Source organism: Prosopis cineraria, unplaced genomic scaffold (genome assembly GCF_029017545.1).
Source record: "Prosopis cineraria cultivar Desert tree isolate PC_DT_omini unplaced genomic scaffold, ASM2901754v1 PC9, whole genome shotgun sequence".
Classification (NCBI taxonomy): domain Eukaryota; kingdom Viridiplantae; phylum Streptophyta; class Magnoliopsida; order Fabales; family Fabaceae; genus Prosopis; species Prosopis cineraria.
This window is the reverse complement of record NW_026555340.1, coordinates 20,321,587-20,393,675: the sequence shown is the minus strand read 5'-3', so window position 1 is coordinate 20,393,675 and position 72,089 is coordinate 20,321,587. Positions and strand designations below refer to the sequence as shown.

At 29.4% G+C, this 72,089-nt stretch overlaps 1 protein-coding gene, 1 long non-coding RNA gene and 1 pseudogene across 2 annotated transcripts; all 3 read right to left on the bottom strand.

Annotated features, from left to right (window-relative positions):
• Window positions 1–27,146: 27,146 nt before the first annotated feature.
• Window positions 27,147–30,002, bottom strand: LOC129319644 (putative calcium-transporting ATPase 13, plasma membrane-type). The gene has a single exon (XM_054964737.1). It carries the CDS (start codon window positions 30,000–30,002, stop codon window positions 27,147–27,149), a length of 2,856 nt encoding a protein of 951 aa, XP_054820712.1.
• A 25,556-nt stretch (window positions 30,003–55,558) lies between these two features.
• Window positions 55,559–57,893, bottom strand: LOC129319352 (uncharacterized). The gene is made up of 3 exons (XR_008595483.1): window positions 57,723–57,893; window positions 57,448–57,571; window positions 55,559–55,883 (listed from the first exon to the last, which is right to left on the bottom strand). It is a non-coding gene; the product is annotated as an uncharacterized LOC129319352 (long non-coding RNA).
• A 6,743-nt stretch (window positions 57,894–64,636) lies between these two features.
• LOC129319902 (putative calcium-transporting ATPase 13, plasma membrane-type) lies at window positions 64,637–68,392 on the bottom strand (annotated as a pseudogene).
• Window positions 68,393–72,089: the final 3,697 nt, after the last annotated feature.

Genomic DNA, 72,089 nt, shown 5'->3' with positions numbered 1-72,089 from the left:
CATGAAAAATTGAATGCCCTTGGATGATGAGCTGGCAGTCCAAAAGGAAAACAAAAGTCAAAATCTAAAAGATAATGTCAAACCAACCAAAACTTAACAGGAAGCTACATGGTGCCTAAAAAGAGATATATTAAGATAAAATTGTGTCAAAAATAATTTAAAATATGAGATGTATTTGAAAGAAAACATCGATGATACTTTTGTGCACGTATTCAAGAAGGTGGTGTTGGAAGGGAAGAGAATGTACTAAACAGTTTTTGAAACATAGGAAAATGGCATCTTTCCTTTCCCTTGCACGTCCCCGTCAGTGATGTCACCCTAACGAGATTTGGTCATCCCACTTAAATTTGAGTGCCCTGCATTTTATATTTAGGTAAAATGACAATTAAGAAACCTAAGATTATTAATTACAATTGAAGATTCTAAATTATTAAAATCTTATTAATATATCATAATTTTTATTTAAAATTAAAAAAAATATGAATTTATAAAATTTCCTGTCACTTAAAAAATAAAAAAAATGAAACTACTGAAATTACTACCATATGATGAGAATATTATTAATTTTAATTAAAAAATAAGAAATAATAATTAAAAATGAATTCTTCTTTAATATGAAATTAAAATTTATTTTTAAAATATTTTAAGAGTACTTATGAATATATAATAATTATTTATAAATTTATTAAAATTACTTGTGAGGGACATTTTAGACTAGTCTTAATTTTTAATCACAAGTAAAGATTATTTTTAATTATTAAAATTTTAATAATTTAAAATCTTTAATTATAATTAATGATATAAGGGAGTTTTTAATTGTCATTTTTTTTTATATCTATTCAAATAAAATCTTTTAATAGATCATGTCAGGCGTAGTGCTCATGCGATCTACTGATGAGCACCCGCTAAATTCATGCCTAGCTTTTGAGGGAGATAGAGGAAAAGGGAAGGGAAACAACGTTTTAATAAATTTGATGTAATTTAAAAAATTGGAAAAGTAGAGTTAACATATTTTAATGAATTTCATAACATTACGTGTCCATTTATTTCATGGTGTGTTTGATTTAGCGAAGATTTAGATTCAAATTCAAATTCATATTTTTTCTACAATTTATTTGTAATTCAAAATTTTCTTTACAACCAAGCTATTTAAAATTTTAATTATTTCAAACATATCATTTTCTTTATATTTTTTATTATTAATATTTTTCCCTCATTTGTTTTCTCATATCTAATTATCATCTCTTACTAATTAAAAAATATAAATAAATTTTTCATTTGTCATTTTTTATTTTCATTTTGAATATCAATTCATTTATCTTTTCTATTTGAAATTTTTTACACTAAACAAGATATTAGACTTCATATCAAGCATAATCAACCACCTCCTATATTGTCTTATTTTTCCAAATTTGAAATACGAAAAACAACAACAATGTTCTTTGGAGCCAAATCAATATGTTATTGGGCCGCTTGACTTTGAATCTTAATAAAACATTGTGTTCATTAATCCATTTGATAAAATTGTTGTGAGGGCCATAATTTTAAATTAAAAGACGACTAGTTGATGGAATAAAATTTGTTTTCATCTTATTTTAATATATAACAAAATCATTTAAATATAGTGATGTTAAGTATATATATATTGGGTACTCACTAGTGACTAGAGTATAGACAAGGTTTTAAGGCTCATAATATTTATAAAAGGTATTCCTTCTGTCTTAAATTATAAAATATTTTTAAATAAAATTTTACATATCAATAAAGTTTATTAAATACACTTTATTACCTTACTTTTTTAAGTAAAAAATATAAAATTTTAAAAATATTCTTTATTTAATACATTATTGATGAAAGAATATTGAAAAGAGAGAATATATGAGAAAAGTAATATTAAAAATATATTATTAATTAAACCTTATTTTTATTCTTATATTTTGAGTCGTTGATTTTTTTTAAAAAATATTTTATAATTTAAGATGGATGAAGTATTTACAAACTTTTCAGTAAAAAAAAAAACTTATTTACAAATTACTGACTTGTTAAGTACTCAAAATTGACGGTAATTTTCCAGCAAACAGGATGCGTGTTGCATGAAAAGCACAAAATTAATGTTATGGTGGGGACAATTTTGCTTTGAATCCAAGGAAATGAATTTGGCCCAGAAAGTTATTAGTTCAAATGTAACTAGTTTAAAATATTCTAAAGATAAATAAATAAATTATCTTTAAATTTAAAACCCCAAAGCATTATAGATCCTAAATTTATTTATTTATTAAATTATTTTCTTAACTTTTAAAAATGGTATAATCTAGCTCTTATCATTAATAAAAATTAATTTTGATTGTTAGTTGACCATAAAATGATAAAAAAGACTTTAAAAATTATAAAAAATAATAATAAAAGACCAAAAAATTACGGACAAAGACCCAATATATTACAAAAAAGGAGAACATTTTTTTGTTATTTTATATAATTTTTGTATTCATTTTCTGGTCAACAAACGATAAATTTAACTTTTATTAACTGAAAGAGCCAAATTACATCATTTTTAAAAGTTAAGAGAATAATTTGAATAATACATGAGTTCAGGGTCTATGATATTTTTGGGCTTAAAGTTCAAGGGATAATTTGCTCATTATTTATCCTATTCTAAATCCATCTATTTAATATGTTTAATTAATAGATATAATTTGTGTGATTCATAGCTACAGGTATGAGCTGAAATGAAAAGAAATTACTTCTACTTAATGTCCTTAATATTAACAGGATAGGTTGACTTGGAAAGGATATGCCTCCAGATCTTACAATATTAAGGATGGATAGAAATTGAGAACTTCCATCATGATAGTTTCCTATGGCCAAATATTAAACTTCCTTTAAAAATGCTGGTCTTCCTTTGGAAGCTTCTTCATGAAGCATTACCTAACAAATTCAATTAAAAGAGAACTTATTTAATTTAAAATTTAGGATCATATATTCTTCTCCTCTTAAGAAATTTGGTCTTCTGAATATGATAGAATACTTACCTCAATTTTCAAATAAATATGGATATTTCTCTCGCATTTCACTCTCTATTTTCTAAGTAGCTTCTTTGACAGAATGACTACGTCACAAAACTTTTGCAGACAATCTCCTTCGATCTTAATTTCTTTATCTGCCTATTAAGAATGGCTACCGGAACTTCTTTATAGGATAAGTCTTTATTTACTTAGATTTCTTGAGTTTCAAAAATATGAAAAGGATCATGCAAATACTTTCACAATATTGACAAATGAAACACGAGATGAATGCTATCTAGCTCTAGAGGTAAAGCAAGATGGTAAGTAACAGCACCTACTTTGCCTAGAATCTCAAATGGACTGATGTACCTCAAACTAAGCTTGACTTTCTTCCCAAACCTCAAAATATCTTTCAAATATATATGAATAAAATTTAATGAATGAAAAAATCTATTGGCAAAAAAATAATTAGGAATTTCATATAATGAGAGATAAATTAATTAACATAATTTTTATTATTTTTTAAATTTTAATATTTTGTAAAATGTGTATCTAAAAATATAACCATAATATTCTTTAAAATAGGTGAAGAGAGAGATGTTAGATTATAAGGACAAATTAATAATTTTAAATCTTTTCATAAATTTTAATTAATACTTTTTTCATCCTAAATTATAAAATACTTTTGAGAAGGATTTGATATTCTAAAATACAAGAAACTTTAATTTATCCGTTAGTAGTATGTTTTTTTTTCAATATTACCCTTTCTATTATATTTTTTTTATTTTAACATTCTTTAATAAATAAAGTATTAAATGAAGAATATTTTTAAAATTTTATATTTTTATTTAAAAAAATTTTAAAGTATTTTTAATGAATTTTATTGATATATATGATTCTGTTTAAATATGTCTTATAAATTGAGATAGAAAAGTATAATAAAGAATTTTAGAATTTCAAACAAAATATTCTTAACAGTGTTAAAAAAGAAAAAGACAAAAGCGTAGTTTTAGAAATAGATAAGAGCTCTATGTAATTATAACAAACATAAAGGAAGGTAATTATATTCCACTTTGTGTGTGATTCATAGCTAGTGGCATGAGCTATTAGGGAAAAAGCGGGAGGTAAATGAAAAGAAATTACTTCTACTTAATGTCCTTAACATTAACATCTACTTAATTTGCTCTCAATTGTAGGTAAGAATTTTGGAGAGAAAATAACTATGATAACACTTGAATTATATTTTTTTTTTAAAAAGTAAAAGATGTTTATATATAATAAAGTGTTCAAGTTTTGCACGTCCAAGTTTTATTTGTGTGTTATAATTTTTATCCGTAGATATACGTACCTTCCATTTGAATGGAAAGAAAAGTTGAAAGAAAAAAAAAGAAGAGAAGTGAAAATTAAAAATAAAAAATTATTATTCCTCCTATTTGGATGGACAGAAGAAAATAGGGAGAGAAAAAAATAAATAAATATCATAATAACTATAGTATCCTTATATCAAAATATATCATATTTTATATGATTATATTTTTAAAAATAAATTGAAAGCAGGAATTATATTAAAATTAACATAATTAAATTAATGTAAAATAAATTTAGTTGTTAAAAATGTATTTTATATTATATTTTAAAACTAAATAATTTAGTAAAATATGTTATTTTTACTTTTTTAAAATTAAAAGTGGGTACTAATAAAATTAAAGCTGCGCCCTAATATGTTATTTTCACATTTTAAGATCAAAAGTGGGGGCAAACCCCAAACCAGACTAATCTTTCATGGGAGCAACAACAGCCCAATAATATTAGAATGCTTCGATTTCATCTGGCCACAATCAGACCTTTGGCTTTACTCAAAGTATGCTCCCTCCTATCGTCATTTGCACGGTGCTTGAGTTTAACCAAGTGCTTGTATAGATCAATTAACAATTGTATATGATTTTCTAAAGTAAACTAATTTCTAAATTAAACTAGCTAGTAAAACTATAAACACTAATTCTAATTATTTCCTCTAACTCTATTGACTTTTCTCTTTGTGTGAGGTCCTTACTTGAAATATGTATTGACATCACTCGTCAATTCCTTCATTTATTTTTATATTCTTAAATTTTTCAATGTAAGAATTATCATAGTATTGCTATATATAAATGATCTATTATAAATTAATTTTAATCCATTAAATTTATTAGCAATTAAAAAGTGAATATTTTTGCAATACCGTCGAAGGAATTATGCTCATTATGGATAATAATGTTCTTCATAAATCTTATCACGCAGAAGCAGTGAGGGTGGTTATATCATGTTAAATCACTTCATCAATAATATTAAGCAAAAGCATATCATATTGTGATTTGCCATATATTCTAGCCTCAAATGGGATTTGTAGGATCAGAGGATTAAATCTATAAATCGCAACATACGCTTGAAGTAAATTTCGGTGTTGGCTTGACAATTACAGCTCTTGTTTAGGCATAGTTGCATAGGGGATTAGCTTTTTTGAGGAGAGCCTAAGTATGTGTTTAGATTAAAAAATTTGCAACTAAAGTTAGAAATTAACTGATGTTAGCAAACTTAAGTTAGAAAAAAAATTTATAACTACGAATTGATTTATGTTTGGATACTTTTTTTAAAAAAGTTAGTTGGACAAATTAAAATTTATTTAGATAATTAAATTTAAAAGCTAGTTGAGATGTACAGTGACAAAAATAGATATAAGTTTTGTTATATATATTTTTGTGGCTGATTTGATATTTTTAGGAAAAAATATTAAGCTTAAAATTAAAATTTTAAAAAAAGTAGATTACAAATATAAAATACATTAATGAGTCAAAAATCTTAATTTTTAAAAAGGTAGAATTAAATAATAAAATTCAAAATATTAAAAAAATAAAATAAAATTATAAATTACAAAATATTCAATTCATATTATCAGTAGTTTGGTCTCAATTTGCAACCCTACAATCTAATCTTGTTATATTTTGTTCCTCTATTTAATTTTCACAGATAAAGTTATATTAAATGGAGTGTATTTTACTTAAATAATGAAACAAAATTTCAATTTTTTTCCTTTACTTTATCTTAATTCATAAATAATAATTAAATATAAAATAATAAAACACATACGATCATCTTGTTCTTCCTCAAATTAGAGCGCCACACATACATGCTCAAAAACATGCACAGTGATCACTGTCTTCCTTCTCCAGTTCTCCTCCTCCTGCTCTTCTCCACAAACCAGCGTCATCTCACTTCTACACTCTTTCCCTCCATGTTCTGCTCCCTCTCTACCTCAACAAATAAAGGAAAGCAACAAAGACAGAGCACACATGATGACTGACAGCAAGCAACACAGTCGAAGAACATAAGGGACGAAGCAATCTTGACAGAACCTACACAAGTAGTCACGACACCCTCGACTTCCTTGGATGACAGCGACAACGGTGAGCACAATGGGCAATTAATGATGACGGCAAGAACGAGGAGGTGAAACAGAGCCTGTGAAGATGGAAGGCTGAGCAAAGAGAGGAGTAGCGATCTAGGAGTGAAGATACGATGAGAGAGAAAAGAATCTGCAATATCTCAACGCTCCACCCAATGTTGCATTAAAAAGTTGCTCCTTCCAGCTCCCATGAAAATGCTCATTCAGCCATTAATGCCTGTTTATTTTTTTTACTCCAAACAAGATTTTAATCCATGTAAAGAGCTTTTAATCTTCTAACTAAGGTTTGGACCACCCTAACTTTAGTTGGAGAGTTAATCCAAACACATACTGAATCATTTTTCATATAAAAGTTTTCATCTTCAATGTCTTTTTGGAAAGAGCCTAATTCATTCATCTATAAAAGTATCATAATCAATACTCAATCTATCTCATTTTATAATATATCTTTTAAAGTGATTTGATGTCTTATAATATAAGATATTTTAAAAAAAATCGTAAGTTTATTTAAAAATTGCCCCTCATTATTATACTCATTACATACATATATATATGTATATATATTTCAAATTGTATTTAATAAATTTCATGGGTTAAGGGTTTATTTTACTCCTGAACTGGTCATGAAAGACTATAAATATTCATAAACTCAACTATAAATTATTTATATCCCTTAATCGTTAAGATTTTTAAATTTATCGTTTCTATCTTTTAAATTTTTTAATATTTTTATTATAAAATATTATGTTATGGATCCACCAACATTTTTTTAATATTTTTTAATAATTCAAAAAATTTCTCTCTCTTTCCACCTTCTCACTCCCCCCCCCCCGGTCCAACGAGGATCTCACACAGCCACTGCATGTAGAGCATTCTCAGCCTCACCGATGCCTCCCTTCCCCTTCCGCACACTCGTTCAACCCCACTGCCACTACCTCCTCCTTCACCACCGCACCTTCACCGCACCTTCATTAAAAACCAGAATGTGAGTCCTCCTCCACCACCTCCTTCTCCTCTTCTTCCACCTCTCCGACTCAAACTCAACTTCGATTTTGACTTTGATCGCCTCTCCACCCTCCACCTAGGACGTGCCACCTTAAGATCACCCTAACCCATCTTCATGCAGGCATGCATCACCTATGGATGAGCCATCCTAAGATTAGCCAAATCGAGCTGCTGTGTGAAGTTGATGGTGCCGAAGAGCTGAGTCAGCCTAAGTTTGGCCTTCTCTAGCAAGGCAAAGGTGGCTGATGGTGCATGCATTGAAGATGGGAGTTGTTGTCCAAGATCAACTTAACCCTTTCTCTGATGGCGTCGAAGGCGGCTCGATCTCAGACCAGAGAAGAAGTTGTTGAAGAGATTGAGGACACGAAGGTCGAAGTTCTGGAGGATGAAGCGAATGACTCTACTTGGATTTGTTCAATATGTTTCATCATAATTTCTCAACATCGCCGAACCTGAATTTGCTCCTCCCTCCTCATGAGCCTCCATCCTCAACCTCATGGTAACAACTTCTGCTTCTCATCGTTGGCACCCACCATCAAGAGAGAGATGAAATGAAGGAGAGAGGGAGAGTAGAGAGAGAGGAAGTCACGACGAAGGTGAATTTGGTGGTGAAGTTTGCAATATTTCCAGAGACACTATCCTAAAGGTGGATCGGTGAGAAGTACGCAGCTCGTCTAACAGTGTGTGTGATCATCGTGAGCTTCCCTGGTTTGATATCTCTCTCTCTCTCTCTCTCTCTCTTCTATAAACGCAAGCTTGCTCTGTTTTGCGATCCTGAAACAGAGCATGGTCCATTGTTTTGTGATTGTGAGGATCCGTGGATTGTAGTCTTGGGAGTGTTCTTTGGTACAAATAAATATCATGTACTTCGAGAGCTTTCGGCGCTGATGACTACGGACATGGGTGAGAGGATCAACTGTGACTTGGCCTTCTGTGTCAATGGTGAGAGGATCCGAAGAGGACGAGGGGGAGAGAGCGGTGAGGGAGAGAGAGAGAGTGTTTTTTATTATAAAAAATGTGAAACAATTGTGGGCCCCATGATTGATAATCGATCGTTTGGTAAAGAAACAATAAATTTGATACGCTGAGGATATAAATGATTTATAATTAATTTTATAATTATTTATGATAGTTTATATATATTTTAAAAATATTTTTGACTTTTAATCCAAATTTCATTGGATTCACAATTTCATCAAAATAAGTTTCATAAAATAGGAAGGATGAAGTGTCTTTTATGTGCTGATAAACAAATCTAACGTCATTGTAAAATTACGATGGATGATTCTTCACCCCCTCCCCCCAACCCCCACACACATATTTTGGCCAACATATATAACAACAGAATCCTCTACTATGTGAGAGTGTTATATATAAACATTTGTGTGACTATGTATAATTGATTTGAATTTTAATTTTTACCTATCTTGTTCATCTACACAAGTTAATTTCTTCTGGTTTATCTTCTACGATTTACTAAAGATTTTTTTTTTTGCACAACTTGATATTTTTAAGTTTTAATATTTCAGGAATCTGCAATTGGAATCTCACGAATTTTATAATTCAAATGTTTGTTATATTAATTTTTTATAAGGTCTTTAATTTTCTCATCATTTTCCCTTAAACCTGGAATTCATTGCGTATTTAACACGGGTGATAGTTGAGAGATTTTTGGCATACATATTACCATGTTTGTAAACTGTCTAATAAGTAAAATTATATCATTTTAATTAAATAAAATTTTATGTGCGATTATTTCTAATGATTTTATTTTTAGCATAAGGTGTCTCTTTATGGTCACATTTAGTTATTAAAAACGATTGGAATATAATGGATTGAATAAATCAATACACAAATAAGCTAAATCACTCTTTCCCCTTATGATAAATTAAATTACCAATCATGATAAATATGATAAAACTTATTAATATATATTATAAATGTGAGAATTATTATATCTTTTTAAAAATCTCATGAATTATGATTTCTAATCTCATAAATTAAATTACCAATCTCCTTTATGATTGTGGTTCACCATATCTTTTGATTATCTCATTTTTGTTTTTATTTTTTCAATTCATTTTATTCTATTTTACTCTAATAACCAAATGGAATCTAAATTTTTGTTTTTCTCTTTCTATCATTATCAATAACAAAATTAATTTATATTTATAATAAGAAATTTTTAGATGGATTCAATATATCACGTCATCCATAGTCTATCCTATAAAATTATATTGATTCAATCAAATAAAATCTTGTATGTCATTATTTTTAATAAATTTATTTCAAAATTATTTTTATAATAAAATGTCTATTTAATTTTTTATATTTTTTTTATTATCAGTACTATTATAATTAATTTATATTTATTGTCACTTAAATGTTATATTTTTATTTAATAGATAATAGATGATGTGGCATATGACATGATATAATTTTATTAAATTAAATAATCTATAAATAATGTGGTACCTATCCAAAAATTTATTGTGATAGTTGGCCGAGACGAAAAAGATAGAAACTTAATGCAACTCATTCGTCCTTCCTAATGTAAACAATTTCCGCCACGTACGATACAATGTTTCTCTTGAAGATACGGTCAAACAGTCAACTCGAAGATATTATTTTGTTTCAATTAGTGATTGTCTGCCTGTGATGAAAAGATAAGAGAAAATAATAATAAAATTTTTTAAAATATATAAAAAATAAGTTAGTTTTTTAAAATGTTATGATTTTTTTGAAATTTTTAAAATTTTTTTTATCATTAATGAATTTATATAAATTATTAAATTATCTTTGTTAAAAATAAATAATTCACAATTTTTCTTTTTATATTTATAACAATGTGATAGTAAATAATAAATTTAATATGTAAAGTTTTGATTTTTTATTGCATTATTGTGAGTTTAAGGAAAAAAGTTGCGAATATAATAAGTAAAGTTGTGAATTATTTATTTTCAACAAGGATAATTTAATAATTTATATAAATTCATTAATGATAAAAAAAATTTTAAAAATTTCAAAAAAATCATAACATTTTAAAAAACTAATTTTTTATATATTTTAGAGGAATTTTACTGTCATTTTTTCAAAAGATAATTCCAATATCCTAATTAATAAATATTGCGTTTTTTTTTTTTGAAAAACACAAGGCAAGTTATTTCTTATTTATATAGAAACTTGATGAGTTATTAATTAATTTTTTTAATATTAACTATATTTAAAGTCATTAACTATGAAAAATATTTCATATAAAATTTAATTTTTTATTTAAATATAAGTAAAATAAAAAATTTTATTTTATTTTTAAAGAAATTAATCACTTAATCACTTCCTTTTAATTCCAATCACATAAACATAGATACTTTATAGAAATCAAAGGTAGCATATTGATAGAACATGGAATTACTATCAAAACATTTGTACGTAGTAAGCATTATACTCTTTCTCTTTTTCTCATTATAATGACGCATTAACAACTTTAGATATATCAAGATTAAAAAAATTTTAGTTAGAATATTAGTTGATACTTTTAAATTTTGCAAAATTACCTTCAACAAAATTTTTTTACTAAAATTTTATTCAAACAAGACTATCATGATTCGAATATAATTTCTTTTAAGTTTTAACAAGAGGATTTTTGCGCACAATGTTTTTGGTACAAAATATTTGTGCACAATTTAATATAATGTATACACAGTGCTTACTTAATTGTATTTATAGTCACCATCAGCAATTTTATATATATTTTGGTACAAAATATTTGCACACTATAATTTCAAATATATATATATATATATATATATATATATTTGTATCAATTATGGTTAATTAACATTCTTTTTGGTAGGGCATTGAACACTTTTTGGCATCATAAAGAGCTCCCCTTTTTCATAAATAAATATTCCTCTGAGTGTTATTAATAGACAAAGATCAAAGTATATCTATACTTAAAAGAATTATTGAAAATAATTTTATGTGATTCATAAATTTACATGACCTTTTGATAATTTTTTAGTGCCCCTTCAAACCAAATAACAATAATTTTTGGTACTACATAATAAAATTTATGAAGGACATGATCACTTATTATAGTCAAATTTTTGTCCCATTTGATGTATGAAAATTTAATTTTATTCAGGCTTGATAATTTTTTGGTAAGACATCCTGTTTTAATTTATTTTGTAGCATTATGAGGATATAAAGTGCTTGAAATATAATGATAGCTAAATTTATGATCTAAGTGAAGATTAATTATCCTCTGTTTTGGATTTAGGGCACCAAAATATTAGTAACTGGTGAATTGTTTTGTAACATTAGAAACTGCTAAATTGTTTTATATACAGGATGTGTTGTGCAAGTTAACAATTTAGGCATACAAAATTTTATGAAAATTATTTTTTTAAAAATAACAATAGATAGCATTTTAGTATGTATTTTAAATTAAAAAATAATTTAAATAGATGGCATTTCATACTTGAAGAAACGCCATCTCCTAAAGAAATGCCACATTTGTAATATAAATTAAATAAAAAAACTAAATAAAAAATGTGGCATTTCTTGAATTAAATAAAAAATTTGGCATTTCTTGCATGAAGAAATTCCACCTCTATAATCTAAATTAAATAAAAAATTGAAAAAAATGTGGGTTTTCTTGGTTGAAGAAATGTCATCTTTGTAATTTTTTTATTTAACAAAAAGTTAAATAAAATATGTGGCATTTCTTATTTAAAAAAGGCTACTTGTGTATTTTTTAATTTAATAAAAAAATAAATCAAATAAATGGCATTTCCTAACTGAAGAAACATCATCTATTTTGACATTAGTATTTTTTTAAAAAAATAAATCACATAGGTGATGTTTATTCCATATGAAAATGCCACCTTTGTTAACTAGGGGAAGGTAGAGAGGTGGCATATAGGATAGGAGTAAACGCCATCTTTCTAATTTTTTTTTTTTTCAAAAGCTCAAATAGGCAGTGTTTGCAAAATTACACGTCCTCACTCTTATATCAGTTTAGCAGAGTTTTATTAATTAATGGAACATCACCTGAAATATATTATAGCATTGAATCTTATAATATTTTATAAAAACTATAAAATTAAAATTTTAAAGGCTACCAAAGTCCATTTCAGTAGTAGTGTTAATACTTTATTAAGTATCTTATATTAAGGAATATCCATTTTAAAAAAAATACATAAAAACCAAGGAGTATGTTTATAAAAAGAACTAGATCAGCCAACATATTGTATTGGAAAAATAATTTCTTACAAGAGAGAATTAAAAAGAAAAATAATGATATCTCATGTAGAGCCAATAATTTGAGCGAGGCGAGTTTATTCGGGTCAGGCTCAATTTAGGCCAATCTTATTCGGATTGGACTTGAAGTATCCTATCATCTTGAAAAAGTTTATATAGTCAAATCCAGTCTTAACTTTTTTCAATTGGGTTTGGGATAGCTCGTCGGGCTTGGCCAAAATTACCGACTTTACATATATATGAAGTCAAAAATTCCACCAGTCGAGTTTATTCGTGTCGAAATTAATTCAGGCAAGGCTTATTTAAATCAGACTTAAAGAATCATACTCTCTTACAAATTTATATAGCCAAATTCAACTCTAATATTTTTTGAGCAAGTTTAAGCTGACCTATCAAGCTTGACTTGAATTATCGACTCTAGTCTCACGTAAATGAAGTGCCATCACTCGAATGAGGGTAGGTGGGCCACACTTTGACTAACCATGCTAAATGTAACATCATCACTTTTAACACTTTCCCTATGCAATTAAGCCATGGTTTAGATGAAATAAAAATTGAAACTCATAAATTAATATTTGCATATTAATTATCGGATTATTACTCATTGATAAGTTTAAAATTTTTGTTAAATTTTAAAAAAATATAACCAAATCTAGAAAAATTATATGAAGATGCTATAAAATTCTCTTGAAAGCTCTTCCAATTTTTTAAATGATAAAAATACATTTTAAGCCCTTTTTCATTCAAAATAGCACAGTTGATTCGTTTTCATAATTTGCATGATGATACCCATATGTCATTTCCCCCTTTTTGTTTCTTAGAAAATGTTTGTTACTTTAAAACTTGGTTTGGATGGAGGGAAGAATGGAAAGAAAATAAGAATGAGAGAAAATTCTAAGGAAAATTTTTCAAAAATGATATATTTTTTTAAAAAAAAACTTTTTTAGGAGTCCCCCCTCCCCATTTTTCTCCTCATCCAAACCAGGGTAAGAGTTAAGACTAACACTAGTTTCGGAATAATATTGCTTATTTTATTAAACATTTTTTTTAAAATTCTGAAACTGTTTGGTCAAGACATAATGCTTCATTTAAATGCTTCTCTTTTGAACTAGTACTAGAATCATTATTTATTATTATTTTTTAAACAACACCCACATTCTAAGTAAAATATTACAAATAATTTGCAATCCGGCTTTATCATTCTTGTAAACTTGTGCTTTTCAGTAACTTGATGTCTGCTTTTTCTTTCCTGTTTGTTTCCTTGCATAACTCTGGTATGTCAAGATTATATTGAAACCACCTCGTTTTACAGATGCGAACACTTGCAAGGAACAAAGAAAGTCCTCTTGATGGATTCATGTGTCCTGGTGGGTGGAAGGTGCTGGTTGAGTACTATGATTATTTTGCTCCCTTAAGCGGTGGCAGTGTCCATGAAACTACTACTGCTTAGTTTAGTTGGAACTGATGTACAATATCTGCAACTTTGATTGGGAGAAACCTTGAAGACATCTTTGATTTATCCTATGTTAGTGTCCAAGTTTCTCAACACACCCTCTGGTCCTACTTCTTAATAAAGTTGAAAAGTACAGGGAGGCATTGGCCGGGAGAGACTCAGTCTCATACTATGCCTCCATCTGTAAGTGGGGTACTTCCATGCATGTAAAATAAGTAATGATGATCTTGTTTAACTGTTAGATCTCTCTCTTTGTATCATGATGTGGCTTTTTAAAAGTTAGTCTGGATTGTGGAGTTATTGTTGTGACTTTTGATAGATCTTTTGTGTATTGACCTTTGCATTTTTGTACAAAGTGCCCTAAGTGTCAATCACAAGTTCAATTCAACATTTTATACAACAATAACAACAACAAACCTTATTAGATGGAGTCTGCTACATGAGTTATATAATGCTATTGTACTCTATCATTTATCAATCTTTTATAAATGTTGTTAACTAAGAGGTCTTAGTGTTCTCTTTAGTCTTCTTTATCTTCTAACATGGCTCAAAATTATCCGTTCCATTCTTCTCACTATCACTAGTGCCTCTCGTGGCCTTCTTTGTATACATCTAAACTATCTCAAATAATTTTTTTACCAATTTCTTTTTAATATGTGCTACACTTACTTTTTCTCATATGTGTTTATTCCAGATTTTATCTTTACAGGTATGCCTGAACATTCATCTCAGCATTCTCCTCTTTGCTATTCTAATTTTATGCTTTTGTTGTCTCGTAAAGCCTAACATTTATTCCTATATAATATAATTGGTTTTATAGTAGTTCGATAAAACTTCCCTTTAAGTTTATTAAGTATCCGCAAATAACTCTTTCAGCCTCTCTCCAATTAAACTATCCAGCTTGGATCCTAGGTGTAATATCCTCATCAATTTTGCCTTCATGTTAAATAACAGCTTCAAAATACCTAAACTTTTTCACTTGATGTAGAATCTATCTCCCAATTTTACTTCTAACTTCTTATAAAAAATTATAATGCAAATATTTCATCTTACTTCTACTTAGGCAGCAACCTTTTGAATCCAATGTCCTTTTCCATAATTCAAGTTTACAATTAATTTCTTGTCTCTGCAATAAAAATTTTATCATCCATGAAAAGCATGTATTTTGAGATTTCCTCTTGAATGTGATTAGTCAACATATTTAGGATCAAGCAAATATACAAGGACTCAAGGATGATCCTTGATATAGTCCAATTCTTATAGGAAGTCCTTTGTTTTATCACTAAATGTTCTTATACTAGTTGTTGCCATCTCATACATATCTCAAATAGTTCTAGTATGGGCAACTCGAACTCCCTTATTTTTCAAGGCTTTTCAAAGTACTTCTCTTAGTATATGGTCATAAGCTTTTTTCAAATCAATGAAAATTATGTATAAATTTTTACCTTTGCATTGATACTTCTCTATTAATTTCCTAAGTGAATAAATCACTTCTATAGTCGCCATATCTGGCATGAAGCCAAATTAATTCTCAGAAACACTTATCTCCAATTAATCTCAACCTATGCTCAGTCACTTTTTTTTCCATAATTTCATTATATGACTCATAAGTTAAATCCCTTTGTAGCTAGCATAATTTTGAATATCCCTTTTATTTTTGCAACTAGGAATTAAGATGCTTCTCCTCCTCCATTTTCTTGGATAGTAAAATCTCATTAAATAACTTAATTAGTTATTACACTCCTTCTTCACTTAAACATTTTCACACTTTAATAGGGATACAATCAGGTCAATTGGCTATATTATTTGCCATTTTCTTAAGAGTTTTCTTTATCTCACTATTGCGTATCTTTCAATAAAATGACAAATTTTGTTTTTCTTCATGAATTACCAAATCCTCCAAGTTACAATATGAACTCCCTTCATCATTAAAAAGTTTGGAAAAGTAAGTCTTCCATCCATCGTTAATATCACCATTTGTGACTAAAACTCTTTCCTTTTCATCCTTTATGCATCTAACCTATTTTAGGTCACCTAATTTTCTTTCCTTATTTTTAGCAATTTTATAAATTTTTCATTTTCCATCCTTTGTCCCAAAACTATTGTAAAACTCTTCAAATCCTTTAAAATAAGTTTTACTCATAGCTTTCTTAGTTTTCTTCTTAGCCATACAATACTTTTCCTAATTTTTATCATTATTACACAAATAGATGGCTTTAAAACACTTTTTCTTTTATTTGACTTTTTCTTGCACACTATCATTCCATCACCATGATTTCTTATATTTCAGACTAAAACCTTTTAATTCTTCAAAAACTTATTTAACAACTTTCTTTACCTTTTTGACTATATACTTCCACAGGATTCTACAATTTTTGAATTATTTAAGTCCAAAGACTAGCAAATAAAAATTAATTATTCTATGTTAAATTTTCTAAATTCACATCAACTTCTCATTTGGTGCTAAAATAATTATTATTTATTGCATAGTTTGAAATTCTTGAATTTTGAAGTTATTATAGAGTTTTTGTGATTGAAGAATACAGACAGTGAGAGAAGTAGAAGAGCTAAGTAATATGAATGAAAACCGATGCATGTAAAAATCAATAGACATCGCAAGTGTACAGGTTGTTATGTAATAAATTGGTGTGTCAAGATTAATTCCATGAAGAATCAAGTGAAATAACAATTGGGCAATAAATTTTTTATTTTTGTTTAAGTTGAGCAAAACAAATTTGGGTTTGATTTTTTTATAAAATAAAAATTGGAACTATATAAATGTAGTAAAATAAAAGTTCCAACAACCACAAATAACTAAGGCAACCTAAGGTGGCTAATCCCTTCTTCAATTCATAGAGCATGTAATTACCTAAATAAATTCACTTAATATTAATTTGTTAATTTAAAGTATTAATAGGAATAATTTTTTTCAATTAATTAGACCCCTCGCTTGAATTAATATGCTATTTCTAATACAATACCCAAGAGGCAAAAAGAACAAATCCACTCTAATACGATTATATGGGTCTAATAGGTATATTCCTATCCTGTTAGCAAGTTAGAAGAAATTCTAATATCACATTATTTAATCTAATAGTTTACTTTAAATTTTTCTTTTCCAAGACAGAGTCCAAACCCCCAAAATTCACACTTAATAATGGCTAAGCATTAAATAGACAAATAAGTACAAGATTAAATAAATAAAACTAACATTAATCTCAACTAAACGGTTCAAACATGCTTTAATTTAAGAATTAGTTCATAGTCAATGGCAGTGCCAAGACCCTGGGCTAGGAGGTGCAACATTTTTAAAATTAATAATTTAAAAATAATTTACTAATTTTAAAAAAAGCATATAATACTTTATAATTGTACCCAGCGTGACTTCATGTTATGAAATTATTAAACAATCATCTCATTGTCAATGCTGAGAAAAATATCTTTTTCAATATAAGTTGTTAGACAATTATTTATTAAAGAATCTCCGATACGATTCTGCAATCGATGGTAATTTCCTTTTAAAAAATCTATCCATTTTTTATTTAGCACCTAGAAAATTTTAAATTACTAAATAAAAAATATCTAAAAATATTAAAGCATTAAAAAAAGATAGCACAAGTAGCATGTGGCATATTGATTTTACTAAATAATTTACCAACAAGGGATTGCAAGTAAAGCACAAGAGTGAAGGAACCACGTATTCATATAGTCAGATTCAAATTTGAAGATTCCAAACCTTACACTAAAAGATAAAACACAACATTATAAATAATTTTTTATCCTACAATGAGAGAATGATCTCCTCCTCTTTCTAATTCCCTATCTCCCTCTCTATCTCTTGACTCTTTGTCCAGCTTTAGCAGAACGAGCAACACGTTTTCAGCATTTCGCTCTTTTTCTTCACTTTCCGCGGCGAGATGCAGATGTAGACCGACGGAGACTTCAAGCTCTCGCTGTCTCACCCTTCTATAAGCTATTATTAGGTTAGTTTTTATCTTAATCCTAAAAAAATATCATTTTATATTATAATAAATTTATTTTCTAACAAAAATAAAATTAATGTTTAGGTTTAATGATTTTAAAATTTTGGGTTAAATTTTTTTAAGCTTCAACTGAATATATTTAAATTTTTTTTTACCCAATCATTTTGAAGTTGGGCTAGAGATGCAAAATATTTAGGTAAAAGGGTGCAAAATAATAAAATATATCACCTCCTCCTTATAATTCTCTCCAAAGTCAGGTATGTATTTGCCCCCGAGTACACAGCGCTGCCCTTGTTCATAGCTATCCTGGATTAAGAGAAAATCAACCATGTATAAATCTAATAACAACAAATATCAACAATATATATATATATATATATATATATATTAAAATAAAAAGAAGAAGGAGAAGAAATGCTTAATCAAAGCAATTTTGAGCCAAACCCTTGATTCTCTACTAAACTCAAACTTCTCTAACCCTCATTTGGCTTTTTTCCCTCTCTCAGGATGTTCTGTAGTTGTAGGAAATAAAGACTGGTTGAAAATAAGGTCCTTAAACCTTTAAAATTCGCTAAAGACCAAAGTTGTATGTTTTACTCGAATTCGCATTTTGCTGCAGTGAATCGCATTTTCACTACAGCAAACATAACCTGTACATAATTTCTTTTCAGATTTATCTTCTTATACTTGAACTTTGAAATTTTTACCTTTAGGCCTATAAATTAGGCCTCCTACATGTATAAAACTCAGAATTAATGTTAGAATTAGTCTACCAACTTTTAATCATATTTACATATCCATTTTTGCATGTAATCATTTATTTAATAATATTTTTGCTAACAAATTCAAATAAATGACTTTCAATTGTATAAAAAATACTAATAAATTTAGTAAAATATTAGAAGTCATTACAAACAAAGTGTGGGAATATATAGTTCTTGGAATCTATCTTGTGATGAGCACCGTGGTGCTCATCAAGGTGATGCAATCTAGATCATCCATATTTTTAATCTAGATGGTCTAAATTTAAAGAATTAATTTAATATTTTATTTTATATTTTTAAAATTAAAACGTATAAAAGTTATAAAAGGTTTAATAAATCTTTTAATGACTAATTTGGTCTATACGGTTCTCATCAAGGTGATGCAATCTAGAACATCCATATTTTTAACTTGGATGGTCTGAATCTTAAAAATTAATTTAATATTTTATTTTATATTTTTAAAATTAAAATTTATAAAAATTATAAAAAAATTTAATAAATCTTTTAATGACTAATTTGGTTTATATTTAATCTGGAGGCTCCAATTTATTTTTACAATTTTTATATTTTTTTATATTGATTATCCAAATGTATTTTGTACAATTCATATTTAACATTTTTAACTAATAATTTTTTTAAAAAATATTTTTTTAAAATTTCTAGTGAAAAAATTATAATTTTATTTTTTAATATTGTATTTATCAAAATAAAAAATAAAAAATTTAAATTTAGACCTTATAGATAAAAAATTAATATTATTGAATCTAGGCTGTCCAAAATACATGTAGATAGTTGATTTATAAAAATTATAACATTAAATTAGATTATTCAAATTAGATAAGTACTATCCAAATTTATGATGAACATATTATTAAAAAATTTATAAATTTTTACTTTGATAAATAAAAAATTAAAATTAAAAAAAATTACACCATCCAGATTGATTTTCTGTTCCTGATGTTGAGCACCAAAGACGGACCCATGTTTCTGTAGCGAAGAAGATACTGAATGTATATATAATTATATTAATAGATATATAATCTGACGGGGAAGCCGCGTGGAAAGGAAGAAATGGATGTAAGAAACTCGTTACATTACATTTTGCCCCAGCAAGGGCGTCGATTGAAGCATGAAAGATCTGACGTTTTCCGGAAACTCACATAAAGCATTCTATAAATCCACGTCGAATAAAAATTGGATTCAGCTTGGGTGTGATGGAGATTAAATCTGAACCATCCATATTAAAATTGAATTGTCCAAAATTAATATAATTTTATTTTCATATTTTTAATAGTTTAACATTCTGGTAGATGCATAAAAATTAATTTTTTAAAACTGCCGTTCAATCAAAAAGTAATTTTTCATTTAAAAATAATAAACAATAGATTTTAATTAAAACATGAATGATCAATTTCTACCAAAGATTTTATAATATTTGGTGCTCAACAAATTGATTGTATAATTATTGACTTTTTTATTTTAAAATTTTGCTTCAAATATTTAAAATATAAGTGAATAGGACTTTCAAATAATTTGTTTTTTTTTTTCTTTTCTTTTTTTTTTAATCTAAAACCTATGCGTAATTGGGGGGGGGGGGTTTTGGGGGGGGGTGCGGAGAGGTTTCGCCGAAATCGCATGTTACGAGTTTCAGCTTTGAAATCATGCAAACGCGTTTTAATTTAATTCCTTCGCTTACTTTTATTCCCTCAGATTTTTTTAGCCCAGTTCGGGCCTTCTTTTTTTTTTTTTTAATCAGGGAAATACAGTGCAGAAGATATTCAATTGTGTTCGAATGTGAACAATAAATTACTAAGCATATCAAAATATTGAGTCTTAAGTGATAATAAAAGATTCCTAGACTCCCTCACCACTATTCACCCGAATGTAAAATATATGCAAGATTTGATAGAACAAGTGTTTTTAATTATTATTAAAATGTAAAAAGATTACAAATTTAAATTGAAGCACTACTGCAAAAAAAGGCATATATGATGGTTATATTTGTTCATATATGACGGTTAAGAACTGTCATTTATTCATCTGTCATTTAAAGTCATCCTTTTAAATAATGGTTATTTCCCCATCATTTATTCCTTCTTATAAATAAAGGTTGTTTTAAATACCCGTCATTTATTCTAAGCACAAATGATGTGTATTTCAAATACCCGTCATTTATTTTTTGGTATGTAAATGAAATACCCGTCATTTATAGTCACAATAAATAACGGCTATTTTAAATACTTGTCATTTATTCCTTAAAAAATGAAGATTAAGTAAATAACTGTCATTTATTTTTTTTTTTTTTTAAAAAGAAGGCTATTGTTTATAGCAGCACTTGTAAAAGCTACACAAAATAATGACCAAATAGCAATTCCAACATTTTTCATTTATGAATATCAATTGAATTTGATTGTAATTAATGCAAAATGAAATAAAAATAAATCTCTTATTCTAATATATCAAGTAATCAATGATTAGAGTTTTCTAAAGTAAACTAATGTATCAACTAATATCAAGTATTGAAAACTAGTAAAACTATAAACACTGATGATACTGCTTCTACTAACTCTATTTTTAGCCTACCTAGACAACAATGCAATTGAACTAGGATATAAATAATAGCAACTTAGTTTCACAAATATAATGCATTCCAAATCATTTCATTCAAATTAAAAAACAATTATTGTCCATTAATCCATATCAAAATCAATGTAACGAATTTAAAAGTACTTGGTTCTAATATAATAATAAGTAAGACTGTCTCCCAAGTGTATCCAAAGAAATTTGTAAACCTTAGCAATAGATCCTCACCTATCCATTCCATATCACAAACCTACATTATCTTCATGCTGTAGATTAGGGACTTTGATATCAACGGGTTTCAAAAATCTGCAAATAATAGATACTAAAGTAAATGTGATACACATTAGTGAACCAAAAGTAAGACAAAGATCAATATGTAATTTTCATCTTTGTTTTAAAAACTTTAAAAAAATAGAAAGCAAAATCCAATGACAAGTCAAAGTGTATGAATCCATGCATGCATATCAAGTCTAAACTAGAGACCCAGTGAATCAACATAGTTGCCGATGTTAAAGTAGCAACCATATGCACACCTTTTTGGGTATGACTAAGAATGTGTCTATGACTACAAGGAGGATTAAGATAAGTAATGTTGTTGAAATTCACTAAAAAAGAAAATCATAAATTGTATTAAAGAACTTTGCACATACAAAGGGTACTTAATAGGCATTAGGCATGAATATCAAAAAGTAATGAGCATTTTGGAATAAGAAAATGATAAGCACATATATTAGAATAGGAAGCGCAGTAGAAAAGACATAAGAATAGGAAAGGAGAGGAAACCTTGAAGCAAGTAAGGTCCCCATGAGCCAATCAAATGGCTTAAATATTGCTAAAAAAAAGTTATTTCCATACCAGCTAATCTTTAGGATTAGAAGCAAAAGGAGCATAGTAGTACCTGTAACAACAATCAGAGAGAGATTTATAGTAGTCATAGGTGATATTTCATTAAAAAAAAGGAAAATCTTCTTGCAGTTGCTGTCATTTGTCTTAAAGTTAACACACAGATAGCCTTGATCTTATAAGCCCTTAAGAGTTTGTTTCTGCCTTATAAAAAAAAAAAAAGGAAAGGAAGTCCTCAGGAGTCTAGTACAGTGGAAACATTCATCAAGGCACTCACAATTAGCATTAAGTTTCAACAGGCATAGAAATGTCAAAAATTATCATTTATAGTATAAGGAAAATAAACTCAATAAATCAAGTAGAAGAAACTCTCCATATGGAATCATGTAATATACCCAATAAAATTATTTGTGCAATTATAAAAAACAACCAGAAAGTTGTTTTAAAAAAAAAAATTCAAGCTCTCGAACCACTTGAGAAAAAACAGTTTTTACATGTTACCAATTCTCAGAATAATACCTTTGCAATATCAGCAAAATCAATACTAAATATCCTAAAAACAAATCTTATCATAGAACCTTATCAATAGCTATGACTCGTGGCTCTTTAGGCATTTCCTCTTTTGCCTTAGCTATCATCTCTTCATTATTTTTCGCCGCCAGTATATGGAATCAAAAAGGAAAACAAAACTTAAGAACACTAGTTCATGCAAATAGTTAAAGATCCTTGAGTTTCTTATATATATATATATATATATATATATTTGTGTGTGTGTGTAGGATTCATACCAAGAATCTCTTTTGCTTGATATCTGTAGTAGATTTGTCGGTAGCCATGGTTACTCCAATGAACGTAGCATATTACAATGACGACACAAAGGAAAATGATGGCAGCAGTGGCGACAGCAGCATCATTTGGAGGCTCGGAGGAGATCTTCAATGGCAATAACGTGGAACTTAGCAGCGAGGATCGATGGTGTTCGAGCATAATAGGGTTCAGGGTAAAGAAGCAGAGGAAGGGGCACACAATTTTTTGCTAATATCTAATCTAATTTTAAGATAAGATAAATGACGATTAGATTTATAATTGTCATATATCTTTATATATTGACTTAATGATAGATGACGGGCTATACAATCACCCGTCATATAATATTTGTAATTTTTAATTTTTTTTAAATATATAGAATTTGATCCTTTATATGTCAGGTGTGTAAATACTCGTCATATATAATGAAACATTATATGACTGGTGTTATAAACACTCGTCATATATTATAAAAGTGTCTTCTGCCTTTCTTTTATATCACAATTTTTTTTTATAACTGTCATATTTTGAGGCATCAAATATTTAGAATTTTGTAGTAGTGAAGGTAAAACTAATTGATAAACCTAGAAGCTATGGGTGTAAAATGTGAGTCTTTTTTTGAGTATTGACTATCTTTTTTTTGCATTTTCTTATTTTATTTATAGTGTCAGAGTAATGGTAGCCTCTTCTTTAAGACCTAGAATGTTTTGTCGAAAAATCAGGGATCCCGCAAAACTCATGGCATGATCTTTACTTAGTATCTTTCATTTTTGACAACCAGCCTGTCTCATCGAGATACTTGGGCACAATGATATTGCTCCCATGGATTCCGGGATCACTTGGAATTGTGTCTTTATATACCAACGGTCTAATATTTGCAACTGACGGGATTTCAGCATGCTTATCCTGCCATGGCTTCCTATTGAGCTAGGGGTTGACCCCTCTGTTCAGATTGTTGATTGAGCCTAACTTTTCAGTTACTTGGCCCAAATAACTTTATGACCTATCCAATACTTTAGCGAGTGACGTTTCATATTTTAGTCCAAACAAATTGTTCTTGAACTTTACTCATTTTCACCTTTCATAATTTTTCAAGTGTATTACGAATATTACAAATGTTAATTATAATTAATTTAAATAATAAATTTGCTAAAATTTCTAGATGATATAGTTTCCAAGTATTTTCACCAAAAATAATTCATATAGATATTTGTTATAACACTTAAAATTATTTTATCATTTTATTTACCTTGAAATTTATTTTATAGATTAGTGCTAGAAGGAATGAGATTACCCAGCTTATAAGAGTTAATAAAATAATGATAACTTTCTTTAACAAAAAAATACTGAATTACTGATCACAATAAATAAAATAATGCCATATAGTATGATTAAAAAGAGTAAAACAAATAGCAATTAACATTGATATGGGTGATAGACTGTCATCATTCAAATAGCTAGTTAGGGGTTCAAATTTCAATTTTATGTATTTAACAATTTAGCCGTGGTAATTAATTTGGGAGGGATCTACCCCTTTCTTCGTAGAACCTCGACAGAAATATCCCTAGGTGCCATATTACAGTACTTTTTTAATTTTATTTATAAGTCATTTTTAATATATTTTATCAGTATCAAAAAAAATTTTAAAACTCATTAACTCTATCTTAAAATTTAATAAGTTCTCAACTTTATCCTTATTAAATATACATATTTTAATAACATATTTTTTTTCTACAATATTTAATGGAGGGTAAAAAAAAATTTATGATAAAAATTTTATGATATGACTTATAACTAGGATCAAAAAAATTCTTTTCTCTCTACCCTATAAATAGGTCTAGAGAGAGCACTTCTGTTAAATTATAATTCCAATATTGAAACTTATGGACTTGAAGTTTATAAAAAACAAAAACAACAACCAAAGAATTTCAAATTTAAATTTGCTTTTAAAAGTTGGCGACAAAGGAGGCATTCACTCGGATGCATCTTCTCAAATGAAAAACAATTTATGTGAGTCGAATCCAAAATTCGATGGATCTTGTGATATAAACAGAACTTATAAAATTAAATACTTGGAAATTACTCAATAGGTCTTAAAACAATACAGTTATTTTTTTTTGAAGTAATAACACATACTCCTATAAAATATGTATTTTTTTAAGCAGGGTGATAGAGTTTTTACCTGAAATGATCACAACCTAACTCGATCTGAATTAATTTGGACATGTTAAAGTCCTCTCAGCTTGAGATGAACAAACTAGAATATCAATTGCACTAAAAAATGTGAGAGACAAAAAAAAAAGGGGAAATGTATCATTTTTTTTGGTATATAAGGGGAAATGCATAATTGTTTATTGTCTTTTCAGCTTTTGTTGCAATTGTGACTACTTCCATTTGGTTATGTCATTTTTGAATATGAATTCCTGTTTAGCTTTGACTAAAATGCAATGGCAGTTCAATTCTTAAATTTAGGTAACTGACTAGTTTTGGTGTAAAACACAAGTTTAATTCATCAGCTCGATGTGTTTTGTTCCAGGGGTATGGATAAACCATTAACTTGTTAGCTTCTCTTCAAATATTAATTTTAAATCAGAGAGTGCAAATGGTAAGGATATAACTAGACTTTTTATAATTTCGAATTGTATTATATCTCAGTTACATTGCATCTGAGAAAATGCCAATACAGTATAAATAAAGATAATAAGTACAATTTCAACAACATTGGACAAACTACTAGACACCATGAAGAATAAAATAATGCTATATAGTTAAAAAAAATAGCAATTAAAATTGATATGAGTAATAGAGACTCTTATCACTTAAACAAATAGTTGAAGGTTTAAATTCCAATCTTATATTTGTGACAATTTAGTTGTAATAATTAAGTTGGGAGAGATCTACACCTTTGTCCTTAAAATTTTAGGAGAAATATTCTCTACTCCCTAGACAAAAATAAAAGTAAAAGAATTCATTCCGTGGGTACGATAATAGAGTACTTCTGTTAAATTACAATTCCAATATTGAAACATATGGACTTGAAGTTTATAAAAAAATAACAACTAAAGAATTTCAGATTCTCTTTAAAAAAATTCTTTTAAAAGTTGGTGACAAATGAGGTATTCACCTGGATGCATTTTCTCATATGAAAAACAATTTATGTGAGCTGGAACCAAAATTTGATGGATCTTATGATCTAAAGAGCACTTATAAAAATACTTAAAAATTATCCAATAGATCTTAAAATCATACTATTATTTATTTATTTTTGGAAGTAACACCAAATTCTTATAAAATATGTATTTTTTAAGCAACAATGGTAATAAAGTTGTCACCCGAAATGATCACGACCTAATTCGATCTGAATTAATTTGGACCCATTAAAGTCCTCTCAGCTTGATATGAACAAACCCAGAATATTAATTTCCCTATAAATGTGAGTGACCAAAAAAAAGGGGAGGAATGTGTAATTGTATATTGTCTTTTTAGCTTTTGTCTGCAATTGTGACTACTTCCATTTAGTCCTGTCATATTTTAATGTATGGATAAAGCATTGACTTGTTAGTTCCTGTTCAAATATTAATTTTAATTCAGAGAATGAAAATGGTAAGGATGTAATTACTAGACTTTTTATGATATTTCCACAATGTATTATATCTCAATTACATTGTATCATAGAAAATGCCAATACAGTATAAATGAAGATAACAAGTACAAATTCAACAACATTGGCAAAACTATTAGACATCATGAAGAAAAAGTTGATGCAGAAGCAAAATATTATAGGACATAATTGTAATGATCAAGATCTGAATCTGCTTATTAACTTTATCTTCTTATTAAATTACAATCATATCCAAATAATAGCAAAAAATATAAATAAGGAATATTTTCTCTACAATGAAGGAAATGTTAAAAATTTCAAAAACACAGAAAGTGAAACAAAGGAGATTAGATCAGACCGCAACACAGTACTATCATATAACTATCTTTACAAGCAAGTATTTATTGCCTCTTCATGTTCAAGAAACTAAGCAATGGCCTCTCTGGGATATGAATGAACTTCACAGCCCAACCAATAGGCCAAGAAATAGCTGCCATTAAAATGCAAGCACCCCATTGCTCCCAATTCAACCTTTCAGTGTTTGCAAATTTCTTCAAAAATTCCACCATCAATACCTGAAGCACAATGGTTATCCCTATCATCCCTAGAAACAACTTGTTCCTATGAATCCCCTTGAACACATTCTTTTCCTCTAGCTTCCTTGCATTAAACTCATTAAACACTTGGCATAGCACAAATGTGTTGAAAAACAAAGTGTCATTTACCTTTGAGCTCACCCCAAATAAAGCCTCACCCATGAATTGTAGTGTCAATAGAATTGTGATCTGGTACAAAGCTTGAGCTAAGAGATTTCTCCACATGATGATATCGATGAGAGGCTCAGTTTTACCCTTTGGGGGTTTGTTCAGTAACTCTATTGTAGGCTTCTCTGTTGCTAGAGTTAGAGAGCCCAAAGTGTCTGTTATGAAGTTCACCCACAATAGTTGAACTGTTGCTAACGCCACTTTATTTGTTGATGCTGCAACCAAAAAATTAATTGTAAGTGCAACAATGTTTACTGTCAGTTGAAATTGAATGAACTTTTGGATGTTGTGATAGACACATCTTCCCCACTTTAGAACTGTGACCACTGAGGAAAAACTATCATTCAAGATAATTATATCTGAGCTTTCTTTTGCAACTTCACTACCTTGAATCTTCTTGCAAAGCCCTATATCAGCTTTCTTTAATGACATTGCATCATTTGCATCATCTCCTATTATTGCAACTACATGACCTTTTTGTTTGAGGCATTGAACCATAAGAAGCTTGTCCTTGGGAGAGGATTGTGCCATCACGCAAATTTTATCCACTCTCTCTATGGCTATAGCTGTGAAAATATTGTCTCCTGTGATCATTTTTACATTTACACCTGCTTGTTGGCAATCTTGTATATCTTTATAGACACCATGATGGCATGAATCCTTAATACCAACAAGTCCTAAGAGGGTGAGGCCTTCTTCTTTTACCTTTTGGCTTCCTTGTTCATCTTCTTTTGTCACTTCTAAATGTGCAAAAGCAATACATATGAGGCTGCTGGCTGCCATTCCTTGAATGATTTGCTCAAACTCCATCTTTTTGTCACTATCAAGATCTTTGATATTGTCAGAAGCATCATAATACTTCGAACAAAATTTGAGTACTATCTCAGCTGCTCCTTTCCAATGTGCATGAATTTTGTTGTCAGCTTTCCTTCTAATCACAACATGACTTCTTTTCTTCTTTGAATTGAAGGTTTTAGCATGAAGGATGGTACAATTTTGTGTCAACTCCTCCATATTCATGGCCAAATCAAGAACATCCCATGAAATAATGGCCTTTTCTATCGGATTACTTGTAAACTCATATTCTGAATCTGTTGATTTGAACTTGTAAACACTACCTATTGTGTTAAGGGCAACCCCTTCTTGGATTAGTTGAAGAACTTTTGAATGCATTAATGATTCATGAGCTTTCCCTTTGATAGGTTCTTGTCCAAGCCAGAAATTAGTCACCTTCATTTGATTAAGTGTAAGAGTCCCGGTCTTATCAATACAAATGGTTGTAACTGACCCCATTGTCTCACAAGCAGAGAGCTTCCTCACTATAGCCATGCCAGCCATCATTTTCATTGAGTAAGCCAAAGTTGAAGTCACAGCCAAAGGAAGCCCTTCTGGAATCGCAACAGCAACAATAGCAATAGAAGCTGCAACAATTCCAACAACTCCATTCACAATTCCATGGAACTCTTTATTCCCATTTTCATCTTTTGTGTTGCCAGTGAAGTAGAGAACTAGTAGGACATTCACAAACAAACCAGCCTTGCCTATCGTTGAAGTAAGCTTTCTAAGGCGTGATTGTAGAGGGGTTTCTTCATCGTTTTCTCCGCTTATGGGACTCATCATTTGACCTCGTGTCGTGTTCATACCAACAGAAGTAACGAGCATTTTGGCAAATCCATTAGCCACTTTGGTCCCGGAGAACAAGAATGGGTTCTTGTCGCCATTAATTTCAACGTGGTGGCTCTCACCACTTGTCAAGCTTTCATCAACTAGCAGAGAATATCCTTCCAAGAATAAGCCATCAGCAGGAACCTGGTCTCCGATCTTCAACACCACGACGTCGCCGACAACGATGTCATATATCAAAACTTGTTGTCGCCGACCACTGCGTATGGCTTCGACTTGGACGATATTATTGCTATCTTGCGACAGCTTGTCTAACAACCTGTTCTGTCTGAAATTGTTGACGGAACATGCGGCAATGATGAACGAAACAGCAACGAAAATGGTACCACCGTCGTAAAATCCTTTTTTGACTCCGTACCTTTTGATTTCAAAGCCGAGAGACAAAGCAGCACAAGCCAAGAAAATAAGAATGATGGGGTCCAAGAAAGCCCTTTCCACAAAATGAAAGAAGCCTTTTGAAGGTCGTGTTTGGTAGGTGTTGGAACCAAAAGTTTTTTGTCGTCCCTCGACGTCGCTGGAATCATCCTCAACGGCGCTGACTCCATAGTCAACGCTGGTTTTTAGAGCAGAAGCCACACCATGGACGCCTCCAAGATTCTGTAGGGTTTCTACGTTCTTCTTCTTCATGAGATGGGTGAGGGTGGCTTGGCTAACAGTACCAGATGATGGCAACGACAAGAAAACTCTCGAGCAACGGATACTAACATATGCAGATTGCCATCTTTTGTAGGGTTTGGGACGATTGTCTTCGTTTTGCAGAAAAGGCTTCATTAGTAGCTCCACCTCGCCGCCGACGAAGTGCTCCGACATGATGACGACTGGTTTGAAACCCAGAAAATTTGAACACAATATGGGAAATGACAGAAACTAGCAGCAAACGCAGCGAGCTGATGATGATGATCATTAAAGAACTGGAAGCTTAACAATGTATGAAACCAGCCATTGAAATATGAAAACAGGAGGATACAGTTTCATCAGTGACTGAGGAATATAGATAGTGAGAGATGTGGAAGAAGACTTACTTAAAGAACCATATGGTTTCTGTTTACTGAAGAAGATATATACAGTTATTTATAGGAGTTTGATGATCGATATACACGCATCTGTAGTTTTTCTAGATTACAAGGTCACGACAAAAGAACTGTTAGTCGGTACTTGATGAACAAGTTAAAGAATAACTGCCGTCATTATGCATGTCAGTGCAAAGTAAACAATGATTCAGTCTGTCAAAATAAGATCCTAATTATTGTAATAATGGTGTTATAAAAAATATTTGAAGCAAATTTTTTAAAAAAATAAAAAAGTAAATAGTTATACCATAAATTTTGTTGAGCACAAAATATTAGAAAATTGATGGTATAAATATATTTTTTTTAGGGGCAAAAAAAGAACTTCGCCGTTTTAAAAAGAAAAAGAACGTTCGCATATTTTTTTTTTTACGAGGAACGGTAAAAAAAATATAAAATTCACGAATCGTGTGTATCGAGTAATTTGATGAATTCGATTGGTGCAGCATAAAATCTATAACGAAAATTTTTTATTTGGCTATATCTGCGAAGCCTCGTTGTAATTACTTCGACGTTCTTATTGGGGCAAAAAAATGGAAAAACCAAACACGAAATATAACTTCGCCGCGTCATTTGCAATTGCCTCAGCTATTCTGAAAGGGAAGTCACGTGGAAAGCTGCAGATCTTCAGCTTTTTTTTTTATTCATTATTCATTAATTTAATATTTAATATCTAAAATATTCTAATTTTAATTATTAATTTAATGAAATTAAAATTCAATGAAATTAAATATTAACTATTTATTAATAAAATTAAATAAATTAAATAAATTAAATAAAATATAAATATATATTATTTTGAATATATAATATTAATAAAATAATATTTAAGAATATAATAAAATATTGAATATTGAATGTTAATATAAATTAATAAAAAATTATTTAAAATTATTAATATTAATTATAATTATTAATATATTATTAATATGTAAAATTTATTATTAATATATAGATATAGAATTAATATACCATGATATGAATTTCATTCGAATCTGAGTAAAAATATTGAGTCTCATCTTCTTCAACTCCCAATTCTTCAGCTTTCCACGTGACTTCTTTCAGGGCCATTGCAAATAACGCGGCAAAGTAATATTTCGTGTTTGGTTTTGCCATTTTTTGCCCCAACAAGAACGTCGAAGTAATTACTGAGGTTTCGCAAAAATGCACAGCCAAATAAAATGGTCGATTATTTATCAAAGTATAAAATAAAATAAAATTGTCGATTTATAATTTATGCTACTCAAATCAAATTCAAATTAAAGGATACACGATTTGTTGGAATATTTACATATTGTGAATTTGCATTAATTAATTACTGAGTCCATAACAAAGTGATCTTTTATGATATTATTTAAATTATGATAGGTAAATCACATAAGTGAATCCATCTAAGCAGATACTCAACCTACAATTCTTTTACTGTAAGTTATTTTTCCTATCTTTTAACTAATTTTTTTTTTGGATGATATCTTTTAACTGATTGGGTTAAGAGGATTTGAGACAATTAAGATTAATCAATCAATTAATCAATTATATATTTGTCTGTACACTCCCTCATATTTCTCTATCATTTGAAAGTTAGGGGAGAATATTGTCAATTTCTAGGTAATCGAGACTTTACGTGTTTTATATTTTCTCTAGATTAATGGATTCACAGATATGCTCATTAAATTCAATAATTTTTTTATTGATATTCAAACTCATGGATTATTTAATTTAATTATTGAGTATTTTTTTTACCATTTTTCCTCGTAAAAAATATACAAACTTTCTTTTTTTAGTAAAAAATGAATGATTAATTTGTACCATCAATTTTCTAATATTTTATGTTCAACAAAAGAGATGTTATAATTATTCATTTTATTATTTTTAAAATTTTGATTCATATATTTTTTTCCAACAATTAAGAGAGATAGAAAGGTTGTTACTCCTTTAGGGTGTTAAAGTGTTTTATATTCTATTCTTTTAGTCCTATTTATAAAGTTAAAAAATAATAGTTTTTTTAATTCCATTTATAAATCATGTCTTTAATTTTTATTATTATAATTTTCTCCATTTATTCTTTATTAAATATTGATGGGAGGAAGTATGTTATTAAAGGATATATATTTAATAAGGTTAAAGTTAAATACTTACTAAATTTTTATAAGAGTTAATGAGTTAAAATTTGAATATTTTTATTATAATAAAAACATTAAAATTGATTTATAAAAAAGAATTATGTGTATATTTTCTCTTCATTTAAAAATATAAAATATTCTTGAAGGGTTGGATGTTTGTGGATATAAAATTTATTTTTTGTATTTCAAAATATAATTAATACATTTTTTAAAAAAATAATTATTTTATATTTATTTTTAAATTAAATATTTTATTTAATAAAGATAAATATAAAAATATGTGTGTAAATTAAGAGAGGGAAAGAAATGTTGGCTACAAAAACAGAGAGGGAAAGAAAGGCCAAGTTTCGCGGAACTATGGCGATTCTATTAAATAATCCAATCCCCATGTTCCAAATTTCAATGAAACGCGTCTGATTTTTTTTTTTTTATGGGGAATAAAAACGCGTCTTAATTTATGTTCTCACTATTACTTATTTTATTATCTCAAACGAGCCATGTGGATCATTTTCACCTTCCAGGCTTTCATAGTTTTTTAAGAGTATTGCAAACTGTGTGTGTGTGTGGATATGTGCATATATGTGTGTGAATGCACGTTTATATATGTATACACACACATATTAATTAGAATCAATTTAAATAATAAAATTGCTATATTTTCTAGATGAATTAATTTCCAAGTGTTTTTTTAGGAAAAATGATAATGAAATTCTATCGGAATATATAAATAATAATTAAGTTTTTTGAAATGTCATAATTCCTCTCAAGTTTTTAGTTACCTTTTTGACATTAATATTTTAGCTTAATATTTACGATTTACTGAATAAAAAGTTGTGATTACTTAAATAAAAATTGTGACTGATTATTTTTAGAACTTAGATTTCAATGATAAAAGAAATTTCACAATATAAATTGTGATTTCTTACTTAATACTTATAATTCATAGAATAAAAATTATGATTATTTAAACAAAAGTTACAATTAATTATTTTCAGAACTCAGACTTCAATGACAAAAAAATTTTACATGAAAATTTGTAATTTCTTATTCAATATTTGTGATTTACAAAATAAAAATTGAGATTACTTAAACAAAAGTTGTGACTAGTTATTTTAAGAGAAAGTAGCAATCAAGGACCACTAGCCAAATTTTATATCAATCAAAGATTGTTTGTTGTCAAAACTAGAATAAAAAACAAGCCTAAATAGACTGTTATTAATTTAAAATGAGTTGTTGTTAAAAGTCAAATGAATATTTGTTGACAAAAAACTAATCCAAATTTTGATATGTGGTCCTTGATTGCCATTTGTCAATAAGTATCCATTCAGATTTTGACAACAACTGATCCTTGTTGATTAATATAAATTTTGATATGTGATCCTTGATTGCCATATTAGTCATTCAACCTAAAATAATTAATATTAGAAAGGTACACAGGAATTTGAGAGGAATTATGACATTTCAAAAGATCTGATTGTTATTTATATATTTTAGTAAAATTCTATTATCATTTTCCCAAGTTTTTAAGAAAGAATTATATACAGATCTCAAACAAGAGAATTAATCATTACAAGGTTTATTAACAACTGGACTAAGGTCATTGAGAACACAATGTGTTGTTATTTTCCTTAGTTCAATTATTAATAGACTTTGCATTGATTAATTCTCTTGTGTGAAACTTTAACGTAATTTTCCTATTTTTTTTAAACAAAAGAAAGGAAGAATAATAGTAAAATCCTTAAATATTAAATTAATGACAGTTAAGTCTTTAAGATTTTTTTAAAAAAATAAGTCATAAAGATCAATTCAAAAAATTGTAAATAAGAATTGTAGTTTTAAATTTTAGTCACATTAAGTTATATAATTGTAAATAAGTTATATAACAACAAATAAAATTCTATATAGTATCTCTAAATATACTAGGAGAGATATTCCCTGCTGTTTATAGAGCCTAATCGATATATATTTTTTTAAAAAAATATAATTGTGGATCTCTATAATTTTATTAAGTTTTATTTTTAGTTCTTATAGTTTTTTTCTTGTGTCACCCAGTCTTTTTAAAATATAAGGATCGAAAATATTGAAAAAAATTACAAAGACTAAACATAAAATTTAATGAAACTACAAAGAAGGATTGTGTTTTTCATTTTTAAAAATGCTATATAGTATGATTAAACAGCGTAAAAGTTTTTTTTTTTTTTTTGGGCGAAAGAGGATCTATTACGAATGAAAAGAGCGTACAAAGGCTCACAAAACGAGTCAAAAGAGGCAGACAGCTATAGAATGTTTCAGAGGGAAACACAGAAAAACCGTAAGCCAAAACAAAGCGAGAAGGTAAAGGAGCAGACAAAGGCAAACAAAAGACAGCTGCCCAACTCCAGAACGGGGTTCTCGCAAGCTTTCCGACGAGAGGGACATCATCGCACCTTCAGCATCATTAGCTTGAATATCAAAGGATAACAAGTCGATAATGTCCTCTACAATTCCTCTACAAGTCCAGTCTCCAGAATCAGGATAACCTTTTGCGCACACATGAATTGAGGTGAAAGCAAGGCAGTCACTCTCAAAGTTAAGAATTATCAATACCCAAATCTTTAGCAAGCATAAGGACCCGTCTCAGAGCTAACGATTTAGCCATGAAGGCTGAAATATATTTCACTTTGTCCGTAAACGCCCAAAGCAGAGAACCTCGATCATCCCTACTGACAATGCCAGCTTGGGGTGTGATTGAAAACCTAAGAAGCACCGATATGAGTATGAGCGTCAGGACGATATGATACGATACGTGGACACGGCTATTTTTTAAAATTTTAGAATACAGGTACGGCTATATAAATAATTAAATATTAAATATTTGGATCTCTAAAAATACAATTTCAAGATGTCTAATGCCATCACAAAATATAATACAATAAGTAGTTAAGCATTTAAACACTATCAAGTGGCAAAATATAATTATCAACTTAAAATAATTCTAATGTTCCACATCTTCATTGACACCACCACTTTCTCCTATAAGTTCTCTTTTCAAAATTGGCTCATCTAGAGATAAACTTGTAACTTCAAGATTTTCAGCATTATCTATTTCCTCACAATCTACTTTCTCTAGTGGAATACTTCTAACTTTTTCTTGAAAGAAGACGAAAATTTGAATGAACAAAAACTAAGTTCTCTGCTCTTTTTGAAAGCATCTTGTTTTCTTTAGTGAATGAACAAAAGAGTAAGTGCTCCAAATGATTGCTTCACCAAACCGTAGGCTCTAATATCCATCTATCTTGTATGGAATCAACAAAAGAGAACTCATCTGAACATCCAGAAAACTTTGAAAATTCATTCATAACCAATTTCCTCTCTTCTTCATCTGGAAACATCCTTTTAAAACATTTTTCCTCTCAGTTGATATTTCAGCATTTCTATATGGAGAGATTCTATTTGGTCCACGTTCAAGTCATTGTGTTGTATAATACCTACAATAATATAATAACATCAATTGGAGTTGTGATGTAAAAGTGATGAAGAAAAAATTTCATGATAAAAAATAAGAATAACACACCTAGGATTCAGTGAGTGGGCAAGACAATGTAGTGGAGTGGCACTCTTTATCCATTGATCAATGATGATGTTATAAACAACTTCATAAAATGAATAGTACTTAGAAAGTGATTTTCTCTCATACTTATAAATTGATTCCTTAATTTGCTCTATCATTGAATCCCAAATCTCATAAATCAAATGAAGTAGGGGTCTATTTGTGTCAACAAATCTCAACATATCATAAATTGGTTTAGTGAAAGAGAGAATATAATCAACCTTCTCCCACCAAAGATCATCAAGAATTATGTCCTTCATAGTAGCAGCCTTTCCAACATCATCATCTCTATAAACATTCCATTCTTTACTAATAATCAATGTATGAAGAGAAGTTTTGATAAGTTTGAATATCTCCAACATCACAATTGTTGATGCAAACACTAGTGCAAAAATTATTTTTCGTTACAGTTAAAATGCATTTTTGACGACGGAAGATGCTGTGTAATAGAAAATCATGTGGTAATAAACAGATATTTTTCACCACAGGTCAAAAGAAACTGTGGCGAAATATGATATTTTTCGCCACAGGAGCCATTTGACCTGTGGCGAAAAATATAGTGGTGAAAAATATAATTTTTTGCCACAGGTGGTCTCGGAATTGTGGCGAAAAATCAAGACCAACTGTGACGAAAATTTACTCTAGAGCTCATTTATGGCCACAGTTCTATCAACAACTGTTGCCATAAATAAGACATATTAATTTCAGAAATACTTAATTAATTTAATTTATTTAAGAAAAATTAATTTACCTAAAATAAGAAATACTTAATGAACATAATTTATTAGAATTATATTATTAATTACTAAATTTTATTTTAATTTATTAAAATTAAATTTTTTAATAAATAATTTATTTATTTATGTCTTAATTAATTTAATTTATTATAGTTTTTTAAAAATTAACTATATTTAGGCAATAAACAATTGAGTAATAATTTACCTTAACTAATTAATTAAATTAAATGATTTAATTTTTTAAAATTAATTAAATTAATTTACTTTAACTAATTTCATTTATGGCAACAGTTAATTTTAGGACTGTGGCTATAAATGAAATACATAAGTATTTAACTATGAAAAAGTCACTTGTGCATATATTGCCACAGGTTTTTGAAATACTGTGGCAAAAAATGTATCATTAAAATTCTATTTTGCACTAGTAAAATCTTATTTCGGCTATTGCAAGCAACTTTAATAGCACAAATTTATTAAACATGGCCAATCTCATAGAATGATTCATGATAAATGTTTGGATGAAGACTACGTCACCCTTCACCTCAGTGATCCAATGGCATTCTTCATAAACAATTTCATTTGCCTCTGTATTTTTTGCTGCACATATATTCTTCAAGGCAAGATTAAGTGTATGCACCACACATGGTGTCCAAAAGATGTGAGGATATTGATCTTCCACCATCTTACCAGCAGATTTACAAACAGGTGCATTACCAGTGATTACTTGAACAACTTTATGAGGCCCCACTTCTTCAACCACTTTCTTTATTAAGCTAGCCATGTAAAATTTGTCTTTATACTCACTAGTTGCATCAATTGCCTTCAAAAACATGGGACTTTCATCATTTACAACCATAAAATTAATTAATGGCCTTTTTTGTACATCTGTCCAACCATCCGTAACTATACTTACCCCCTTATGATTCCAAGCCCCTTTGATTGATTCAAGTTGCCTTTCAACATTGGCCCTTTCTTTTTGCAACAAAGTAGATCTTAGTGCATTATAACCAGGAGGTTTAAAATCAGGAATTACATTATTGGTAGCATATTGAAATGCACTAATAAAATATGGGTTATGTGCCAAATTGAAAGACAAGCCAGCCGAATAGAACATTTTAGCAATTTCAGCAGTTAAATTATCTCTAACTACTTGTTGGAAAGCTCTTTTTATTGTATTTGTTGCCCTCTTTTTTCTTGATTGTGTTCACTTTGTATAAGGGTAGAACCCCTTTAACATAAAGGAGACAAGCTCTCAGTTGGAGTTGGCAATGGCACATGTCTTGGTTTTATTCTATTCTTAGCCTTCTCTTGAGCTTTTTGCATTTCACCTAAACAACTATCATCAACTTTCGGGCATATAACAATACTCTTTTCAGAGATACTCAACAAATGAAATTTAACTCTAAAATAAAAGCCATTATAATAGTTACACTTCCAACTACTATTCCCACCTTCCCCTTCATTTTTTTGAGGAACCAAAGTTACATAAGCCTATAAAAGAGTACTCTCTTTATGTCTTTCATTACTAGATTGAAACTGAGAATTCAAACTTCCTAAACTACTACCGGGTCTAGAATTAAAAGCCATTGGAGGTTTAATTTTAAATAATATCCTGCAACTTGAACATGAAGAGAGCTAATAACAATTTAAAATAAATCAATGTTTAACTCAACAAAATAATCCATCTAAATAAAAAAATTAAATTAGTAATTCAATATTGAATTGGAAAAATTGATCAGGTTGTTCTGCCTCTTTCGATTCAGCAATAAAGCATTGAGCAATAAAAGAAGTGAAAAATGCAAATTTTCGCGTCCGCCCGTATTCGACCCGCGTCAACCCGTCTCAACCGAAAATTGGGAAAAGGGACACGCAGTTTCCGCATCCTGAACGCGTGTCCGTGTTGGATATTGACACGCCAACTTTTTTCACGTATCGGTGCTTCTGAGTTGAAAACTTTCTCATTATTTGCCTTCCAAATCAACCACAAATAACCAGCTAATAAACGAAACATTATAGTCTGTTAAACTGTTCTGGGCTGTGAGAGCCGTCCACGACTTGCCAAAATTCTGAGTCTGCAGCGGTAATACCCGAAAGTTTAGGTCCAATTAAAATTGTATTTATATATATATATATATATATATATGCTGGGGAAGCTCAACAAGACAGAATTAACGGCTTAGCAGTTATGATGTTGGATGCCTTTATAATATTAATATATATATATATATATGTGTGTGTGTGTGTGTGTGTGGGGTTTAGGGTTTATATATTAGAGGGATTTTATTCCCCCACCACCCCCTCCCCGGGAGCCTGATGCTATGTTTGGTAGGTTGGAATTGTGAAGATGGAAATGAAATTGGAATAGAAATCTGAATAAAGTGATGTTTGATAGATATGAATTACAATTCTTGGGAATTCTAATTCTATGGAAAAATGCTGATTTGAATTCTTTATGTAAGTCTATGGAATTGGGAGCAATTCTATAGAATTGTAATATTTAAGACACTTTTGCCCTCATACAAATTCCAGAAAGACAAATTTGCCCTCAAAAAAAAATTAAAACCCTCATATGCTAGCAAAAAAAAGAAAAAGGGAGTATAAAAGGGTAAATGATATTTTTGCTCATTATATATAAAACGTTATAATATATATATAAGATAGTATTATATATAATATTTGTATATAATTTATATATTTATAATATTTTTTTGGTATAAGAAGTAGAATTGATTTGTTTGACATTTTTCTTCTAAATCTACATGTTAGTATATTTATTTTAAAGTAGAAGGGATAGGAACCATTGCCAATTTTATTTTCAAGAAAATGTTCCCTCTAATGATAAAACTTTTTGTTTGGCCCAAGCTAGTGAATAATAGTTACAGATATAATCTATGATTTATATAATATTTTATTAATATATAAAATACATAAGAAAATTGGTACACAATTAAGTTTTTATTATGTTTTATTTTAATTTTTATATAGGGGTATTTTTGTCTTTTAAGTATAATTCCATTTCCATATCTTACATACCAAACAAAAGTAATGTAAGGATTCCATCTAATTTTTCTAACATACCAAACATACTTTTATAATTCAATTCTATTCCAATTCTGATTCCAATTCTAATTCCAATTTCATTAAAAACTATTCCATCATATCAAATGAGGTCTAAGTGAAATTGCCGTATCGCCCTTTAAAAAAAAAAAGGTAGAGATCAGAAAAAAAACGCACACAACAGGCTTTATTCGATCTTCTCCTCTCCCTTCCCCATTTTCCGATCTGGTTCAGCGCCTGAGAGAGCAGTGAGAGATGGCTTAAGATTCCTACCTCCATTCATCGTTCCTCCTTCCCATCCACTTCGGCTCAGGCGATCTGTTGCAGAGGAGTGAGAATCAAAACCCTCACTTCCCCGTCTTTCTTCTCCCTTGATCTTTCCGGTCACTGTCGAGGGAGCCGAAAGTTGCCGTCCGTCCGTCTGCCGCTGCAAGGAATTCCGCAATATCACGACCTCTCCACCTCCCCTGCGTCGCTACTGTTCTTCTTCCTGGTTTAACCTCATCTTTGAGGGTGTATTTTCAGAGAAAACCACTACTGATTTTTCCAGGTTTGCAACTTGCCTAGATGCCGCACAGTATATTCTCAATATTTGCGCAAGGTTTTGACAATTTTCTCTATCAACAGCCATAAAGAAGACATCTGCAAAAAACAAAAAAAAAAAAAAAAAACAAAAGAAAAAGAGTGAGTCACCTCTGGACAATGCTTCCTCATTTGAATACCCTTAATTTTCTTGCAAAGCTTCTGTTTGTGTAACATAGCAGACAAAACCTCTGTGATATGCCCCTGTTTACAATCTGCCAGCTACTATCTTAGTTGATCCAGAGCTCTGTTGCAGTTAGGAATCAAAGGTTTTAGCACTCCATTTGGTTAGCAATAGCATAATTCTGCAAATAGAAAGTCTCCCTAGGAAATCCTCCATAGCATCATTGGAGTTCAATGTATTATTATGCCAGCTAGTACTGACAACCTGCAGAAAATCAAAGTGAGTAGTCCAAATCTCCTTAAATTTAAAGGATTTAGGAGTTTTACCTCCACTATAGCACAAGTCAACAAGCAGCAAGTGGTGGTCAAAACCCATAGGGTCAACATTGAAAACTTGCGCCTTCAAGAAAAATTTCTCTGAACGCCCATTTCCGAAGGCTCGGTCGATTCGTTCACAAATGGTGTTCGCATCATATCGCCCATTCCACTAAGTAAAGCATGACCCATTGTAGCCCAGGCCCATCAGCGAACACACCCTGTGATGAAATTTTGGAAGTTTAGCATTTTCCGAACTACTCTACAGGCCTACTCTCCTCCTTCTCACCTACACACAACCAAGCCTCCTCAATACCTTCCACAAGACTGACCACATATTTCTAGATTTGGAGTCGTTCACGTTCCTTCAGAGGGCCATAAATGAACGTTATGTAATGGGGTGTCTCGTATGTAGATGAACTGACGCAAGTATGAATAACATTGACAGATGAAGAAAGAATGTTAACCACTACATCTTTTCCCTACCAGAGAGCAAGGCAAACCACTTCTTCATTATGGGTCCACCATCCATTCCTCATCAAACCCATACTCTCTACGAATTTTAGAAACATACCTTTATTTTTGCTTGGTCTCCATCAGGAAGACAATCTGGGGTTTTTTTTTTTTGGCATTCCTCCCGTAAGTTCTTTACTGCCAAAGGAACCCCCAACCCTTAACAGTTCCAAGATAGGATTTTCATGGCGAACTGGTGGTGGGTTCACCCCTACCACCGGCGATTGAGATCAAAGGGTCAACCCCCTTAGCATTGCTTCTTTCTCCAAACAAAAACCAGTCAGACAGGAAATCCAATTTGTCATCATCGCCTCCTTGCGCATCCGAACCACCACAACTTGGCAAGACAACTCCTTCCTCTTTCGATTTCTGATGAGCTTTTTGGTGTCACGGCAATTTTTCTGAGCTCTGGTCGAAGAAGTGGAAGGGTTGCTACGTTCTTGAGTTGCAGAATCAAATTCTTCTGTAAAGAGCGGCCTGCGGTTAGAGATAGTTGGGCTAGGAGTTTCATTAGCCCGCTTCAGAACAATCTTGTATTTTGGTAGAACCCGCTTCAGAACAATTTTGTTAAGTCTAGGAGTTACTTGAGACATTTGAGATAGGCCCACGAATGAGATTATAGCTTTCTAGCCCTCCTCGTAATACACGAACACAATACCTTAACTAAATTATGATTACCAACAGGAGTTGATCCGAGTGGTAAGCGGTTCGGTTCCACTTAAGCAAGGTCTCGAGTTCGAGCCTTGTGTATGCAAAAAATTTTCGCTGGGAGACTCACCCATCATGCTAGGTACGCGACGCGGGTCGGATCCGGATGTAATCGAGGCAAAGCTTCGGTGAACCGGGTGGGCTACCAAAAAAATTAAATTACTATTGCAATATTTTTTTAGTGAAAGAATAGATTCATTACTGAAACCGGATTACAAAAGTAGTTCTAAATTTACAAATAGATAGGACAGCCTTTATATACTTGTTTTTTGGCCAAGAGCCTTTATATACTATAAAAAATAAATGCTATCTATTCTAATGATGATTCAAAAGTTCATTAGAATATAATGCATTTTAAAATTATTGACATATAGCTTCTCAAATTGTAGTTTGCAGACCTGAAAGCTACTTAGGGGTGAAAAAGATGTTTGGATAAGAGCAGTTGATAAATAGATTTTTCTTCCCAACTATAGTTAAATTAGAAGCTCGATTTTAAAATTTTTACATTAGTTATGTTAGGATCTTACCGATGACAATATTTAATGTATTTCAAAATTATTGAATAACCCATTTATCCTTCTTTTTCTTTTGATTATTTATAAATTTGGATTTTTTATTATTTGTAATTTATAAAATTTGTATTCCTTAAATTTACCTAATTGAATTTTTAAATGTTTACAAATATTTTTCACAATAATGTATTAACTCTTTTTATTTTTATAGTTATAATTTTAATATTTTTTTAAATTTATTAAATTGCGTATTTATAATATGTGGGTGTGTATGACAAAAAAACTCATGTCCTTTACAACTAATGTATATTTAAACTTGCTTTCTAATCATAACATCTTCAAAAGTTTTAATTTGTCAAATTAATTTTTTTTACAGAAGAGTATATTCAAACATAGATCACAATAAAGTAATGGACTCCTCTCCAACTTTAGTTCTGCAAACGTTGATTCCAACAAGCTCTAAATTCGTTGGCTTAAATAGTATGCTGGATTATGGGTAAAACCCTAAAACTTCATTCACCAATTCTGGAAGAGTCTTCTATTTCTTGCATCTCATAGTTTCTGGTTGACTACTCCTTCTAGTCTTATTTATAGCGCAGAGAGGAGATTTTATTTTATTCTATTTATAAGTCATGTCATTAAATTTTCATTGCAAATTGTCTTGTTTACCTTTTATTGAATGTTAAAAGGAGAAAATATATTATTATTATATATATATGTATATATATTTAATAGAGACAAACTTAAAAGCTTATTAATTTTTATATTGAATTAATCAGTTTTAAGATTTTTCTTAGTTTCAGTGAAATTTGTTGGAAGTGATTTATAATTAGAATTAGAGGAGTATTTGATAAAAGGATGCATTCGGTTTGTAGGAATGCATTCCTTTTATATAAATACAATATTTATGAGGCATTATAGAATCTATGTTCTCCTTAGTAATTTGACAGCAAAGAATACTGACTTTGGAAGAGTGGCCATACACTGATGACATTGGTAAAAACACTCATTGGATGAATTGGCAATTATTATAAATTACTTTGTTAAAGTTCATTGAAAAAATTTGGTATCTGAAGACTACATATATTAAGACCACCTGGTTTTACAGATGCAAACACCTGCAAGGAACGTGGTTGAGTACTATGATAGTTTAGTTGGAACTATTGTACAATATTTGTGAGTTTGATTGGGAGAAACCTTAAAGCCATCTTGATTTCTCTTATTAATTTCCAAATTTATGAACATATTTCTCTTGCCCTGCTTCTCAATAAAAGTTGAAAACTACAAGCAACCTGAGAGAGACTCATGAAATGCCTCAGTGGAGGACCTCATAAGACTCATGAAAATCTTTAAAAAATCTTGATTTGGTATCAAAATTTTTAGAAAGTCCTTAATTGACAATTGTCATTGTCCCTATTTCGTATATGGCAGTAACTAGTGTGTGATATTTCCTTTTTTATCAAATTGGGCTTCTTAAGTTTCTGTTTCGACCATATCTTTTATGTATTGATCTTGCAACTTTTTACAAAGTCCAAACTATATTGAGAAAAAGGGAAGATCTTTTTTGCTTATGGCTTGCAATTGTGACTACTTCCAATTGATTCTGTCATTTTTTAATGAATGCCTGTTTAGGTCTGACTAAAAATGGCAGTTCAATTTTAAAATTTAGGTAACTAATTTGTTTTGGTGTAAAACATAAGTTTAATTCAACCAGCTCAATGTGTTTTGTTCTTTGTTCCACAGATATGGATAAACCATTGATTTGTTAGTTTTTGTTCAAATATTAATTTTAATTCACAGAGAATGAAAATGGTAAGGATGTAACTAGACATTTTATGATATCCGCATTGTATTATATCTCAACTAGCATTTACTCCCCATGCAATACATGGGAGCCTATACTTTTTGATGTTATATTAAACATATTATATTACTTTTATATTTAAAAATAATTAGAAGTTTCATATTATATGGAAGAAATTAGTGTAGTCAATGCAATTCTAATGTTTTAGACTAATAACGATGAAATAGAGCCTATATGTTGTATGACTAAAACATATATAATCTGTTTGTTTTTTTTTTTAATACAAATCCAATTTAAATAGTCAACAAAAACAAGGTCCATCATTTTGAAATTTGGCCCACGTTTGTTCAATATGCATGATGATGAAGATACCCAATTTAATATTTACACTTAATTTGTTTAATTCATTCTGCTTGGTTTCAACATCGATAAGAATTTTATATACTGTAATGTACAAGCAATGTTCATGATAACATTTAACATAATAAATCAATTATATCATGTCATAAACAATTTTCCCAATACAATATCAAACAATATCCAATAGCATTGACTAATATTAAAAAAAAAAATTCATTAACAATCAAGATGACCTGTTGCAGAATTAAATTGGAGAAGCTCAAGAAAAGATTTGAATCATTCTAATTCCATGAGGTTCGTTAGATGTTCAAGTTGCATGATAACACTTGCATAAATTCCTTGTGACGTTGCCACCTAACTTTTATAGAATCATTGAATATAGCAATATCTTTTAAAAAGCTTTTTTTATTACTAGTCTTTGCACAATTTAAGCATAATTGCTTTTAACATTCGTAAATGTGAACACAAGAGAGTGAGGAAATAGGCTGAGCAATTGTTTGACTCCCAAATTGTTACCCTACTTGTCAACACTTGTATCTTATATATGTGTAAGTGTTCTCTGACAAAAAAATAAATAAAATTACATGTGAAAGTGTACTTTGTGCACGCACGCTTTCCTATCATTCATATATGTGAAAATTATTTTTTTTAAAAAAAACTCATAATACTTCTTTTTAGACCATTATGCCAGGTTTTGTAGTAAAAGACCCATCATTATGAATTTTACTTTTTCTCCAACTTTCAATTATCTCAATATTTATTGAGTTCAGACAACAAAAAATTAATGTTATTATAGGGAGAATTACATCTAAAGATTCATATAAAATGAATTATTGTTAAAAAATGAAAACATGACTTATTTTTTCTCGAATGGAGCTTGTTGTTACTCTTTATTCATGAATAATTTTCTTAAAGGGTCCTTGAATATGATTTTTCCTTTTTCTTATGACAAATGACATCAGCTGCTTATATCAAAATGGGTCTGCCCTTTGTTGATCACTTGATTATATTCAATATTATCCTATGGATTGAAAATGATAAAATACTGGGTCTCAAGGCTTTCAAATCAAAGGCAATATGCTGATGTTAAATCCCATTCGCGATCCATCATAATGCTTCAACTTAGTTTTATAGGTATATTTGAAAAATTAAATATATATGCAAAAGATTAAGCTAACTATGTAATGTATAACAACAAATATTGCAAAGGAATTAACCTCTGGAAGCTAATCAATCAGAATTCCCCATATGCCCAGATTGATTTCTTGCAGCAGCTTCTTCATGTGACTATGTGAAGTCTTCTTTCAAGTAGGATTACCAACAATTAACAACAAACTATGTTAACTGAAGCTTCTCATAAACTCCAAACTCCAGAATTCTTTGGCTCTTGATGAATCTTTACAATGATTACAGCTAAATTTTACAGCCATATGAAGAGATCAACCAATCTTGTATAACTTTTTCTAGTCACTAACTAAACTCCCATTGTCTACCCTTCAAAATCAATGCTCTAATATTTCATTATCAGTTGCTCCATTAAACTAACTCTATCTGCTCACATCTTCCCTCTTCAAAGTACAATATGTTAGTTTGATTCTATGCCTAAAATTTGTTGAAGGATCCTCATCTTACTATCCTATTTCCTTCCAAAGCTTTGATTTAAGAGCTAAAAGCTCCTTGTCAGCCATTTTCCACAATTCTTTCAGTGTTTCCAGCAACTCAAAAACTTTGAATTATTTTTAATACACACACATAACAAAGTAACTATTGACTATTATATTGTTTTCCAAGGCATAATAAACATGAATTAAGAAATCCAGATGACAAATTATAAATCTTTAAGGTGCAAAAGTCAGATAAACTCAATAAACATGAGCCATAAGTGCAACTTAATGAAATCTATATGATGGATATGCTTAAGTTTAATGAATCTACCTCAAATACACATATATTTTGTTCATATTTTTCCTTGAGGAAAAAAAGTGAATACATGCATTTAGAGATCAAGTTATGTAATGATCGAATACATGCATATTTTGCTCATATTTCCTTCAGGAAAAAATAGTGAAGAGAAACATATATATTTAGTGATCAAGTGAAGAGAAATCTATATGAGGCATATGCGTAAGCTTAACGGGTCTAGTCATACTTATATATTTTGTGCATATAAAATAGAAGGTTCTTTTAGGAAGAAAAGTTTTGAAACAGCAAAGAGAAACTAATTACATGGGCCTTGGTTTGAGGAAAAAGTTTTTATTGTGATTTTGTGTGTAATCCTCTTCAAGTAAGAATTGATATGTAGTACCGCACGAAATGTGAGCGGCATAGTAGTTGATTCACCTTGCATTTGCCTCCACTCAATTCCTACATGGAAATATTAAGGAACAAGTAATTATCATTGGTGAAGTTTCAGGTTACCTTGCCATTAGTTTCAAATATATGTCATACAGAAAAGGAAATATGTGATACCTCATTTTCAGATCAGTTAATGTTAAAATATAAAAATATGCTAAGACTATGATGGTAAAAATATTTTTTCAATAAAGAAATGGTTCTGTTTCCCCAAAGCAAGTTGAGCCACCTTTCTCCTTTCAATATTTACATTTTTCTAATCTCTGCCGTGTTCTTGTGCAATCTTGTAATGAACTAACTTGCACTATATGCATGAGAGACTTCCCTAAGCACATTAATTGATGAGAACATTAAGAGTTAGAGCTGCCTTTATCTGAAGCTGCAAACATTGCTCAAAACGCTTAAACTAAGAATTGAAAAGGCATGAACAGGCCAATAAGATTTCGATCTTAGGAGGATGTCTCGTTCTCCACTTACCTTTTCTTCTAAGACCTTTTTTTTTAATCCAAAAAGCAAAAGAAGTTCTGCAATTATGTTAAGCTGACTAGATTATATTTTATTCCTATTTTGCTCCAAAAATTGGAAGAGATGTACCTCTGTTGAGCCAAACCAGATGAGACACGTTATCTTCAATGTCCTTGTCATCATGCTAGTTTAAGATCTACCAACTCAAGATTTTTCCCCTAAAATCTAAACATTTGGAATAAGAAGTAAATGCGCTAATAGTTAGACCCTTAAAACCTGATATCTTTGGTAAGAGATGTCATATAAAGTAGCAAAATGAAGTGCCTAATCAATAATCACAGACAGAAACAACCTGAGAAGAATAATATCTCTCCACACACACACACACACTATATATATATATATATATATCATAGTTATGACAGAAATAACTATCAGTAATAACCAGTTCCAGTCTCAAAGATACAAGCATAACGTTTGGTGTCTAGAATCTTACAAGCTACTCTATAGCAACCCCTTATTTATCCACTGAGGGTTGTAGGAAGGTACATGTATTCCACAAGCCAGGTGATCATCATTCCCAAGTTATAGTGTGCCTCTCCAAATCATTAAAAAGGTTTTGCAAGTTACATCTCCAACTATTCCTCAACATGCAAACAAAAAGTACAAATACAGAGAGAAATCGTCATCCAGAATGATGCTAGGGAGAGATTGGCATTCATTGATGCAACATAATTGGAAAACCAGGGGAACAAAACCTGGCCTGCTACATGACTTCCAGCTTCTGAGTATGTTCTGCAATCTTCTTGGGCTTTGCTGCAATGTAATTGGAAAAGTAGGGGAATAAAACTTAGCTGGTACTACAAGGCTATGAATATATAAATATCTATTGATTATTTAACCAAAATAATTAAAGATCTCCATTTCGAAATTTTGACCTTTCTTTTTAAATATCATCTAGAGTCATTAACATTTATAATCATATTAGAGGATACATCTTGCTCTTTTTTTAATATTGGACTATATTTATATATATAATTCATATTAGCACCAAATCTCTTACATTCCAGATGCATCTTCAATTATTAATCATAGAGCAGTTCTTTTTCAATGATTCATCAAACGGAAAGAAACAAAGGCAAGAGTCTCAACATTAAAAGTCTGCCATTTTTAATTGCCTTACCATGGAAGCAGCCTTAGCCTCAGAAGTTGCGGTCTTCATCATCAAGCTTTCTCTGTGAAGCATTCATATAAAACACCTTGTTTGTTGTGAAGGCGAGAGAAGGCAGCTCATAGGAGAGATAGTATGGCTGTCGATTTCTCATCTTGGATCAACAAAGCTCTCCAATGGACCGTGGATGATAATAATCCGAGAACGGGATCACCTCATTCTTACAAATATGTCATAGAACTTGCAAAGCTGGGATACATCTTCTTCTGACCAACCTTGAGAATGAGAAATTCTTGACATCCCCCAAAAGAACCAAGAAACCATGCCAAGCATAAATTGAGAAGATACAATAACTAATGCCAAGCATAAATAATTAGTGCGAAAGATACATCCCTATCTTCCTAATTTTTTTTTTCTTTTTTTATAAACCCATGTCCCTGATTACTCTCGCTTTCTCAGAACTCAGCCTCTCCTTTAAGTAGCCGAAGGGAGCGTGGATCTACAGCCTCCACTTCAGGCGTCAACTTCCATATTTGATGAACCTCTGCTCTGAATCATCAGACTTCTATCTCTGTTTATGAGTTTTGTCTACAATTTCGTTATCCTATGCGACTGCGATGTTCCTGCTCACGATGATCATGACTTAATGACCGCGAGACGAATGAGGCAGAGAGAGATGAACAGAGACACAGAAAGAGCGGAGATGCCTACAAGAATTTTAAAAAAGGAAATAGAAAGGTTTTCTTCATTACTTTTTCTTTCCGTTACCTCTCCACTTGACCGTTTAAATTAAATTTATATTTTTAAAAATTATTAAGTTTAAATCATTAAATTTAATTTAACAGTCTAGTTCTATAATAATATTTCCTTTTCTCTCATCTGGAGGAGAGAAGCCAATTTCACTTAACCAATAAAAACATAACATTCAGATATCATTGAATATAAATTTATTCTAACATTAATAATAGTATAAAGAAAAAAATGTAAAAAAATTAAATAAGCATTTTATTAGATTAATTTGGTGCTATTTCATTAGATAGACCATGGATAATGTGATGCACCAGATTATCTAAGAATTTTTCAATAATGAAAATGTATCGAGCTTTTTCTTTGGTTGATACCCTGTTTTTAAAATTAGACGCATTTCATGTTTTTTTTTAGTTTTTTAATGAGTGAATTTTATAGTAAAACAATTTTTTTGAAAATAATTAATTAGTAATGAAAATGCTCATCAATTTTGAAAGAGAGGAAATAAGGTTAAGAAATAATAATATTTATTCAATCTTAAAAATTTTATAAGATTATATTTTTTATTTACTCTTTTAAAAACTGTTATTAACTTAACAAAAATGGTTTTTTATTATTTTGTAAATTTTTTTATTTTTAAAATTTTGTTTATGAAGGTATTTAGTTTTTATTCTTTTATCTTCTAAAACAACTGAAAGTTTTAGATTAAATTAAAGGAACAATTTCATACTGAAATAAAGAAAAAATTGATAACTAGTAGTTATCTAACATTTGAGAAGGGATAAAAATAAGATGGAGCAAATAGGATTGATTAAAAAAAATTTAAAAATCAACTTTATTGTAATTTATGATAAAATGTAAATTTTGGAGTAGCCCTCAAATAGAAAATATAGATTGAAAAAAAAAAAACGCAAGGATAGTTACACACGGCACAATGTTAAGACAAAGCCAATGAAGCCATCAATCTCAATAAGCCTAAGCCAAGTGGCATAGGCGGCTTATATGGCTTCAGGATCAGTAGCTTTGAGAGAGGAGATTTGCAACTGCATGGTGAACTATTTCCTTCTTTTCATTTTAAATTATAAGATATTTTTAAAAAAAATTTAATATCTTAAAATATAAAACACTTTAATAAAAATAATATTTTATTAATAATATTTTTTAATATTATCTTTTCATATATTCTATCTCTTCAATATTTTTTCATCAATAAAGTTTTAAATGCATGATATTTTTAAAAGTTTATATTTTTGTCTTAAAAAATAAGGTTGTAAGTTATATTTAATGAGCTTTATTGGTATGTGAGATTTTTATCTAAAAATGTCTTATAATTTAGGACAGAAGAAATACATTCTAAGACATACCCCCTTTGGTCTTATTTAAAAATTATTTCTACTAACTTCATTAATACCAACACAACAAAAGTATAAAGAATAAAATTTAATAAAATTACAAACATAATTCTCAAAAAGTAAATAAATTATATAATATTATTTTTTATTTCTCTTTCTCTCTTACTTTTAAAGGGTAGTTTAGACATTTTATTCAAAACAAAAATCACTATTAATCCAATAACTTATAAAATAGACCATTTCACCTATTTAAAATTAAAGGTGATCAATAAAGTAGATCGGAGGAGTATTGATTACTCCCTTCATCCTTATAGATAAGAAGTCTTTTAGAGTCTTTTTTGTCTCTAAATATAAGAGGTTGTTAGCATTTTTTTAATGAAATGATCATTATACCCTTTTAAATTGGAAAAAGAAAAAGATAAGTACTCTCTTTAATTTACTTTGAAAAAGAGATTTTATTTACAATAATTCAGAGCAAAATTGAAATGTTATTGTATTTTTAATTAGATAACAAACTTTTATTGGTTTACGTAATTTAATTAAAAATATTTATATATAAGGATAGAGGGAGTACATTGCATCATAAAAAATGATGATACAGAATAAATGAAGATAACAAATACAAAGTCAACAACATTGAAAAAAGAAAAAAAATGATAATATGTACAATTAGTCCTTTGAAATATGATAATTTCATTGAAGTCTTTAAAGACTTTTCTGTCATTAACGAATTTATATAAATAATTAAATTACCCTTGTTGAAAATAAAATGATCACATTTTTTAAATAATCACAAGTTTTTTTTTAATATTTACAATAATACAACATAAAATCACAACTTCACATGTCAAATTCTCGATATTGCTACAAGTGTTGAAAAAAATAAGTAATAGTCAAAAGTTTGTTCAAAGAATCACAATTTTTTTTTATATTCACAACAATATAATAGCAAATCACAAGTTCGCGTGTCAAATTCCTAATATTCTAGTTTGCTACAAGCTAGATGTTTGAAATAACAAATAATGATCATAAATTTTATTTAAATAATTATAACTTTGCTTCTTATATTGGCAAATGCAATAGTCAATCACGAGTTCGCATGTCAAATTCTTGATATTGCTATAAGTATTGGAAATAAATAACAAGTAATAATCACAAGTTTTATGTAAATAATCACAACTTTACTTCTTAATTATATTCGCAATAATGCAATAGTAAATCACAACTTTGCATGTCAAATTTATGATATTGCTACAAAGGCAATTTGATTATTTATATAAATTTATTAATGATAAAAAAATTTCTTAAAACTTTAGTGAAATTGCAATATTTTGAGGGAACATGTTGTTATATATATAATTCAAATGGATTTTATTATCATTTTTCTTTCAAAAAACTATTAGACACCATGAAGAAAAAGCTGATACAAAAGCGAAATATTAGAGGAAATAATTGTAACGATCAAGGTATGAATTTCCTTATTAACTTCAGCTGCTTATTAAATTATAGCCATCCAAATAATAGCAAAAAAAATAAAGAATATTTTCTTTACAATGAAGGAAATGTTAAAAATTCAAAAAATACAAAGAGGGAAACAAAGGAGATAAGACCCCACACATTACTATCATATAACTATCTACAAGCAAGTGGTCATTGCCTCTTCATGTTCAGGAAACTGAGCAGTGGTCTCTTAGGGATAGGAATCAACTTCACAACCCAACCATTATACCAAGAAATGGGCTGCCATTAAAATGCATTCGCCCCATTGAGACCAATTCAACCTTTCAGTGTTTGTAAATTTCTTCAAAAATTCCACTATCAATACCTAAAGCATAATGGTTATCCCTATGATCCCTATAAACAACTTATTCCTGTGAATCCCATTGAAAATATTCTTCTGCTCTATCTTCCTTGCATTAAACTCATTTAACACTTGGAATAGCAAAAATGTGTTGAAAATCAATGTTTCATTTACCTTTGAACTCACCTTAAATAAAGCCTCACCCTTAAATTGTAGTGTAAGTAGAATTGTGATCCGGTACAAAACTTGAGTTAAGAGATTTTTCCACACAATACTATGAACATCGTATTTAAGTAAAAAGCCTAATATAATTGAGTAAATTAAATAAATAAAATAAAAAAGGAAAAATAGGATTTTATAAAAAATTAAAATAAAATAATATCTTCATAATTTAAAAGGATTTTTTTTCCTTTTTGTGACCTCCAAATCCCTATAATTATGGTCCTATCAAATTAAATGTGATAATTTGAATATGAAATAATAAAGAAAATTCAAACTAGGATTTGCCTTGATATACTTGAATTTATCTTTAAGAAAAAAAAAAAACCCTAGTTGGTCCCTGTAAAAAGGATAGCAAAGAAGGAGAGAAGAGAGGAAAAATTTTCAGGGAAGAGGCATGGATTGGAGGCCATAAGGAGAGAGAAAAATTGAAGAAAAAGGTGCATGAGAGATAGGAAAATTGAGATAAAAAAGACGCATGAATGAAAAAGTTTGAAAGAGTGTGTATGAAATAAAAGGAGCTACCATAGGCTACAAAGGGAAGGGTGATAAAATCTCACTATTGCTTGCCTCTCACCTAATGCGAAGCCAACCCTAGAATTGCCATCCCAATCTAACAAATTGTAGGGTGATATTCTTTTTTTTTGTCTCCTTTCATTTTGTAATGCAATGCTTGAGCTTGTGTTTCTTTTTTCCATTTCTTTTTTCCCTTCTCTTTTGCTTTTTTTCCTTTCTCTTTCTTTTTTTCTTTCAATGATTCAATTTCATAGCCAATGATGATAACATTCTTGCCACTTATTCTCCTTTTTTTCTTCCTTCTTTTCATGTTCTTCTTTGCATTTTTTCATGACAATTAGAGGCATCCCTATATTTTTGACTGGCCAACAATTAATTATGCTCAAAACATATTGATGGATCTATGGTTGATCTTCCTCAATTTCCTTTATTTTATTTTATAAAACAAAATTTTATTTTAAATTAAGTTTTCATGAGTGATACTAAATCACCATGAATTTATAAAAGCATCAAATGAAATACTGTAAATAACACTAAGTCATCGTAAGTAAAAATAATAAAATTGTTGGCATATTTTAGGTTATATCATAAGTGATACTGAATCACTATATATCCCCGAAAAAATATCAAATGAAATGTCGTGAATGACATTAAGTTATCTCAAATAAAAATAACAAATTTATTGGCATATTTTGGATCATGCCATGAGCGATGCTAAGTCACCTTGGATATCTAAAAATGTCTATCATAATTTCCTTATTAAATTAAAATATTTTCTAAAAAATTATTCTTGAAAATTTCTTTTATTCTTTTAAGGTTTGTCATGAGTGATATTAAATCACCGTATACACTTAGAGCGTCAGTCAGTAGATTGTGAGTGATACTAAATCATCATAAATTTCAATGCTGATTACTTTTCTCTTACCTAAAAGTATTTCCTTGGATTAGATTTTTATTTAAAACAAATAAGTATAAAAATATAACCCAAAATATCAATCTTTTCAATAAAGAAATTAATTAAAAGAATTTAAAAAATAAAAAATAATATTTTAAACTACATGAACTTTGATTATTATCATAGGATACGAAGGCCCTAGACTTTAATCCTAGATTAAGTCCTAATTTGTAAATAAATTATTTGTTTTTATTTTTATTTGTTCCCTTTTTCATGTGATTATAAAGGGTAATTAAGATATAATTAAAAGGTCGATTAATTTATGCAATCAATTTAAAGTAACCGTTCTTATGAATGGGTGTCATGGGGTGCCCAACACCTTCTCTATATACAATCAACTCTTGAACCCTTTTCACAGACTATCCTTTTTTATTATATAATTTTTCAAAATTTCCTAAAAACTTTAGAGGCGACTCTCATTTATTATATTTATCGATGTTTCATCATGGGCAAAGTCACAATCCGAGCGCGACAGTGGTGATGAGAGGCTCAGTTTTTTTATCTTTCAGCCTTTGAACACAGGAAAAAAAAGAAAATAATGGTTATGAATCCAAATTATATGTGTCACCCCCTGACATTAAGAGCATGATTGGCATGAAATATGAGGTGTACTCATATTTTATAAGCCTGGATAGTCAAATGTTGAGTTAAAATATCGATACATAAATTATATAAAATAATAAAATTCATAAAGTTTCACATGTTTTGTAGAAATTTCGACAAAATTTTTCCTATAATTTGAACCCTCCAAAGTTTTTACAATAACAAAACCTGTCAACCAACCCAGCAAAGGAGACTAGCTCTATATTAACAAATTACATACTAACAAATTAAAATTAGGATCTAAGGTATACGTGAAGCACTAACTACCATTGTATAATATAATGAACATTTACATTAAAATAAATGATTGAAGTGTGCTTCCATCATTCAAAAAAATAATAATAATAAAGCTCCTTAATGATCAATAGGCATGTGCAGGGTCAATTACGTTATTTGAGAATAAAATTTTTTTTTGGTAAGTAGCATTCCAATCCAAATTTTAGATACAGCATGTAAAAGTAGTAATTAATAAAATTTAATTTAAAATAAACCAATGAAATATTTAAACATATATTTTAACTAACACTAAATGACAAAGTTGCTCAGCAATATGACCGTGACATAAACCAATAATTTTAAAATTTTATAAATTATCAAGAATCGTATAACTCGTAAAATATGTAAAAGGAATTCAAATAATACAAAAACAACAAAAACAACAAACCTAATATAAAACAATAAATTTTAAAGCCAATCTAGGAGGGAATTTACCATATAAAATTATGCACGATCAAACAAAAGTTTGTTTAATAAAATAAATTTAACAATAATAAGTTTCAAAAATTTCACTTTTAGTGAAACCTTATCAAAACGATTAACAAGCGTGAATACACAGTTCACGAGGGTAAGTAACCAACAAACGTGACTTAAAGCCACAAAATAATCAAGCATGTTCAGAAGTCATGAAACAAGTGTAGGCATGAAGTTCATGAAACAAGCATGAGTACGATACTCACGAATATCCATCCCTCCATCACATGCGTTGGCCTACGCACGGGGCTCACACCTCCTTTAAGCACCCTGTTAGTTAGGTGTATCATAGTGTGCCAAGGACTAACGAAACTAACATTAGCAAACAACATTTTAAACTCAATCCCCTTTAATAAAAACCAAGTGTGTATATAGAGCAAGACAACAATATCAAAGTTTTTATTTTCAAGGTTTTTATTTTCAACCATATCGTTTATTATTGATTCCCCATTATCCAAATTCATTTTCATGTTATACGTGGAATTAAATAATTAAGCTATAATAACATCAATTATTGGTAAATTCAGGACATGACAATCAATAAAACAATTATTATAAAAATTAAATTGAAAAAAAATATATTAATACAATTTACAAGGGACTAAAAGTAAAATTCAAATAAGGAAATTTTTTTATAAATATATTACTAGAATTATATTTGAAACGCTACCCACTCACTTAAGAGTTTTCAATAATTTTAAAACTTGACCCCTTAAATTCTCACTTACTTCCATGACGCCCTAAGTAACCTAGCACATAATTCAACAATCTTTCTGTCATTATAAACAAACATAATTAGCATTCAAGCTCTCCAAGAACTCTTTAAATTTCTTATTAATCCTTCCAATAACTTCCATCAAGTAGTTCAACAATGTTTGGTAGTATTCAATTTCAACCACAATCACAACACTTATTCCAAATTAACAAAATCATAATTATCAAATAGTTTGACAATTTTCCTTTAGGTGATACACAATTCCAATAAGCAATTCTCAACCTTACAACTTATATATGTAAAGACATATAATTCCTCAAGTTACATTTATAATTCCTTTATGCTCTAATATGAAAATTAAATAGTCATATCTCCTTCAAATTTCATGTTTAAGTAACTTAGAACATAATATAAACTAAATCATAAGCAACATCATGATTTGCAAATAATAATTTAGATAGCATTGTCTTCATTTTAGTTCTAAATACACTTGAGTCAATTAAACTATTTGACAAATCTTAATTCATCCTTATATCTCCTCATAACCCGTCCTAAATCATAAATCATATATAACAAACCATGTCCATTATTCTTATGTTTTCTTTAAACTTAATAAAGTACTATACAAAAATCTTATGTAATTCTTGCTCCTAATTAGTATTTTAAAATTTCAATCATTAGCTCAAGCTACTACTCACATACATTCTTTCAAACTATATTATGACCATTTAACATCATTCTCTTAAGCCTTTTCACAAACATCTCGAAAGCATTCATCAAAGTTTAGTTCACAATAAATACCCAAAAATTTAATCAACTTTTAACATTAATTTTAACATCATCAAAAACACAAAGCATCTCAAATTAAATTCCAATCAACACTTAAATCACATTTCGCAGCAAATAAAATCAGCAATTTCAGCCAAAAATTCAAACATGTATATACTCATTCAATAAGCTTCCTTCCTCACTATTTTAGATAATAAAGAAGCTCAATTTTCCTCATTCCTACTAACAACCAGCGGGAACAAACAAAACAAATGCCAGCTCCTGTCTCCAACAGCCACAACACGCCAGACCACAAGAAAAATAGAAGAAGAGGAAAAAGCAATTACTCACTTCCTAAGCACCAGCCCGTTGGAGGAAGATGGAAGGAACAAGATTCAGTACACCCCACTCCCTGGTCACCCACGCACACCACACCAGCACCGAGAAAAGAAAGAGACAGAGGAGCGTGAAGTAGCTGTGGGAATCACGGCAGACAAGGTTCAGCGAGGAGGAAGAGAAGCAGTAATTTCACATCAGAAAAAGAAAAGATTGAGCCTACTCTGCACACTTACACGAACGCCCAACTGTTGAGGAGAAGAAAAGAAAAGAGACGAACACACACTCACCTCTGTCAGCACGCAAGAACGAAGAAATAGAGGAGAGATTCAGCTATAGAACTTAAGCAAACTGACGAACAACAAAAGGGAAGGGAGTGAACGAGTTTCAGGAGTGGAGAAGACACACACGCTAACGGTAAAGCCGGAACCAATGCAACTGGAGGAAGAAGAAAAACACGGGTCATCTCTCCCTCTGTCCTACGCAAATGACCGACTTAGAAGGATGGAGAACATGAAATAATAAATTTATTGGGAAAATTACAAAACAATACCCAGAGCTTGTTGGGAAAAATTTTAAAATAATACCCCACCAGATTTTTATAAAAAAAAAAAACAAGGGACACTTTAGTACTTTTGTCATATAAAAGAAAATAAACTAATCCTTGGTGTAAGTAAGATTTAAACTCTAGATCCCTATATAAGCAACAAGTATAAATTTCACTTGGCCAGTACTTTTCATGTGTTATAACTAAATTAATTAAATAAAGTCTCAAATGGGAAAGGAAAATCATTTAATTTAAATGTTTAGGTCATTACAATATGAATTACAGATAAAGATTTTACTTTTTAGAAAAGAAATTATAATTAAATTTCCATTTAAAAACCCTAAGATTATACTCTAATATTTTCTAAGATTTAAATTTAATATACCAATAAACATTGATTCTAGTAAAAAAAAAAATTGTCTATTTAATAGTACTTGATTTTTATTATTCATATAAATTATGAGCTGGTGAGTTTCATTTTCCTAATAATAAATGTGGGTTTGGCTTTTATTTATCAAAAGTCAGTTTGTCAAAAATTTTTTCACAAAAATTAATTTAGTAAAAATTAGTTATTTTCACAAAATTTATATTTGAATGTATTTTTTTTAAAAATCAGTTGAACAAATTAAAATTTATTTAAATTATCTTTTAAATGAACAATTACTAAAAGAAATATTCTTTTACGATGTTATGTAATTTGTTATACACATGAGATATATTAAAAATATCTAAAAATTTGAAAAAAATTAAATAATATAAAATTTGATACGTTAAATAATAAGAATATAAAATATAAAATTTTATATATTAAAAAAATTATATAATAAATAGTTTAACATATATTAATATAAAAATTAACATGATTAATTGTTTGATATAATATAAAATTTTATTTTTAATTAATCATGAAATGTTCTTTAGAATGTGTTTAAATACAAAAGTATTTAATTATTTCTTATTTTTTAATATTACCTCTTTTTTCTATTTAGCTAATTTTTTCATTGGAACATATGATTAAATATGAAAAAGGTTGAATTTTTTTATTTTTAATCAAAGTTATTGAATTAACCATGCTTCTTAATTTGATCTTGTAAAAATCACTTACTTAATCAAAGAGTATAATGCAATTGGTGTTGAAGTCTTGATTACAAATTTTATTTATAATTTAATTTAATTTGTAAGGGAGGGTAATGATGGAATGAAGGGTAAAGAGAGTAGAGTAATAAATGCTGGAGAAGTGTCAAAGTAATAATTTAATTTATTTTGAAAAATTCCAAAAAATAAAGTTGGCCAAAATCACATTTGGGTCTCATTTTAATGTGCCTTTATAAAGTTAGTTTGCATGACAATAAATATTCAAAAAACATCTGACTTTTAAAAATAAAAAACTACTTACAAGATGTTAAATGTTATAAAACCAAATGGATCTTAAAATTTTGTCTAAAGTTTGGAGTTTCAAAGTGAAAGAAGCTTCTCGTAGGCGTGATTTAGGGAAGTATTGGAACCAAACACTTCACGTCGTCGATTGACGCCATTGGTATCGTCTTCATCCCATCGCCTTTGCGGCCTGCTTGGATATGCCATGAGAAATAATTATTTATGCTGAAACCACATTTTGGTAAAAAAAAAAAAAATTCAAACATCTCCATTTTTACATAATTGATTATGATATCCCAGACAATGTTTGGATGGAACCTATTCTCACTTGCTTTAATTATACCCGTTGGAGCGTTTATTTCTTGTCAGAATTTTTAGCCTACCAATTATACCCCTGGCATTGAGTGAACGCGTGAACAAAAGTGTAAAGCATGAACAAAAGGTGCGAACAATAAACAAAGTGACTGTTTTTGCATGCAACTCGAGATTAGAAAAAAGTGTCGAAAAAAAATAACAATAAAATACCTACAAGTGTCCCAACTTATGAATTAAAAAATCTGATTAAAAAAAATAACAATAAAATACCTACAAGTGCCCCAACTTATGAATTAAAAAAAGCTGATTAAAAAATAAAAATAAAAATATTTATTATTTATTATTAAAGATAACAAAACATTAAACGCAAAAAACATTAAAAAACTGTAATATTGATGAAAAATATTATACTATAAATTTAATTTAAATTTAAATTATTTATATATGTGTTAAATAATTTTTAAAATATTAAATGTATCACTATTATATTTTTTGTTAAATAAATCAAATAAATTTGATAATATCATATGCAATTTCATACCCTAAAACTCATGTCTTTTATTGTAATTTATACATCTAACATTAATTTTAATTAAAATTATCTAAATATCTTCAATTTTATCAAAATTAATTTCAAAAATATCATTCAAACACTATCATATTATAATATATTTAATTATAATCAAAATATATTATGTTAATTAATTTTTTATAATCAATTATATTCAATTGAAATCTGAACGCATCCAAATTTGACAAGTATTTTTAATTGATATGCGATAATATATACTTTCATAAAAGCTATTTATTCATTTATAAATAGATTTTCATTAATTTATAAGTAAAAATATTTAAATTCATGACTAAATGTACATAAATTCACGAGTCACTTCCTACAAATTATTTTAATAATAATTTATTTTTAACTGCTAAAATAAACACTATAATCATTTCATAACAGTACATTTTAATAATTCATGATGTTCAATGATTATTAAGGCCTTCACAAAGTATATAATGTGGGTTTAATAATAAAAATCCTCACACGGCTAAGACGCGGAGAATACGTGGAAAGAGGGTATGAGATTAATGGCCTAATTAAGTCAAGCTTGGAAGAAAGGCTAAAGACTCATTATAATGCCACTCATCACTATATTGACTGATGCATCCGTGTACTTGTGACGTTGTAGGTTTGGATATTTCAATTTGTGCCAATCACTCACTGAATTTTATATCATAAAGCATAGGAAAAACGCAACTATTAATTTATATAATTTTGTAGTATTTTGTTATCGGTTTTTATACTTTTTGTTTTTGTTGCTCCAAGTCTCCATTATTATTTTCATCTGCAATGTTAATTCCATTATTTTTAAATATGCTTAGATGGGCGGCAATGTAGCACTTACAATATTAAATTATCTAACGTGCAACTAACAATAATGTTAAATTAAATGTCAAAATGAGAAAGAAAGAGACAAAACAATCACAAAATATAGAGTAATGAAGATCAACATGAAGAAATTGAAAGTTATGTTTGACTACATGAAACAAAAAAAGTTCCAGCATCAATATTAACTAAAATTAGCAACCAACGGCTACAAAATTAGAAAAATAAAACAAAGTACCTTGAGGGACGAAACCAAAGCAAATGTGAAGAGACGAGTTTGAGGTTTATAAAAATTTAAGAAACAAAACATGACCTCTGTTTGACATGGGTAAAATAACATTAGTTACATGTGTGATAATTTATACTGTTAGTACTACATCATCATCCCTACATATAAGTATATTTAAAAATAAAGGAACTAACAGTACAAATAAAAAAATTATAAGGATTTGGAGTGATGAAAAAAGTATAGGAACTAATAACAAAAAAAGTATAATAAAACTTTTGAAACCAATAATTATATTTTGCCAAAAATATATTACAAATAAGTGTTAGTTACAACGAAAGAAGTTATAATTAACAGCTTAAATACGAAGCCAATATACTACATATTTTTGAAAGAATTCTGAAAACAAATCAAATCTAAATCTTCTTTCTTTATCAATTTTTTCTTGGGAGGAAAAATCTCAACATATCATATACAAAAATTCAAGAACATGGTTTTGGAAGGTTAGAGACTGTACTAGACAGTTTATGAAACATGCATAAGAAAGTTAGATTTTTCCTTTCTCTTACGGGAGCACATTCGGTTTCATAGGTCTTATGTTGCCTTTCTTTTTCTGATACACGAGAAGAAAGAAACTAAATGCCAGTGCTAATGTTCTATACCAAAAACAACTACTAACTTAGGAGGAGGGGAGAGAAAAGAATAAAACTCATTAATGCAAGAAAAAGCTAATTGAAAAAAAGGTTGGCAGCTTCATTAGCATCTCTCAAAATCCGTTGAATGAGCACCAACCAATCTCGAGCTAGCAACAATTTCATTTCACCAACAAGATCAGCATTGGAATGTCTCCCTTTCCCTTAGACGTGTTTAGTTGCATTTATTTTTGGCAGTCCTCATCACCTTTGATGAGATTTAAACTGTTTTGATTTAATTTGGATAGTTCAAATTCAAAGTTTTTAATTTTCATTTTGATTTTATATTTATTCAAATAAAAATTTTTAATAGATCTCATCAGGGGTCATGCTCATCTGACCCTTGATGAGCACTAAAGCTAGACTGTATTTAGTTTTTGTGAAAAATGTCAGAGAAGTAAGGGAATGAGATTTTAATAAATTTGATTTAATTAAAAAAATGGGAGAAGTATGGTTAAATTTTTTTAATTAATTTTTTATGTTTTTATCTTACATCCTCTCTTCATTAAAATCTTATAAAATTTGAAAAATTGGAGAAGTATGGTTAAAATTTTTATTATTATTTTTTGTCTTTTTATCTTACATCTTTTCTTCATTAAAATCATATAACATTACATATCCATTTTTTAAAATTAAACTCGTTAAAATCTCTCTTCCGTAACCCCTCCATTCCATTTCCCTTTAAACCAAACAAGAGGTTAGACAACATATCAAGCATACTCAAACACTTCCTATATTGCCTTATTTTTCCAAATTTGAAATTCCGAAAGCAACAACAATATTCTTTGGAGCCAATTGAATCAATATGTTATTGGGCCGCTTTGTTTTAATCTTGACAAAAAGTTATTTTGATCAATCTATTCGATAACATTGTTGGGGAATTTTATATAAAACACGACTAGTTGATGGAAAAAAATGTTTTCATCTTATTTTAATATCTAATTAAAATTATTTATCAAAATAAGTTGAAAATATATTTTTTCCTCAACAACCTCTGAAATATATAATCTTTTTGTCATTATGTTTATAAAATATTATATGGTGAGCACTTTTTTTTTTGCCATAAAAAATCTAGAGGTGTTAAGTTTTGGGGACTCACTAGTGACTAGAATATAGACTATTTTTTAGGGCTCAAAGAATATTAAAAAAAATTATTTGCGAATTATTTACTTGTTAAGTACTCAAAATTGACAGCAAATTTCCAACATACAGGATGTGTGTTGCATGAAAAGCACATAAATAAATGTTGTGGTGGGGACAATTTTGCTTCGAATCCAACGAAATGAATTTGACCCAAAAAGTTATTAGTTCAAATGTTATTGATTTATAAATATTCTAAATCAATCTATCTAATATGTTTAATAGATGAAATTTGTATGAAAGTAAAACACACCAACCTCTCCTCTATTTTAGTATAGTTACAAAGACCTTCTATTTTTAAAACTTATATAACTTCTCTTAAAATTAAATTTTATATATGTGAATAAAAATTTAATGAATTAAAAAAATCTATTGGCAAAAAAATAATTATGAATTTAATATAATGAGAGATAAATTAATTAATTTATTTTTCATTTATTTTTTAAATTTTAATATTCTGTAAAATGTGTATCAAAAAATATAACCATAATATTCTTTAAAATAGGAGAAGAGAGAGATGTTAGATTATAAGGCCAAATTAATAATTTTAAATCTTTTCATGAATTTTAATTAATACTCCTTTCATCTTAAATTATGAGATATTTTTGGGGAGGATTTGATATTCTAAAATACAAGACACTTATTTGTCATTAGTGTATTTTTTCATTATTACCCTTTCTATTATATTTTTTTTAACATTCTGTCATAAATGAAGTATTAAGTGAAGGACATTTTTAAAATTTTATAGTTTTATTTAAAAAATAAAATTATAAAGTATATTTAATAAGCTTTATTAATATATTTGATTCTATTTAAAAGTGTCTTATAAATTGAGACATGAGGAGTAAAATAAAGAATTTTAGAATTTGAAATGAAATATTCTTAACAGTATTAAAAAATAGACTAAAATGTAGTTTTAAAAATAGATAAGAGATCTATGTAACTATAACGAACTTAAAGGAAGGTAATTATATTTTACCCTCTGTGTGCTTTATAGCTAGTGGTATGAGCTGTTAGGAGACAAACGGGAGGTAAATGAAAATAAATTACTTCTACTTAATGTCCTTAATATTAACATCCACTTAATTTGCTGTCAATTGTAGGTAAGAATTTTGAAGAGAAAAGAAACTATGATAACACTTGAATTATATTTTTTTTAAAAAAAGTAAAAGATGATTTATCTATAATAAAGTGCTCAAGTTTCGGACGTTCAAGTTTTATTTGCGTGTTGTAATTCTTATCCGTGGATACACGTAGTGTTTTAGATGAACAAGGAACCTGGTGGTGTTATAAGGATAGGTCAACCATATTGAACATATTGGTGACCGACTTAGGTTCAGATGAAAAAATATCGTGCTTGTCTGGAAAAAAATAATTAATTTAATTCGGATGTGAAATATTTGTTGGTGTTCGGATGTGAAATACATAAAAATCCAACAACAAAGAAAGAACTATATAAGATATAGCAAATCGATCTGCTCCTCTAAATCAAACCGTTTATTAACGTGCAATCAATCAAATATATAATAATTAAAAATTAATGATGGCAGTTTCTTTACACATAAGAAGGCAAGCAAAACAAAAAACAAAAGATCGATCAAACCATCGACGACAAATATCAAATCCCATGAAAGTCCCATATATGCAAGCAATTGTGTTCATTGGTTCTTCTTCATGTTCAAGAAATGGAGCAATGGTTTTCTTGAGACTGGAATGAACTTCACAACCCAACCAATAGGCCAAGAAATCGCTGCCATTAAAATGCAAGCACCCCATTGGCCCCAATTCAACCTCTCAGTATCTGCAAATTTCTTTAGAAACTCCACCATCAATACCTGAAGCACAATAGTTATTCCTATAATTCCCATAAACAATTTGTTCTTGTGAATCCCCTTGAACACATTCTTCTTCTCTAGCTGCCTTGCATTAAACTCATTAAATACTTGGCATAGCACAAATGTGTTGAAAATCAATGTGTCATTTACCTCTGAACTCACCCTAAATATAGCCTCACCTTTGAATTATAATGTCAAGAGAATTGTGATCTGGTATAAAGCTTGGGTCAAGAGATTTCTCCACATGATGTTTGTGATGAGAGGCTCGGTTATACCCACTGGAGGTTTGTCAAGTAACTCCATTGTAGGCTTCTCTGTTGCTAAAGCTAGAGCACCCAACGTGTCCATTATCAAGTTCACCCACAAGAGTTGAACTGCTGTTAATGGCACTTCTCCTGCTGATATTGCAGCCACAAAGTTAATTACAAGTGCTGCAACATTCACTGTGAGTTGAAATTGAATGAACTTTTGAATGTTATTATAGACACATCTTCCCCACTTTAAAAACTGTCACAACCGAGGAAAAATTATCATCCAAGATAACTATATCTGAGCTTTCCTTTGCCACTTCAGTGCCTTGAATTCCCATGGAAAGTCCTATATCAGCTTCCTTTAATGCTGGTGCATCATTGGTGCCATCTCCTGTGACTGCAACTACATGACCTTTCTGTTTAAGGCATTGAACCATGAGGAGCTTGTCAAATGGGGAGGATCGTGCCATCACACAAATTTTCTCCACTCTCTCTAGTCTTTTTTTTGGAGACAAGTTTCGAAATACCTCACCTTCAATTATAACTTCTGATGTGTCTTGATTTGGGTGGAGAATACCACATTCTGTGGCTATGGCTTTGGCTGTGAAAACATTGTCTCCTGTTACCATCTTCACATTTACTTTTGCTTGTTGGCAATCATTTACAGCTTTCTTGACACCTGGACGACATGGATCCTTAATACCAATAAGTCCTAAGAGGGTGAGGCCTTCTTCGTTTACCTTTTGGACTCCTCTATCATCTTTTTCAGCTACTTCTATGTGTGCAAAAGCAATACATCTGAGGCTGCTAGCTGCCATTCCTTGAATGATTTGCTCGAATACCAACTGGCTACTATTGTCAAGTTCTTTTATATTGCCAGAAGCATCATAGTACTTTGAGCATAATCTTAGTACCATCTCAGCTGCTCCTTTCCAATGCGCATAGACTTTGTTGTCTTTTTTCCTTCTAATCAAAACCCCACTTCTCTTTTTCTTTGAATTGAAGGCTTCCACATGAAGGATGGTGCAGTTTTGTGTCAACTGCTCCATGTTCATGTGCAATTCAAGAACAGCCCATGAAAGAATGGCCTTTTCTGTTGGACTACCTGTAAACTCATATTCAAAGTCTATTGATTTAAACTTGTAAACACTACCTGTTGTGTTAAGGGCAACCCCTTCTTGGATCAATTGAAGAACATTTGAATTGACTAAAAGTGATTTATGAGCTTTCCCTTCAATAGGTTCTTTTCCTAGCCAAAACTTAGTAACCTTCATTTGATTTAGTGTTAGAGTCCCAGTTTTATCAGTGCAAATGGTTGTGGCAGACCCCATAGTCTCGCAAGCAGAGAGCTTCCTCACCATAGCCATGTCAGCCATCATCTTCTTCATGGAATAAGCCAACGTCAAAGTCACAGCCAAAGGAAGCCCTTCTGGAATTGCAACAACAACAATAGTAACTGCAGCAGCAACAATTTTCACAACTTCATTCATTATATCATTAAACTTGGTGTTGCTCCCATTGAACTCTTTGTTTCCATTCTCATCTGTTGTGTTTCCTGTGAAATATCGAACTAACATAACAACAAGAACAAGGAAAGCCACAGCCAAACCAACCTTGCCTATCACTGTTGTAAGCTTATTGAGGCGTTCTTGCAGAGGGGTTTCTTCATTGTTATCTTTGCTTATTGTAGACATCATTTGACCCCATGTCGTGTTCATCCCAACAGAAGTAACAAGCATTTTAGCGAACCCATCAGCCACTTTGGTCCCAGAGAACAAAAATGGGTTTTTGTCTCCATTAATTATTACGTGGTCGCTCTCACCTGTCATGCTTGACTCATCAACTTGCAGAGAATGGCCTCCCAAGAATAAGCCATCAGCGGGAACTTGATCTCCAATCTTCAGCCACACAACATCGCCAACCACGATGTCATATATAGAAACTTGTTGCCGGCGGCCACTTCGTAGAATATCGACTTGGATGTTATTGCTAACTTGGGACAGCTTGTCAAATTGTCTGCTCTGCTTATAGTTACTGATTGAGGACACGGCAATGACGAGAAAAACGGCAACGAAGATGCTTCCACCTTCATACCAGCCTTCCTTGATTCCGTCCTCTTTGATTCCAAAGCCGAGAGACAGGGCAGCACAAACCAAGAGAATCAGAATGGTTGGGTCCTTGAAGCCTTCAATCGCAAAGTGAAAGAAACCTCTTGTAGGAGGTTTCGGATAAGTGTTAGAACCAAACACATCACGCCGCTGAATGATGTCATTGGGATCGTCATCATCATCACCGCCTTTGACTCCATAATTTATGTCGGTTTTTAGAGCCGAGACCACACCATGGACCCCACCAAGATTTTGCAGAGTTTCTAAATTCTTCTCCTTCACGAGATGACTGAGGGTGGTTTGAGTAACGCTAAAGGAATGATTTGGGTTTAAATCAATGACGGTGTAGGAGGAAGAAGGTGACAACTCAGGCTTGTTCTTCTTTTTGGTGTCGGTGGTGATGGGGAGAAGCAAATTGGATTTGAAGTGAGACAAGAGAGCTCTGGAACAATATATGCTAACAAACGCAAAATGCCATTTCTTGTTTGGTTTGCTAAGATTCTTTGGGGCAGCCAGAAGTGTTTGTATTGTCTCCAAATTGGTCACAAATGCCATTATACGAAATTTTCTTTTTGATAGGTAGAAACTAATCAGAACAAAATAAGAAAAATGATTGATTCTTGTTTGGGCAACAAGCTCAACAAGTTAAGTGAACGCTTACACACACACACACACACACATATATATTGCAAGGCTGTGAAAAATTTCAATGCAGTAACTGAAGAATACAAAATGAGAGATGACAGAGACTACGTAGGATCTGAAAGGCTATATAGCAATGTTGGCCCAAAAAGAAAGAAATAAAGAAAGGCTATATAGCAATGAAATAGAACTAATGCAAAGTAAAAAGTTTCTGAAACTGAAGAAAATAATAGCAGGTTAATACTGGAGGATCGGATATGCAAAGAGCTGAAGATCTTAAAGCCTTAATAGTATATAATGCTATACATGAACGTTTAACAGTACTGTGCATATGAAACATGATTGCAGAAGAGTTTTTAATGCACCTGAAGAATACTGAGAGATGACGACAGGGAGTTTCGAATGAAGCAACCGAAAGAAATGATGGAAGCTTAATAATATAGTAGCAGGGTGGTGGATATGAGACGATGGAAAGATGGCGCCAACTATATATAGCAGTTTAATTACATGAAGGTCAAGTCATAAAAACTATTGCCATTTTGCTGGGAACTTGAGAGGTTTCGCAGAACGCTCACTAATGGCGCGTATCTGACTCATCATTCATGCATGTCTATTCATTTTTCCCCCTTTAAACCGCGTTGAGTCAGGAACTGATCAATTGAGGTGTGAGTTCTCGCAAGTGTTCACATTTAGGTCCGTTTAAGAATCACATTCAAAAGTAAGATTTCATTCTGGAGATGTTGGAAGTTATTCAGGTAAAATATTTTATAAAAAAAATATATCTTAAAAGTATATTTAAATAATAGTTGAAAGTAAATATGAGAAACGTAATCATTTAAAGCTTTTAAAAAATGAATTTAAAAAGTGAGATGTTATTTGATTATATTATCACAAGTTTAATTTTTTATTATTTTATTTAAAGAATAGATAATTTATTAAAAATATAATTATCATTTCAATAATAATAATTAGATATCAAGTTTTTAGAATTATAAACTAAATAATTAATTATGTTAATTTTCACCATTAATATATAATAAAAATTGAAAATTTTTATCATACTTTTTAAAATTACAAATTAAAAAGTATAAATAACTAGAGATCAAGTTTTTAGCATTATATATCAAATATTATGTTATTTAAAATTTTTATCAGATTTTTAAAATATTTTAAATATATTATATTTGTATAATAAAAATTACAAATCATCATAAATCAATATCATTTTTTTATAATTGTACATTCAAAAACATATTTTATTAATTAGAAACACGAAATGGACTTTTGACAAACTAAAAATCAAGCACACATTGCCCCCTAAACAGAAATTTCAGATGTTGTTATTTATAAACTTTTTGTCCATCTATTAATTTATTTTAGATAAAAAATAATATATTTGTTAGTTTTTTTAGAATAATAAATTTATTTATAAAATATTTTTACGTGAAAAAATTTTAAGATTTATTAGATCCAGGAGAATTGAGATTTCCTCTTAACTTAAGTAGGAAAGAGTTGGGTAAAAGAAATATAATTAATAATTATTGAGGTGTCATCAAAACAAATACTTTCTCTGTATTATAAAAAGAACCAAAGAAATATAATTAATGTCCCGCGGTGGTGCTGTCTTTTTTTGTTGCGTCGCTTTTGCTTGATCAATTTGCACGTAACATGTGAAGTCGACTTCGAGCTTTCGCGGGAGTGCTCGTGAACTGGCGTTTACATTTCGGTGGCGTTTACTTGAGGATTAAGTAAACGAGCTTTTATTTTGGCTTTTTCACCGGAAAATTTGGCGTAATTTTATCCTCAATATTTGGTATTAATTTAAATAATAAATTTTATGTATTCAGAATTAAGACCTTATATCGGTATATGATTACGCATGACTCCTATAACAACTAAACTTTAGTATTTCATCAAAAAATTACAAAACAACTAAACTTTTAGCATATATATACTGAAATCAGGAGTTTAATTAAAGATAATTCAGTTTAGAATAATATGATACTTATTGTATTATATTATAATAATAAAACTCATAAAGTTAACAATAAAAAAGTCTGAATTTACCAATAAAAGGGTTAGATTTATCAAAAAAAACTAGTTTCTTACAATATTACAAATCAATATTTGAATTTTAATTTGGAGGCTTGCCCACATCTAGTATTTGGTTGTACTTTGAATATAATTATTTCCAATAAAAAAATATTTATGAGCAACAAAATTAATAAGTCTAAATTTAAAAACATTTTTTAAATATAAAAATATATTATAATTATTATATTTTAAATGCGGTGATTAAGATATTAATCTTGTCTAAAAATAGAATAAAATTCTAAATTTACTCATATTTAAATAAAAAAATTTAATTTTGCATTACACTTTCTCATAATTAATAATTTTAACTAATATTAATATTAAAAAATGTAATTAGTGCTCTATCAAGTATCTTTTATTAAGGAATACCAATTTTTTTAAAAAAAATACATAAGAGCCGAGGAGTATGTTTATAAAAAGAACCAGATCAGTCAACATGTCGTATTGAAAAAAATAATTTTTTTATAAGAGAGAAATAAAAAAAATGGAAAAATAATGACATCTCATGTGAATCAAGTGCCATCACTTGCTTTCAATTAAATGTAAAATATGGCAATGAGGCAATGGCGCTTCATTATTCTGTCAACAAGGATCACGGAACTAGAAGCATGTAATTCGATGAAGGTTGTGTTTTCATATTTTGGTCAACCTATTAGTTAGCCGAAATTCATTACGATTTTTCATTACTTTGGCTTTGCGTTCATAGGGGCAAGGGTCGGATAGGTGAAGCCCAGACTTTGACCAACCATATCTAAGTGTCACATCCTCATTTTTAACACTTTCTCTATGCAGGTAGGGATGACATAGTTCAAGTGAAATAAAAATTGAAACTCATAAATTAAAATTTACAAATTAATTATCAAGTTATTATTCATTAGTAAGTCTAGAATTTTTTGCTAAATTTTAAAAAATTATAACTAAATCTAGCAAAATCGTATAGTGTAAAATTTTTTGAGCTTTCAAAAAATTTTATACTATATGATTTTTTTTTCTTGATTTTTTTTAAATGATAAAAATACATTTCAAACCTTTTTTCATGTCAAATAGCACAGCTTATTTGTTTTCATAACTTGCTATGTTTCCCTCATAGAATCTTGCCATAAATTGAAAATTTCATAACTCAAGATTTACACACCCAAATAATTTTGTTTGGACTGATTGGAAAATTTTATATGTCTAGTTTTCTCATAAAAATTGTCATGAGCATTGGACATAGGTTACCGTACGTTATCCAATGAAACAATAACCTTCCTTTGAAAAGAGTCTAAATTGGATAGTCTCAATTATACATATTAAAATTGTGATCTCAAGGCTAGTTTAGGACTCCAAATTGGTCATCATACAAAACCACATGTCACTTATACATACCAAGGTTTCGTCATAAGTTTACATAACTTATGGATTTATTTATGCATTTCTCATCTCCATATAAAAGTAATGCCATAGGAAATTCATCTCCTAGTCTACTTACCTTTGTTTCTTGCTCTAGCTTTTCCTTTAGAGGGTTATAATCTAGCATGATTAGTCAATTAAGGTGAAATTCGAGAGAATCTCAATATTAAATAATATCATTCAAACATACAAGGTAAAAGATTGATACTTGACATGTTTACATTGCGCCACTTCATAACTAACATTTATAATTATATGTTTACATGCTCATTGTTTCATACATCATACATGTCCAGAGAACACTAAAAAAATAAAGCTTCAATCACTCATTTATAATTCATATAATCAAGCAAATAAACCAAACATATCATCAAACAATCATAATGTAATGAAGGGTAAGTTTACTACCTTTTAGTTTTACGATTTCTTATTTGCTTCCATAACTTGACCCCCCATGACCAAACCTTCAATTCCACTTCTACACTGTCCAATGGCTCTAAATAAAATTCAATACATTAATTGAAAAACTCTTTAAGTCTATTGAAACTACTAACTTTTCAAGAATACTTTTACTTGGTCCTTTTGACTTAAAATTCCACAAATTCATTCTTAACTTATAAAGTTATTATCTTCGAATTCATTTTTGATCTC

Coding starts and splice junctions, on each gene's coding strand:
- LOC129319644 (XM_054964737.1), bottom strand. CDS start 30,002: ATGTCGGAGCACTTCGTCGGCGGCGAGGTGGAGCTACTAATGAAGCCT.